The 68316-nt window shown below is 39.6% G+C and overlaps 1 protein-coding gene across 1 annotated transcript; it reads left to right on the top strand.

Annotated features, from left to right (window-relative positions):
- The first annotated feature begins 26930 nt into the window (after positions 1-26930).
- On the top strand, positions 26931-63109 carry LOC118222698 (LIM domain only protein 7-like). Its single transcript, XM_035408468.1, has 26 exons — positions 26931-27234; positions 31124-31147; positions 33428-33600; positions 34325-34535; positions 35050-35325; positions 37812-38111; positions 38592-38645; positions 43661-43751; positions 44418-44560; positions 45025-45718; positions 46304-46561; positions 47531-47645; positions 49131-49292; positions 50505-50608; positions 51026-51083; positions 51344-51403; positions 52994-53019; positions 54647-54754; positions 55986-56078; positions 56529-56848; positions 57221-57268; positions 57637-57692; positions 57955-58189; positions 58753-59052; positions 61198-61312; positions 62393-63109. Exons 4-26 carry the CDS (start codon positions 34435-34437, stop codon positions 62468-62470), a joined length of 3795 nt encoding a protein of 1264 aa, XP_035264359.1. The 5' UTR covers positions 26931-27234; positions 31124-31147; positions 33428-33600; positions 34325-34434; the 3' UTR covers positions 62471-63109.
- The last annotated feature ends 5207 nt before the right edge of the window (positions 63110-68316 follow it).

Below are 68316 nucleotides of genomic sequence, written 5' to 3'. Positions count from 1 at the left end.
GAACCAGAAAGGAAACATGGTCACATGGTTCCATTCAACCCTATTCAATCAGGTACTTTCACAAGTGGCACCTCTGCAAGGTGGCTGCCACGGTCCAGAAACAATATTACCGATGAGGTCTGCCATGTATGTCCATTATTTTTTCATGTATGAGTGTTGTCCAAATTAATCAAACTTGCTCTAGTGCAAATTAAGCCCCCAAAGCTCACAATGTGGGAATCAATAGAAGTAGGCATTAGCATTTTATTTTTTTCTTGGATCAAAAAAATATTCTAGGCAGAGCAAAAAACATTACCAAAAATCACTAAACCAATTGCATTGACTAGGCACACTGATCTCTGCTTAAGGGTAAAACCGATGAGATTTGGAACAGGGTCACATGGCGGCCATAGTAGCATCAATGCTTTATTATGTGACGAGACCTAGCCCCATCATGTGATGAGGCCTTCTCCCATCATAGCTTCAGTTATGTCTCAAGCAGCCTTTTCCCCCAGTGGCTAAAAAATGAACTGCAACGCCTGGTTGCAAAAGAAACTTGAAGCCCCGCCCACTCCATTGTAACACTTGAAAGGCCAGAGGCCATGCCATCAGATGTTTAGACTTTAAAATTGAAATTATTACAACATCGTAAGTGCATTACACTCCTTCTTACACAACCTTTCTTAAATATAGTGGCTTAAAATCAGTGTTTTTTAAATTCTAAAGAATCAATTATAAAAAATCACTAAAGAAAGACAGACATTTTCTTCACAAAAATCCCCGCCACACAATAGGCAGAAGGTATTGGTCCAAATTTGTTGCTCTCTCCTCCGGCACATTATTCAGCAACTGACTGACAGACGCTTTAATATGAGTTGCTTGATTAAGCGCTGTCAAAACTAATTTCACACATATAATCGTTAAAAATTCAATCATTACAATGAATGAATGGTGAATTAAAGAAGTTGAAGAAGACTTTAGTGTGGGGATGAATAATTGAGGGCATTTTAGTTACATAAATGATTATAACTCCGCCTCAGACATACGCTCAGTTTTTCACTGAAACGGAGAATTTGAATAAATTCTGAAAACATGATATCAGATTGATAAATACTTAGCAAAATAGTTTAAAATTATTTGATTTATGTAATATTTCCGAGGACAGACTTAACATCTCAAGTTCAGTATTGTTAGACTATGTAGCATGACAATGAAAAGAATCGTATCAATTTCATAGCCTATTTACTTTAGGGGTCCAGCATCTAGCTTGTTGGCTAAATAGGTTTAAGGCTACTTTATTCACACAGCCTATAAACCTAATGGAGAGCAAATGTAGACACATTTTAAATGACTAAACAGCTTGTTACTGGGGCTAGTTCACCAAATATCTCACTAAACATCTTTAGTAAGTATTTGCAGCTCATTTCTCCGGTTTGAAATAAAAGCTGCATTGAAAAATAACTGCCAGAATGTACGAGTCTGAGACACTCTCTCTGTGGTTAAAAATCATCCCTCGGGCAATTTATATAGGCTATTACCAAGTTCACAAAGTTGTATGTCTGTCAAAATTGCATTAAGGTAGACAGTGACTGAGGCAAATTTGAAGAGGCTATAGCCATGGATAGCCTATAATGAAGAATCAATACACTATCATTACAAGATCATAGTTCACTCTGTCAATAAATTAAGAGTGACATCCCGGGGTGGCTACACATGCAAAATAGATTGCCTTTCCTGCTGAAAATTCCATCTAAGACCACCTGGAATTGTATGCTGGTTTACAATGGTTTAAGATGTGTTTCTGACACTTCCTGCTGGCTAGCTTCCTCTCTGGAAGCTAAAAGTCTGGTCTCTAGCTGGGAAAAGCTTGTCAAAGCTGGTTAAGCAGGGAGTGTAGGCTGGTGGTCAAACTGGTGGACTCGCTTACTATATACTGTAGGCTGGTCAGCTGGTGAACAGCTGTTGATCAACTAAAAGTGTTGAAAACACATCTTAAGACTGCCTGACCAGTTATGGCTGGTTTAAGCTGGAGCTCAAGGAGTTGAGAAACCACGTTTTAAACAAGAACGTTCATTATTATGTAAAGGAAGTTATTTTGAAATAAATATTTTGAATTTTTTACTCTATTAAGCAGAAATACAATCTTACTCAAGAGGCAGAAGTGATGGACTGAGAGGCCTTAAGGCTGGATTCACACCAGATCAGGCAATGCGGCACCTTGCCGCAGGGTTGTGCAGAGGTGTGGGCGTGTCACCACATGGCCCATTTGTGTGACGTCATGTTGTGAACTTTAACCCCCCCCCCCATTTCTTGTCCGCTAACTCAAACAAATGGACACAAACACAAACCGAAGGAAGCTTCTTGCTATCGTTATTTTGCAGCGTAGACTGCCAGCCAGACGCAGACTTCAAAGCTGGGTACACAAAATAAACCATGCGAGGACACAACTGGGAGAGTATCATCGTTTGGTCCGTGAACTCCATAGTGCTAGGTACAATAAACTAGCATGCAAGAACTGCTAAATAGCGAATCTGTTTTATACAGCTTAATTCCGACGTTCGGAATTGATATTTAGCTAGTAACTATTGTAACTATTTGGTACTCGTCCCATTACCCAGCACTGTCAAATCACAATGACGATCATAAAATCAAATCTTAGGAAATGAATCGTGTCAGTAATTCATCTGACACTTGCTCGGTAAACAGCGGAATGCTACATGGTAATTTAAACAACTTACGTGATTGGCCACAGCAGCATGACTCAGGTTGCGTTACGGCAAAAGTTGATTCTGGTTCTACTTTCTTCCGGCAGGCCGCTGCGTTTATTTTTATTTTTTGCACCACATGCGGTTCCCACTCCCGCAGCCTAAACGCACTACCCCCATTCAAATGAATGGGAAGACCGTTTTTGCCGCATTGCCTGATCTGATGTGAATCCAGCCTAAGTCTTAAATCTATAGCAACAACAAAAAGTCAGCCCTTTAGCGTTATGTATGTTTTGGTATTATCACAACAGCTTAACAGCAGATGTGGCTGTGATAACACCAGGAAGGCCTTGTTTGGTTGAAAACACTATGTGATGAGGAATGGCTATCTTTTTAAAGCACAAACACACAGTATCTATTTCTCACCATTGCATCCTCTCTATGCACACCAAATATGTGAAGTCAGCATTATGGTGATTTTTTACTCTCATTGGGATGGCAGGTGACTTGAAAGAATTGAGGAAATATTGGGTAGCATTGCTTTGGAATACATCTTATTTAATTTCGGTGAGGCAAGATAGCCTGTAGTGTTTGTAGTACCGTAACTTGGGGTCATTTGGATATCAATACTTTTAATGGCAGGCCTGGATTTTGGCAGTCTGAATGAATGAGTTATAGACGGTGTATGTCTTGTATGTGTGAGTAACTTGGCATTTTTGTACGTTGAAAACGTGTTTTTTATGAGATAGAATATACATGGTCCCTATTGCACTCATAAACTGTGCAACGTGATTTCAAACTTTACGTTGTATTCAGTTTGCTAAATGTTTTACCATGTTTGAATGAAATTTCTGGATTTCAACAACAATCACAGTGTATACTGTTTGATTTAATATTCCCTGTCTCAAATAAAATAATGATCACATGGTAAATCATATTAGAGATGAGGAGCACTTGAAGTCTAAATAGTCTAATATATGAAATGCAATTATTAGCAGATTTTCAAATACAAAAGCTTAGGCTATAATCCATCCATTCTGAACAAAAGGATATGATGCATTGTGTGTATTTACACACCCACAACCTCAATCTCCAACAGACATATTTGTTTGTTGGCTTTTTAACAGGATGATTCCTCTCTTCGTACTATAAATTGTTATTGGATTCTCTTATTAATGCAATAACTCAGCCTAATTGCTAATGCTGTCATTAACAGATTGCAAGCAATATATAATGAATTGGAGGAAAGACTACAGCAGTTGAAATAAAACTGAGAGACAGAGGAAATTAGATAAAATAGCACCAGGGTTTTTGGCAGTGTCACACTTTTCCTGCCAAATAAGAGAACAAGAGGTGATAGCGTGTCATATACAGTACATAAAACTGTCTCTGTCTCCGCTAATGATGGCCTGAAAGCTTCAGAACCCAGGATTGCACCCCACAAAAAGTTGGGATGAGGTCCCAGGGTCAAAATTAAAAGACAGTTTTGATCAAACACTCCTTTCCTCGAGGGATTAACTAAAAAGCTGACAGTAATCTCCTGCAGGCCAGTCTTCATTATTATACATTGTGCTCAGTCTGGTGATTGACTCTAATGATGAACTCCCTGCTCCAATCACTGTCACTCACACAGCTCTGCTGCATTTCATTTGCTGTGGTGAAGTCTTGCTCTTGCCATTCTTGGCTTTTCACCTAACTTTGGTGCTTGTATCTCTGCTGAACTTTTATCCCTAAACCACAATTTCGCATGTGAAGTCAACATTTCCACAAAATAATTCAAATATTCACATGTGAGAAGAGGATGTTACAAGGGAACTGGACCTATGGTTGGCTTTTTTCACAAGTGAATGAAAACAATGGGAAAACAAAATATGTTCCACATTTTCACATTTGACTGACTTTTTCAAATGTGAATTACAATTTTCACATGTGAAGACAAAACATGTGACTTGAAGTAGAATAGGCTACCTTTTTCTGCTCTCATCTTATACTGTAAGTGGGATTATTTTTATAGTTCACATGTATACTCTTCACATTTTGGCTGTTCACATGTGATTTTTGGACACGGTCTTTGAACATGTGACTTTTTCGTAAGAGATCACTGTTTTTCTTGCAAATTTTGCGAGCTAATTCTACAACAAAATACTGGCAACTAAATGGTATCTGTGCACATATTAGTTGATATTTGTTCAGTTTTGTAGTGTAATAATTTCAATTACTGTGTTGTTTTGGTTCTGTAAAATGCAATTTAAAATACAAACAATGAATATGAGAATAAAGTGCAGAGTGGCAGCTTTGATTTGATGGTTTTTACATCCATATCAGGTGGTCCATGAACAGCTCCCCCCCCCCCCCCCCCCCCCCCAATTTTAGGGGAGAAAATGTAATTGGACAACTGGCTGCTCAGCTGATTCCTGGCCAGTGTTTTTGAATCATTAGTTCATGCACATGCTAACGAAAGGTCAAGAGTGGAATTTGCATTTGGGGTCTGATTTTGTCTCTGAATATGAGGACCAAATACATGTCAATGCCAGTAAGCAGGCCATCACGAGGCTAGAATTAGAATAAATTGATCAGAAACATAACCAAAACATTGGGTGTTTCAAAATCAGTGAAACATTGTTAGGAAGGAAGAATGCACTGGTGAGCACAGCAATAGCAAACAACCTCGGGTGCATTTCCTAAAAGCATCGTCTAACTATGGTCGCAAGTTTTGTTGGAAGAACCATCATTAGACGATTTAGTGTTCCTGAAACAAACTCCATCGCAAAGTTGTGTGGTTGGAACTACAGCTATTGAGCCATAGAACCAGAGGTTCCGCCTGATCATGTGATTAATTCCTGCAGTTCGATTACATAGACATTGAAGCAAGGGTTGTCATTGTTGTGAATAAAGGTGCTTTAAAAATATATTTTCAGCAAATCTGTTAGTTACGACAACATATGATTGCTGAAGCAGTTTTGTGTGCGCTGACCATAGAACTGTAGTGGATGACTGAAGAATACTTTCACATAAATGCACGCAAACACACATTCTAGCTGAAAGAAACACATAGGCAGTATTTTTTTCCTTGACCATGAATGACAAATAAATGAAAGTGTAAGTCATATTTTTACATTTTTACATGTACATTTTTTTAATGGGCTATTGTACACAACAAACCTACTCATTGTCTATATGTCGGTAGAGGATATGCAGGACTAGCTAACATGCACTTAGAAATGTGGCGTTGCAGGGTATAGCTACGGTAGCCTAGTTACAAAGTAGTTACCAGTACAGGCACAATGTGACCGTTTTGACTTAAAGAAAATTGATATACTTGCCTTGAAGGTGTCATTATCTCGCACCATTTTTTATATGACCGGTAACGTTACCTCCTGGACCAAAGTGCAATACTGATTTTAGTATTTCCCGTCTGTAATAACGTTATATACACTCAGTCTGTCGTCTCTTTAGCAGGGTAGGTAACATTAAACTTGGTCAAAATGGCAAAAGTGGGGTATATTTGTTTGGGTAAGAGAGTATAAAGGTGTATGTGAGTGCGGGAGTATAGTGTTGTGTGTAAGAGAGTGCGATGGTGTACTGTATGTGAAAGAGTATAATAGTGTATGTGAGAGAGTACAGTAGTGCGTGTGAGAGAGTATGATGGTGTGTCTGAAAGGAATTATGATTTATGGCCTAAACGGCCTCATACTTTTTTCTCTCACTCACATGCACACACTCTCTCCCTCTCTCATGCGCACACACACATGCATATGCACGCAAATGCACACACACACACACACACAAGCACACGCACAATTTGTACAGCCTTTTACTGAAGCAGACATTTGTTTCATAAAAATGGAGTTCCTCCTAGTGTACAGTTCCTGTCGAGCCTTTTGCCCACAGGCAGTGTACAAGCAGCAGTTCCACTCGCATCCCCCTGCTGCTGAGCAGGCTGAAAATCTCCAGAGACCAGCTGCATATCCCCTCGAAAATCGCTGGGCTTACCTGATCCAGTGCTGAATTAATCACAGCCTTGGGGTGGAGTGGGGTGGGGGCGGGAGGGGAAGGGTGGGGGGTCCACACTTCCCACAGGATTTTCTACAACCCCTACTCTCCCCTGCCACTGCCAGCTCTTATTTCATTTCAGGTGCTGGACTGTGACCTTCCCCAATCACTCTACTCAAAATGGCTCTCCTCCAGTTTTTTTTTGTTTGTTTTTTTGCTTTATTTATTATTATGGTTTAAATCGGTGTGATATACACCAGTGATTTCATCAATTAATTGCATTTGAAACAGGCAGTGTTAAAATCCTGTTATTAAATCAATGGCCTGTGAATATAATTAAGACTTTGTTAATTCTGATTAACAATAATAATATAAAAAACATGAAAAAAATCATTTAAGCTGTTTCCTCTCTTAAATCACAGACATTGATGTTAGATATCCTTTGGTCATTTATATTGATGATTATGTAATAATGTGTCGTGGCACATAATCAATGTATTATCCTCCGCATCATTATTCACTCTTTGATCAATGGCAATGTCATTAAACAAAGAAGTCCTAAATCCTTACTTTCTTGCTATCTTAGTACAGTAAACCAGACAATGACAATGGCATGTTATTGACTAATTTTTCTTTGATTCCACCTGACCTCTTTCAGTGACCTTTCTGATTTTATGGGAGGTTAATCAGGGACTAGATTGTTAGAAGCTCATCACTAGTAGAAGCTAATAGAAGCAATGCTCATTTTATTTTATTGTTTGTTTTTACCTTAAATTACTTACTTGGCCCATGGAATTCACCTCGAAATGTTGATGACTAATTACTAATTAGTATTTTCTAAATATAGAATCAGGGCTCATTGTGGCAGTCACTCAGAGCAGTTGATGTGCCTCTTTGCAAAAGGATCCATACCAAGAGATAATGGTTGAACATTTGAAGAAAAGGTATTTATGCTCTGATGCATTCAAGTGATTAAATACTAGTCTACAGTATATACCTTTGTTCTTTCAATTACCTTTTTCAGTTAAGGATAAAAATACACATAACAAAATTTTTCGGGATTTCTAAGTATACAGCTATTTGAGTATTATACAAGTGACTCAGATTAAAAAGGAAAGGACTGTCAAGCAGTGAGGATAGTAAATAAAGGGCAGCCTGTAATATTGTCATCTGCACATTGGTGCATTTCCGAAAGTTGTGCATTCACTGTTGGGGAGTGGCTGGAGACTGATTGAATAAAATAAAATGCTGACATCAGAAATGATCTGTGTACATGTGTGTGTGTGTGTGTGTGTGTGTGTGTCTCTGTGTGTGTGTCTGTGTGCATGTGTATGTGTGTGTTTGTGCGTGTGCTGGCGCATGCCTTTGTGTGTGTGTGTGTGCGTGTGTGTGCGTATGTGTGCATGGGTGTTTGTGCGTGCGCTGGTGCATGCCTTTGTGTATGTGTGTGTGTGTGCGTGAGTGAGTGCGAGTGTGTGGACTTGATGCCAGAGGGGAAAATGTTCACCAAGGCCAGCTGAAGCTGTTCTCCCGTGTCATTTAAAGAAACGAAGCCTGCTTGCGCTTTAATGTATTTCAAAGCCTGTGGATACTCTCAGTGATAAATTGAACCGCTCTGAACAGCAAGCCAGACATGCCGTACATTGCTTGCACAAATGTAAGCCTCTTCCTGTTCAAAATGTAGCTGAACGGAAAGCTGAACTGTAGTCGGGTTTGTTCAGGGTTCTGCGCAGCCTCCGTTCAGACCAGCTGTTTGGCAGAAGGGGTTCTGCCTGCATTTTGCCCGGCGTTCCCTCTCTGGGCGAGCCAGCTGCTCCGACAGTGAGAAGCACAGTGCCTCACAGTGCTGATCTGACATTACTGAGAAACGGGAGGGGGGGGAGCCAGCTGCGCTGGCTTAGCCCTGGGCACACCCTTCATTAATGGCAGGGGGGCCTGCCGCCAAGCCGCACAGCACCACGCCCAGAGTTAACGGGAAGTAACTCCCTGTGAAATAATAATTATTCTTTTTATTGCAGATTTTCACACATTGAATGGCAACGCCTCTCCAACCCGTAATAGCACCACGTGTCATGCTTCTCCCCTATGTGTGGCATGTTTTCCTTTGTTTATGTGTTGTGTGAGAGTTGGTTTGTTTCGGCGTTTCTATTGCAACCGGTCAGTTATGAGCACTGCAAAACACAGAGCCACAAACAAAGGAATGTGTTCTTGAACAAGATGATGATGATTTTTGTTTGTTATATTATTATTATTATTATTATTATTATTATTATTACAACAACAGGAGACACCTTTATCCAGATCAATCCCAGTTTGCAACTGAATACTTACTGAAGGAATTTAGTTAAGTTACTTTCCCCAAGGGTCAACAGCAGTGCCCCATCCATGACATCCTCATTTTTTTTTTTTGGAGTCCCAGGGTCTTCAAAGGGTTAATGAAACATGGCATTTCCTCAAATTCCATCCATGGGCTACCCAATTTCTAACTGCACTGTGCACACAACTGTTTCTGTCTGCTGCACCAAATGCACATAGGGTGGCAGGCTAAGCATTTGGTTAGCAATGAAGACATGATCACATTTTTTAGTCTTTCAATGAAGTAAGAGCTTTAATATGACTTAAATTAAGCAATGTTCATAATTCTTAACTTCTGTGGGGTTTCAATAACCCTTTATTGTTGTGAAGGATAAGAAGAATATGTTAAACCATTTGATAGTATGATAAAATAACTAGTGAATTAATAACCTTATAACAGCTACAGTTACAAAATGATTGATGATTTCTAATACTTAAATTATCTGGATTGTCAGTGTTGACATATTGTCACATTGCCTATTTCAAATATAAATAATGTAACACTTAATGTTACCGTGTCCTTTTGAATATGTACAGTACCAGCCAAAAGTTTGGACACACCTGCTTAAACCAGTTTTTTCATGATTAAAAAAGCTTTAAACTGTATAAACTTGTCTATAAACACTTAATATTTCATTATATGATATATGTACTTATATAAGCAGATAATCTTAATTGAATTGCATTCAAAAGTTTGATTTTTAAATGAAAATAGAAATCTTGTAAGCTCATTGGGAAGAGGGGGGGGGGTGCATAGTTTTGTTATTTAAATATCTTAGTACATATTGGTGTTCATAATCACATCTATCTTACCAGGTGATCCAGGACCTGTAGAATGTTTCATATTTAAAAAAAAAAAAGACCACCCGCCATATTTCAAAATGCATGGGGTATATTGCTACATCATTTTCACCACATGCAGTATCATATGTTTCCAATGGAGGGTAGAAGGGTGAAACCAATGTAGCAATAAATCCCATGCATTTTGAAATATGGCGGGTGGTTTTTATTATTATTTTTTAAATAATGACCCCCCCCCCCCCCCCCCGCCCCCCCCATGAGCTTCCAAGACTTCCATTTTCATTTAAAAATTTTACTTCTGAATGCAATTCACTTATGATTATCTGCTTATATAAGTACAGATATCATATAATGAAATATTAAGTGTTCATAGACAAGTTTATGCAGTTTAAAGTATTTTTAATCATGAAAAACTGGTTTAAGCAGGTGTGTCCAAACTTTTGACTGGTACTGTATTTACCATGTAATGTAATGTAATGTACCATCCAACTATAAAATGGCAGGTATGTAATGTTGAAAGGCTAGAACTGAGTACCACAGGTCAATTACATGGATTTATTTTGTTAGTACCAAATATGGGCAAAGGGATAGCTTTACATTGCTTTAGTTTGCTTGACACTTTCAGGTACAGCCATTCCTTTGTTAAAGTCATTAATGGCAGCTCCTCATTTGCAATATCCATAATTAATATCAGCCGCCACTTTTATCGATTTTTCCGGCAAAGTGGAAGTGATACTGTGACATGCAAGGTCACTCTATGAACAGAATAACAGACAGCGAATGAAGAAAAGCACATAGACTGCATAAAAAATGTATTTTTGGATGAACGTAACTTTGTCGTGTCCAGTGGAAATTGTGCTTCGTACAGACAGCTCATGTGAATTGCCTGTGCATATTGATGTGGCCTAATGTTAATTCCTGCAAGCCAGAAGAAGAAGAAGAAGAAGAATGGTGAACCTAATCTGGAGTGCTGCATTAGCTTTATTTATTTATTTATTTATGTAATTATTTATTTATTTATTTATTGTTTTAATGAACACACTCGAGCCCTCTGGAACGGGAGTGACTGAGAGAGTGTCAGCTCGTTGGGCTGAGGATGTGGAAATTGAATAGAGCCTTTCAGTTCTGCTGCTCATCTCCCCCGGGGGCCGAGAGACTGGTTGCCATGGTTATCTTGGAATCCTGCGGCTAATGGGTGGGAGTTGTGTAGCTCTGGCAACCTGGCCAGTCTAGGGCGGAATATGAACAGAGCGGCGGGGGTGTGGCGGCGGTGTCCTGGGACACGGGAGGTCACACACATCGCTCGGCCACACGTTCCTTTTTGTTATGTTTTTCCCCCTTTGAGCACTCCCTGTCCTTTCTTATAGACCAGTGGCTGCAAATATGATGAACTGTAATCAAGTTACATGGTGAGGATTCAGCTATAATTTTAAGCTAAATTGGTACAATATACATCCCTTGGCCTCTCTTGGTCACCAATTCATCAAATATAATGTGGGCGCAAGGACACAAACCACCCCCCCCCCCCCCCCTTTGTTCTTAAATACGATTGTTATCCATAATTTCAGGATGTATTTGTGTACATTGTTCCTATCCAGTATAGATTTAAATATGGTGTAACTATAATTTTTGTTTGACAGCAAACTTTCCATTTGCTTTGTATGCATACGGGATGTACAGAGATGATTATTGGTGCTTTTATATTTTGACATTGAACCTAGAGTTTGTTTGCTTCAGCAAAAAGCAGTGCCTGCACATCTACTATGCAATAAAAAATGCTTTAGCAATTTTATGACCAAAGATTTGTTTTGACAACAGGAAGACTACACAGAAGAGTTTTACTTATGTAAAAGAGTTCTGAGGGAAAAAAAGGAATATTATTGGTCCAGTGATATGACCAATAGAGAGAAGGCGGGACCCATGTTTTTACACTCTGTTTGGAAAAAAAGGAAAGAAAGATCATAGCAGTGCTTCTCAGTTTCAACTGAGAAATACACTTCTTGCACAGGAGAGGGTTTATTATTATTATTATTATTATTATTATTATTATTATTTATTTTTCTTTTTTATTATTTTTTATTTTTTTTAAGCATTTTAACTGGCTAAGTAAGTTCATCTAAATTCAGTTTACTATTATGTGCAGTAGTTCACATTGCCGATAGACTGAGCTTAATTTAGCTGGCTAGCTAGCTTTTCCAATAGGGAGCAGTAATGTTAGCTAGCTCTGCTAAGGTTAGCCATCTAATTTTTGAAGGATTCCACTTTTTTAACTTAACAATTTGAATTGTATCTGCATGCTAACATAATTTACTGAGTCATCTGACATGAATAAGTGGGGAATCAACAATTGAAGCTTGTTAAATATGGTAAGTTAAGAAAAATGCTTGTCCAACGTATCTTACGATATCAAGCTAAAATTCAAGCTTGCCAAATGATATCTTAGTTTTAGCCATTTTCTAGTTTGGGAACTATGAGTTCCCAGATGCCAATATTCCAAGACAGCCATAAATAGGTTATGTACAAGGTTTTTGTGTTGCTTTTAATATAAACTATTCCATCCATCCTCTTCTTCACATACTCAAATCTTGACTAGTCTTTCAGCGAGTTTGCTACTGCGAAAGGTTCCATTGGACCATAGAAAATGAAAACAAGGGTCCATACTCTGCAAAAAGACAGCCTTTCCTGTGGTGTTTTCACAGCAGAGGTAAAGAGTTCCCTTTTGTTTTTATGCAAGAGGCACAAATATTGGAAAGCATTGTAACTTATAGAATATCTTTATTGTTTTGGCATGAGGGAATTATGTATTATGTTCTGACCAATGATTTGGATAGATCTTAGATGATCTTTTTTTTCTACTGCATCGTTTAGTTAACTCTGTGGCATTATTAGTGATTTGCTCTTTCATTGCATAGAGCTGGAAATGCTCACTGCACTTCCAGAAGGGAGTAAACTCCATATAGCTACTGCTACAGGTTGAAATGATCACCTTTTTGACACCCCTGCTTGCTGAGGTTTTTCTGGGAGGGGGAAAGGGCTATCTTACATGCCCCCTACTAAAGGAGAGAGGGAAATGACTGTTCTTTTTCAATTCTCTTTGTAAATACACATGGATATTTTTACAGGTAATGACTGGTTTATGTAACACAAAGTATAACAGAGCAAAAATGTTTCCTATATTCTTCAGATAGGTTGGGTATCTGCGGGTATCTGCCTCAAGAAGGTGCATGCAAAGGACAAGGTAGGTGTTTATAAACTGTCATTTAAATCCAACATTTTTTTTGTGATTTGGGGTTCCATGAAATAAGTCTCAGGATAGCACATATGGAACCATTTTTTTTACTTTTTCTGGTTGTTCTCTTTATACACAGTTAAATATTGAGTGTTATGTGAACCATTATAGAGTACGGATATAGGGTATGTGATTCATATTGAACTCACATTAACTCTATTAGAGTCAAATTAACCCCTTTGCGCAGATGCCAAATCTGGCTAATCCTCACCTATTTATGTAGTGTTCCATTTAAGGGATTATAACCCCAGATGTGAGCATCACAGAGACTTGTAAATTGGCTTAAATTAAGCAAGACACTTCTACCATTTACAATACTAACTTAGTGTAGTTTTTTTTTATTTTCCAAGAAATACCAAGAGTCACAAATGTAACCTATAATTAAATATAACCTATAATTGTCCTGGATCGTAACCTCCTTGACCACAAGGGTGCAAACTCTGAGGGTGATAAGCAGAACTACTAAAGATCTACTAACTACTAAAGAAAAATGTAAGCAGTGTACCCTGGTGCCCGTTAGGGTCTCCAAATCTATCCAAAATTACTGTAAATCACAAAATAATCACATATTTCACTCCAAATCAACTATTCTAACTCACGAAACTCACTTTTGCATGATTTTCAAGTACTAACTACTAAAGAAAAATGTAAGCAGTGTACCCTGGTGCCCGTTAGGGTCTCCAAATCTATCCAAAATTACTGTAAATCACAAAATAATCACATATTTCACTCCAAATCAACTATTCTAACTCACGAAACTCACTTTTGCATGATTTTCAAGTTTGACTTTCTATCTTTTCCTCATTATATGGTGATGGATATCTACGGGTCCAAAAACCTATCCAAAACCTCTCCAAAAAGGTATACTTTTTTTTTTTTGTGCATAAGGCATTTCATTTTGTTAATTTTTCACTGGAGAACCATTAGACATGTTAGAATAAGAGCAAATGACATAATGCAAAAGCATTATAACACACTTTGGTACATACACCTAAATATGTAATCATACACCCCTGCATGGACATTTCTCTGTTGTGCATTTCACAAATGTTACTATTTATAATGTGTCAAAGAGAAATTTTACATTCATCTACCACATATCAGCACACAGTAAATGTGAATATGTACTTTCCATGCCCTAAGTGACAAGTATAACCCATGGAGACACTAATACTGTATACCATAGTCTACTTCATTTACAATAAAAAGATAATATTCCACCATCAGGAAAATGCTGCCAATGTTCTAGGTTCAAGAAAAATTGGTGCATCAAACATTACACGACTGAGCTACTCCATCTACAATCACGTACGCTATAGTATCTGAAATGTCCTCATTAGTGAATAACCTCCTAACCTCCTGAAATACATTCAATTTCTTTGTGAGTGGTATGGATTCTGGCAAAGCTGGTCCCAACAAGCCACTATGCTAACGATGCCTCTATGATAACAGCCATTACCTAGCCCCCAATAGAAATATGTCTGGCATTAAGGCTAACAGTTTTTGATTATGACCAATGCCAAAATAACAATATCAAAAATATGGTAAAGGCAAAGGTAGAGTGGAAAAACAATAACGTATATAATTGAAATATTGAGAACAGTAATATAGCAAGGCCATCTTCGCCATATTCGTATGTATCCTCCCAGGAGAACTGAAAGCTGTTAGGCTCAGAGGAGCCTCCCTTTCTCTCCTCTTCTGACTCCAAATCCATATCAGCTAGGTGATGATATGCCTCAACCATGCTGAGAAGAATGAAGGAAAACAACAGTTATGCCTCACCAGGTGTGTGTCTTTTTCTGCTAATGCTATGGCTGATTGCATGAAGCTGCAATGGCATGACCAAACTTGCTGTTGCGCTCGACCCTAAACCGTTATTCCAAATGTCCAATGTGATAGATCATACATAGGTGGAAAGCTTATACTGTCCTCAACTGGGTTGAATAATTGTCAATCAAACTAGAATGAACTGGAAAGGGCAACAATGGCACAGAGAGCACATGCGGATTTATGCATAGCTGCCTGAGAAAGTATACAGGTATTGCAAACGAGCGTGTATTTCAAAAATGGGTTGTCCAAGATGATAAATGACCTCTGAATCTTGTAAGGGACATCTCTACATGAAAAATGAATGGTAGTATTGTATATATTTTTCTAAAAGTAGATTTTTGTAGTATAATTATACAAGAATTTCACTTGTTTATTTAGCTATTTAGTGAGCAGCGTTTTTCACCAATGTTTTGCCATACTTTTGGTTTATTGTTGGCTTTGTCTTGTTTCTGTGATGGAATATACATTTTTGGTGGTGAAATAATATTTTTATGAACTCCCAGGTAGACACCATTGTCCAGTTTGTCACGCCCGGTTGGTATAGTAACAGTTGAGTCTGGGCGGGGATGCTTGTTAAATGGACAAACTATGCGGCAGTGGTGGCATAATCGTAGTTGTTGATAGTTGGTCGGATAGTTGTAGTTGTAGATAGGTTCAGTGTATAGTATACTAATAAAACTAGAACACAGAGTTTGTATCCACACACTGGATGGTTGCAGGAGCAATGAATGTCTGCATTGAGCAATATCAGGACACTGGCATCTTGGCCACTGGCTTGTGTGAAGGGGTAAAGGATAATTCACGATGAGGTTGTGCGCTCAAAAACTGAATACCTCTGCGAAGGTCATTATTTTTCAATAGCAGACCACCTTGGAATGGATTATCCTGATTATTGTACAACGAATTTCCTTGCAAAAGAAATCGATCAATAGTTTAATTAGTCAAAATAAGTTTAAATTAATATTAAACAAATTTTCCGTTGTGTTCTCATAGATAATATTGGCCTATGTGGGAGTATTGACTAACAGGACCAGTCATTATTTGGAAATAGACTGGAGAATGTCTGAAACTACCAATCAGAATCAAGCATTCAATAAAGCCGTGTAATGAAACTAAACATTTCACTGTGCACTATTCCTATGATTATCCTACTAATTTTAATATGGAAATATGGAAGCAATCAGGCGCATATTTGTTTCACCCAATTTAGCTCAGATTGTTTATTGATGAGGACAAATAATCCCCCCTCTGGTCCAGCAGTAATTTTGCAATGGGCTGAACACATGAGCAAGGTCTTTGATCATTCTGAGATTTAAGAGACCTACTCTCTCCCTGGTACTATATATTCCTCCATACCTCCAGAATTGTTTTGCTTTTCAAGCTTTTGAAATTCCTTGAAAAAGGTCCCTTAGATCTCTCTTCTTTTTACAACACGTGTTCTCGTTTCTACCCATTATAACAAATGTGTCAAGTGTCTTTATCTGCACACCTTCTGTTTGGGACAAGGAGCTTCATGATTTTATTCCAACTAACTATTAAATGTTCAAATGTAGCTCTGTATCTAGTGTGTGTTTATGTATGTACGTATGTGTGTGTGAGTGTATATATACATGGCCAGAAGTATGTGGACAACGGCCATCCAACATCTCATCCAAAATGGGAAATAATATGTCCACCCTTTTGCTGCTATTATAACCTCCACTCTTCTGGAGAGGCTTTATATGAGATGTTGGAGCATTACTGCAGGGATTTTTTTTTCTAGTCAGCCAGAAGAGCATTAGTGAGGCTGGGCACTGATTGATTGATTAGGCCTGGCTCATAGTTGGCTTCACAATTGATCCCAAAGATGTTGGATGGGGTGGGGATCAGGGCTCTGTGCAGGCCAGTAAAGTTCTTCCACACCGTTCTCAACAAAACCATTTATATGTGGACCTTGCTGTGTGCCCAAGGGAATTTGCATGTTGAAACAGGAAAGGGCCTTCCCCAAACTGTTGGGGAAGCACGGAATTGTCTAGAATGTGATTGTACTGTATTCTGTAGCATTAATATTTTGCTTTCACCAGAACAAAGGGACCTAGCCCAAACCATAAAAAACAGCCTCAGACCAAGGGGTGTCCAGATACTTTTGGTCATATAGTGTACATATATATTATATTCATATTGGTTCTATTTGACTATTTTATTGTCAAAAAAAAATTAATATCTCCGGCGATTAAACTTATGGTTGGTGTTCCCATCTGGTTTTTGTTGAATGTTTAGAGATGAAATTGGATTTTTAAAATCTAATTTATTATTATTATTATTATTATTATTATTATTATTATCCATCCATTATCTGTACCTGCCTATCCTGACAGGGTCACGGGGGTGCTGGAGCCTGTCCCACCATGCATTGGGCGAGAGGCAAGAATGCACTGTGAACAGGGAGGAAATTAATTGCAGGGCACACACCATTCACTCACCATACACTCACACATTCATACCTATGGACAATTTAGTGTCTCCAATTAGCCTACATGCATGTCTTTGATTATCATTATTATTATTATTATTATTATTATTATGAACAGATGTGGTTTCCTTGATTCTTCAGGTACTCACTGGCCAGCAAATGACTGTATTAATTATATTCACTAATTTTTAAGCTAGAGCAGCCAATGTGTCATTCAGTTTGTAAGGTTATCCTAAGTACCAGTGATGTTTGTATGGCTTATCCTTGGATGGAAATGGTTATATCCATTTTTACAATGGGTCTATTGTAGCTCTGTTTCTTTTTTTCTTTGTGCTTCTGAATGAGCTTCCTCCCTGCTTTTCATCTTTTGTTGACTTTCCTAAGTTTCTCTCTTGCCTTGCCCTTGTTACTAAGCAACAGTCCAGCTGAGTCATTGACAGTATGACATAACTTTGCAATAGTGCAGCTGTGACTGTAATCTTAACCAGCATTTACAAAATAGTGTTGACAAATCAGAATAATAAAGGAGATAAAAGTAGTTTAAAAACCATTTAGCTTCAAGCTCAGCTCATTAAAAGCAAACTTGCCAGCTAATTAGGCATAATGTGTCACCTGATCAAGGGATCATGCTTGCTTGACCTTGCACTGAGGTTGCATGTTGACACACTGACCAAAGTTTGTAACTTTGATCAATAGCTTGTGGATAATCTTTTTTGTGTTGAGAACAGGTACTTAAAGTGTTTTTACGGTTGATATACATTTAAAGGTAAAGCCACACATCCTCAGACAAGTCACCGGGCATCACTCTCTCCTCCCACAATCAGCCACTTGTGGGCATGTTTCCTTTTTTTAATGTTTTTTAAATGGATATTGATTGTGTATGAAGGAAATCCCTACACAACAATAATTAAGGAGTCTTTCTTAACAGAACTAAGTGGAATGGGAAAATAAAATTTGAAATTGGAGACAGTTTACACGTTGGATCTTTAATCTGATTGGTTTTCACACCGGATTGCCGATCCTTCTGGTCACTTCACCCAGTGTTGCCAACTATTTTCTATGGAAAGAAGCTAAGTCCTCCTCTAAAAGTCGCTAGAAGTCGCTAGATGATGTCATACGTTAATTTGCATATGCCTGACGTCCTCACATAATCATTTGTATATTTTTAAAAATGTATGTTTAACCATGCACGGCGATAGGCATAGTGTAGGTTTTGTGTCCGCCTGCCCTCCAATGACGTTGGCCAAGCTGCATAGTATCTGTTAGATCTTTAGAACCTACTTCCGTGTGATTACAGCGGCTGATTCTACATAGGTCAATCACTTTTATAAATGTGGGCAACACTAGAGCACTAGAAAAGGCAGACATGACGTCATTCACAAATCAGTGAAAGGTGATTTTTGCTGTTGCTTGACAATGGAGAATGGAGGTTGCCAAAATTGCGAGGAGTCACCAAATTTGACGCTAGTCGCTAGATAAGATGTTTAGTCGCTAGGGATTGTCAAAAGTCGCTAAATCTAGCGACGAAGTCGCTAAATTGGCAACACTGACTCCACCAGCTTAACTCGGATCTCCAGCTATCCCAGCATGCCTTGTAGATGCAAAACATCGGCTCCCATTGAAATTACTGGAAGCAATTATGAAGTCACTTCTTGTTGGAAGATTTGTGGCTTCACTCTTGGGGAGAAAAAGTTATTTAAAAATCTTATTGCTCTCATTAACCATACGGTAAAGTAATGTCTTGTAATATGTAATACTGATCTAAGCAAACAGTATAATGATGAGTTGTTTTAAGGAAACCCCCCAACTTAATTGAGTGTTTGATAGATTTTAAACTAGTAACTGTTCAACTGCTAATATTTTTGCCTTTTTAAAACCCGTTTCTGCAAGGAGTAGAGTGGTTTATTTTAATGTTGATTCTGTGTCCAAAACGCAGATGCCTTTGCTCGTGCTTCTTTTGGAAAACTGAGTTTCAGCATTGCTGGCCCCCCATGGACTTAGAGAAACTTGAACTTGGAAATGAAAAAGAAAATACAATCCCTTCTCACTTGTAACCCCAAAACTTTGATGTTATTGTGGCCTTTTCTGGAACTGCTGACAGCTGCTAAAAGTGTGTTTCACTAAAAGGCGTGGTAATATCTTTGACCGATCTGAACGTCCACTGTTAGAAAACAACAATGGAAACCAATAACGGCAAAATGAGGAGCACATGCTTTCCAGTAACCGCTAATGAACAAAACAATAAACTGGTCTTACACTAACAACTCCATAGAGTGGTAAGAACGTATGAATGAGCTCATACATTAACCAGCCATGAAAAACATACTGCTCAAAATGGAATCATTGACTATCTCAGAATCTGGGCTGTGCTGAAGTAATATACTGACAATTCAGAGAAGGACTGAGCTGATTCTATTAAGATTCAAACCCTCATTCTAACAGTGATATACAAAGGAAAGTATGCTTGACCAAAATTGGATGTTTTGGTCGAAGGTCTGGATTCAAATTCAACCTCAACTCTGGTTCACAATGGTTCCACTTGTTCTCACAGACACAGTTTTGCAAGTTCAGAAACTGACTGTTTAAATGTGTTTGTACTGCAAACTAATAATAACAATGGGTGGAGTAAATTGCATTTCAGTTCAGTCTTCAGAAAATTAATGTTATTGAATGGCATTAATATGGAGTTTATCTAAACCCTGATTTGTATTTATTTGTAGGTCAAAGTTAAAATCAACTGTTGATTGAATACGGACCATAATGTGGTAGATGGTTTGTCTGTCCGGCAATATCACAAAGTTTTATGATGCACCATTAAAATTTAATCTAACAGGTAAGTAAAACATCATCAGAGAATGAATGCACTCCAAAAAAAGAACAGCCATCTTGATTTTGAACACGTACATAAGTAATTGATTTACATTTAGTTTAATTGAGGAATTTGATGAGGTTCCCATAGATGGTTTAAATATGTAATCACACTATAAACCAATGAACCATGGTATTATCCCCTTTATTTTATATTACCCACCCAGGTTCAGAACATACAACCACTGTTTTTTCTTCACAGTACAAACAACTGGCTTATTGACATTCATATTCCCTTTGTCTATTTACACACAGTGACACCAGGGACCTTCATAACATTGACAGATTCTATGGCAGGAAATGTAAAAGTAGTGGTAAAAATTATGTTTAAAATTAATTTAAATGGAAATTTAATGGGTCCCATATTGTGCTCTGTGGTTGTGGAAAGTACTCTTGCAAAGTTGCAGAGATCTTGTGGGCAGCCCGTTAAATTTAAACCAGGTGGCAGTGTATTTTCTCTGATTTGTTATTTAGCCATTCACCACCTTTTTCAATGGCCCTGCATTACTGCAAGCTGCCCAGGCTCATTTGATTGTTTGCCACCCCACTGATCTCACTGGCCAAGAATTTGATTAACTGCAATGGAGCAGTTTTAACTTCATGATCATATGCAGCTCCACTTTGTGGGTCTGAAAGCGTCTGGGTGTAAAGCAACACAGCAGGGATGAACATTTTAAAGACATGACCTGTTCTACAGTAAAACCACCCCTGGGACAGGCCCCTTTCTTGGACTGAATGCCTTGGATTGATTTGTTTAATCATAACATTTTATGAGCAGCTGTTTCTTTTGATCTGTATACTGCGAGATATATATATATATATATATATATATATACACACACGCATACACACTGACAGGTGACAAATTAAAGAAATAGCCAACGTGAAATGTCTTACTAAGGTGTTGGGCCACTACGAGCTGCCAGACCAGCTTCAATGAGCTTTGGCATAGAAGTCTCTGGAACTCTACTGGAGGGATGGAACACCATTCTTCCAAAAGGTATTCCCTCATTTGGTGAATCAATGATGGTGATGCAGAGTGTCGTCTAACACACTGGTCCAAAATCTCTCATGGGTGTTCAGTTGGGTTGAGGTCTGGTGGCAGCGAAGGCCATAGCATATGGTTCATATCATTTTCATAATCATCAAACCATTCAGTGACCCCATGGATGGGGGCATGGTCATCCTGGAAAAAAACACTCCCATCAGGATATAAATGTTTCATAGGATAAAGGTGATCACTCAGATTAACTTAGCATTGATTTGCAGTGACTCAAGGGGACATTGACTAAGGGGACAAGTGGACCCAAAGCATGCTAGGAAAATGCCTCCCACAGCATAACAGAGCCACCGGACCCCCTCACTGTAGGGGTCAAGCATTCAGGCCTGTACCATTCTCTTGGTGTATACTGCACGTGCTGTTCTTGCTGACACAGTTTGATCATGTTCTGCATTGACATTCTCAGTCACCTGAGGATGAGCTGCTCTTCTGTTTTTTTCTATATTGCACTAATGCACAAGCATCACAGTCACGGAATGTGTGCTTTCGACCACAATTTCCCCTATTTACTGATGTCTTTCCCATAGATCTAAATGCAGATGACTGTTCCTATCGAAACACTGGCCAGTAGAGCAGCTCCTGCCATCCGTGCCCCAATAATGAACCCTCTTTCAAAGTTATTTAGATCTTTTCTTCTAGCCATTTTGATCCAAAATCGAGGTCAACTGGGCCAGAAACAGCATTTTTATACATGCTACAGAGCATGATAGGATGTTAACTGCTTAATGAGAACCGTAGTGAGAACTGTAGCGGATGACTCAAGAATACTTTCAGTTGTGAAGAAAAACCCCTTTTCATCTGTTGAACAGATCAAGAACACTCTTCAGGATGCAGGCATACAGTAGATGTGTCAAAGAATACCATAAAGTGAAGACTACACCAGCATACAGCAACCTCAAAACGTTCACTGCGAGATGTAAACCATTGGTAAGCCTCAAGAACAGAACAGCCAGACTTTAGAATTTGCTAAAGAGTACATTAAAATGGGGGGACTATGCATCGAAAGGACTGTAATTCCTACTTGGGTGACCCGATGTAGGTGTAAATACACTCTAATTAAAGCGGATAGTCCGCATTTAACCTCATATTCATTGTCCCAATGCTTTTGAATTTAACTATATTTATATTATTACAATTTATAAAAAGAATTGCATGTAGCACTGGGATTATCTGTTTGTTTTTAATATAACAAGGTGAATTGTGTCAGAATATAATATAGGATTATTGCTATTTAGAAAATGGTTTTCCATAATGAAATGGAATTGATTAAATTGAAAGGGATAATTTGATGATAATAATGAAAATGATGATGCTGATTATTATTATTATTATAAAAGAAAAATTAAAAGGAGAAAAAGAGGGAGGAGGATGACCAAACTCAGTATGGTACCAGAAACAGGCTCCACTATAGCTCAGTGAATGCACAGACATTCCTGGAAGAAAGGCTTTCTCAGTTAAGATCAGTCATAAATCACATGCCACACCCCCACAGTGGAGCTCAGGCCCCTCCCCCTCCTCCTCTGGGGTCCCAGGAGCCACACACATTCATATCGACAGAACAGAGGCTCCACGCCTCCCATGGCCCATAACGCTCAGGGCGATTCCTCCCACGCCTCACAACTGTGTGTGTTTTCACCTCCTTTGGGTGTAACAGAGCTAGGTTCCATCTTGGGTCAGCTACAGGGCCACTGCTGCCACAAATATTATGGACTTGCCAGATATTTAATTCCAAGGCTCATTCTGTCCTCTCTGCTTCAAAACATACTGGTTGTTCCAGTACAGATTATCTAAACTCACTAGATACTCAACTCCTACATTCCTTCTGTCCTCTGTTTCTTAGCTGCGGGTGGTTCCAGTTGGAAACAATGCTATATTACAGAACAGAACATCAACTGGCATATTATTGTATTTGGTCACATGCTGCTTCATGAATTTTCAGACAAAAATATTTGATTGGAATGATTCAGGCTTCAATATTAAGGACACAGAATTGCCAGGGTATGTATCAAATGGGTTATAGTGTCTGTGCATTCACTAGATGGAGACCAGCTGCTCCCAGCGGGAATGAGCACGTAAACATGCTTCTCTGCTTTTGTCCAGATTCAAATTCGCATTAACCAAACACGCTACAAACGTGAACAGTCTATCACAGACCACCTGAATCATGCTTTATTACTGCACGTGTATGCATCTGTGTTATGAAAATGCAGTTCTTGAAAGGTGTGTTGTAAGGGTGTTTTCAGGTACCACAATGATATGAACTGTAATTTCACCACTGTACCAGAGAACCCTCTTCTGAGCAGGAATGATACGCTATTGCATCACGATTGCATCAGGAGAGCTATTGTGGGCAGTCCTTTTTCCCATACCCACTGTAACCGTTTACCTCCGGGGACTGAGATGGCAGACAGCATCAATCCCTCAATACTTCACTTTCGATTCTTACCATTTGGTCGCCTGTACAGTATGTATGAGGCTAGGAAGGACCCGAGCTATAATGAGGTAATAACCCAGACCATATTGTTATTTTTTTACAATTTGCTTATTTATTTACTTATGTTTTAACATTATATGGGGCTTAATCGCATTGTTTATATTCATTGCTTTGTAGAAAAAGAGCCAAGTATTTTGGTTCTTTGTGTGTTTGGTCCCACATTTGGAACTGTGCTCTGGTGCCACCTATTGGGGAGGCCTCAGCCACAGAAAACTTGAATTTATTGAGAAGTGACAGACATATCATCACATTGCTTTGTGGCTTAATGTTAATCACTATGCTACTCAGGCTCACCTTGTACACATGCTTATCTTTGATATTGGGAGCCACTTCGTTGCAGAAGACAGTGATAAATTAAAAATTTGAAACACATGCTGAAACACATGACTTTTGGACACAGATGTGAGTTTAATCATGAAAAAAAAAAATACAATCAAATGGAAGCTTTTGTAAAAGCGAGAGGCATTCCAAGCATTCACTGTGAAATGTCACTATCCTCACCTTAAAGCTGAAGAATATTTGAAAAAAAAAGACTTCATAACAAAACAGTGGAAAATAAAACTCACTCTTGAATAAGTGAGTCAGTATTTTGGATAGTTTTCCATAGGCCCATTTGAAACAGTGGCCTATTAATCAAGAATTAGCTCCTCCCTGAGTTAAAAATATGCTGTTTATTTCCTGATTTTCAGGACTTCTTTTAGTTCTGTTTGACCAAAACAATGAGAGTCCATTCTTCTGGCTCTGCCCATAGAAGGCAAGTAACGACAAACAGATCATTTAAAGCCACCGCAGGAACATGTTTGTCTCCCTGCACTTAACTACATTTACAATGCACAAATGGGGAATATAGGCACCAAATTACAGTCAGATTAGCTTTAATTATGTGTAAAAATAACATTCAAGTCCAATAATTTGACAGGTCATGATAATGGCCTAAGAAACTTACATTACTACCTGCACTAGGAGCAGATACCAGTTCAAATGTAAAGAGAACAAAGATAACAGAGGCAAAAAAGAGAGCATTATGCGTTGTCTCCCCAGCTAACACAAAACGTTCCCACAATTTTGTTGCCATGTATTGACATTGTTATAACATTGACAGACCATTCCAGTCACATTGTGAGGACATTTTTTTGTGGCTGGGTGCAGGCCTTTTGGGTAATGCAAGTGGGGTTGCTAACAACTTGCAGCATGAAAGGACAGACCTGTGAACTACCGTTAAAAATAAGTTGACCAGCCACTAGACATTGCTGAACTGAAAGGGTGATGGACCCGTACATTGCATTAAAAATACGCGCATCTCCAATCGGGGTTCCTAATTTTGGGTGCATAGAGTATTTTAGTGGTAAAGCATTATTCATCGATTGAAAGAAAACTTGTAGTCCTTAATTACACAGGTACAAGGTCAAATTTATAGAACAACAATTTTACTTAATTCCTGCTAATAATTGATGGAAATAATATTGGAATTGAACAATAAAATAACAATGTAAATTCTAACTCAAATATAGAAATATATTGACTACCACTCATTTAGTATTCTGCCTGAAATAAAATAACTCTTTAAAAGAACCCACTTGTACTTTGGCAACATTGTCTTATGGAGTTTACCAGTTGCCCCCCTTTTTTAGAGGTTAAAATGCAGAGGATTGGGGGAAAATGAGCTGAAATTAGCCTGAATTAATATATCTCAGTCTAACATGAGACACACTCTCAGACTCCTCATACCCCATGAGAATATCTTGCTTCCCCTTAACTAACGCACGGTATAAGCACTAAAGTGAATTCACTTAAACTGCTGAGGTGTGCAAGGTTTGGACTTAAGGTCATTTTGCACACACATACCTTGAGTTTGAATAGGCCCCTAACCTAGTTGTCCAGTGCTGCCCTGCCTCCCTTCACAGGAAAAACATTAGCACATATGTTCTCTGTGATACCCCTGCCAAGATCTTCTACAGCTGCCACAATATCCCAGCATGCAAAGTTTGAAGGCCTGGTGATGTCACAATAAAAACATTCCAATTTGGTTTTCCTGAAATAAGAAAAAGATTTGTTTAGTCGCAGCAAAATGTTTTGGCAATTGGTCTACAGGGAATATATCATTAATGACCAGTTTACTGTGATGTAATGTAAACATTAAAGTTAAAAAAAAAATAGTTCCAGTAAATGTTGATGAACTGTTGCCAGACCACATGAAAATAATACTTGTTTAAAAAATAAATAATAAATATTTACCATATTTAACTCCTTTGGCCTCATTCAAAAGAAAGTAGTCTCGTTATTGTGCTTTTATTGGCATATATTCAGTGATGGCATTTTCTTGTGGCAGTTTATGTTATGGAAGAATGTGGTTACAAGATTTATTGTAGGAATAGATTGTGTGCGTGTACTTTGCATCTGGATGGGTTATGTTCAGTGTCTCACATACAATAAATCTATCTACAATTTCGACATGTGTTGGTAAAATTACTATTTTCATGCATGCTTATTTCTACTCCTTGCACTGTGGGAGATAATAATGTAAGATTGCATAATTTCAAACAATGGATAGATTAGTAACTCCAAAAAAAGCAAATAAAAAGAATCAAAATAATTTATCCAAAACACAAGAGGGTGTTACATAATTTCCAGTCTGCTTCCTTCATTTACTGAAGAAGAACCTCCAGGTTATTCTCTGTCTGTCTTTGGCGCAATGATCACCAGTTATGCAACACTACAGAGAAGCACATACTGTGCATCAGCATGAAAAGGCTGACAGAATCAACAAGGTCATTTACCCTTGCACTAAACATGCAAAAAAAGATCTCTGCAAAACAAGTGCAATTGCATTTGCACTAGTTGAAAAATCATCCCATACTCTTGAAGGGTTTTAAATTGGTATGCAAATTTAAAGGCCGGAACAGGAAGAGAGAAGGGATCTGATTTGTTAAACCATGCCGCTATTTTTCCAAAGCAATGCAATATTGAATATTTGGTGTGTGAAATTACTCGGTAGCCCTCTAGAGGGCTCTAGTCTCCAATTTTGTGTGGCCACATTGCATGTCAGCTGTACATTGCTCAATCACTGCCCACTGACCAAGTCCTCCCACTCTGCCCAGCGATGTTGGAAGAGCCTGCCATTGCAGTCACACTTATTGCCTAGATGTGACATTGTGTCACTGTTTATATTACATATGCCACAGTCTCTGCTTCAATCTGTTTTCTGAAGATCTAGAATTAGGATTCAGTTTTTGGGCTGTATCTGCTGACGATCCCCCATGTGATTCTATAAGTGGGAATGTGGGAGCCCCACCTGCCTTCTGGGTCTGCCCGAAGCTAATGCGTTCCTGGAGGCTTGCGGGCAGAGGGCTGGCTGCAGCTGTCTTGTCCAGATGATCTGCCGGACCTTTCCGCGGTGCGAACTGTAAGGTAAATCTGGATTGTTTTGAACGATAGAGCCTAAAGTGCTGAGGGCACGACGCAACCTGTCAAAGTTTGAAAACTGTGACTGTGAAGTTCTACACCCCAGTGTCAACACGCTCGGCATTCGTATGGTGCTCAGATGTAAGTCTTATCTGAGCTTGTTCCGAAAGAGTTGGGGTTTGAATCTAACTACATTAAATGAGCTTGATTCTAATGAGTCAGAGTTTGGCTTTTAATGAGTTAGTTAAGCTTCATTATATAATGAATTTGGATTTGAATGTAACTTTGTTGGATGAGACTAATTCTAATGATTGGATTTGAGTTTAACCGAGTGAGTTCTTTGGGATCTGCTGAAGGCCAGATGTGAGAAACAGTTGTGACGCTGAAGAAAAGTATTTTGAGTGATGTCTGTGTGTTCGAGAAGGATATGGAAATGATCTTTTTTTTCATCCAGGAATATATGAATGGTGACATTAGGTCTGGTGACTGCCTCTATCAGCGTGGCAAACTTCAGCTCAAGAGAGTCACAAGGTCTGCTGAATCTTGTTGCTAACTAGAACTTAACTGATATATGAAAGTAGTACGCAGTCCTATCACCCCGTGTGGGTTTTGTGAGTTGGTGCAGATACTGTGGGTCTCCTGGACCAGCACTGTTCACCCTTGCTCCACATTGTAAACACAAAGAAATCAAATCATTGTAAATATATTTTAGAATGGGACCCCTACTCGGATTGACTATTTGATATTTAGATCACCACAGTAATGCATAACAAGTCAGTGGCATTAAAAAAAGTTTTAATAAGTGGAAATGCATTTCATTTGCCCACATGTTTATGAGAGGACAAAGTCTGGTGCTTTTGTTTACTAAGCACAAAATGTATTTTATACATATTATTGCAGCTGTGCAATACGTTGCATGGTCAGTCTGTTTTCTTCAGGTTACTGTTAAACATTTCCTATTTACTTCATGTTGGTTCCTGCACCATTCTCCAATCACCTGCTCCACCGGCACAGAGATCTATTAATCAAACAACTCTTTTAATGGACAATAAGTAAGCTGTCACTTGAAAACACTCTTGACACCGTACCTTGGTACAAGTAGGAGGGGTGAAGGGCAGGGAGATTTGCTGAATCTAATTTTAGAGGCTACAATCTGACACGAGTCACTGGAATGGTGAAATAATTCCAGAATCTTTTTATAGAACGTTTCCCGCTGTATTTATCACCATCCTTACTTTCTCATGAAGGCATGCTGCTGTCAACTCAGACAGGTTGCATCCGTTACACTGTAATAAAAGCTATTGAGTTATAGCCGTATTTTAAATAGCATTTTTATATCAGCTCTTTTGTTTAAAAATAGAGATGCAAATACTTAAGGAATTCAGTAACTACAATCAGGAAAGATCCACACTCAATTGTTCTAGTTACGGTTATGCGTTAAGCATTGCATCATGTTCATGGCAGACTTATGTACCCAACTCTTATAAAGCTAGCATCACTCGTGGTGATGCCATTGGTACAGTAGGTTCTCTTGAATTAGCTTATACACATGTGATGATAAAATAAAACCAGAAGTGTTTAATATGCAGCTTGAACCACTGACCACCTGAAAAGGCTTGTTGTCTTTTTTCTGTTGAATGTACTGCTGTATTGCAGTATGGAGGGGTTGGACATATAATGTACAGTAAACGCAAAACAATATATGAATATTAAATAACTAATCAGGAGTGGGGCCACCCTCTACCTTCAGAACAGCTGTAGGACTGCTTGGAATGCAGAATTACAGATCCACCACCACCATGTTTGGAAACCGACAGCAGTTGGCAACTGACATCATAAGTTGGAGGCAACCTTTGGCATTCTCCAAACCTAAAGAATTCCAGATGTAGGGAAAATGGTAAACACAACTCACTAGACCATGTTATAATAGCTGAGGGGTCCAGATTGTGTGCTCCTTATGCCAGGTCATGTGTTTTTGTACACTGACCTTAAATACACCTGGTTTCCAATTTTTTCTCACCACAGATACCAGCATTTAGGAAGCTCACAATGTAGAGTTTTTGTTGAGACTGGATCAGAGAAGTGATTAGTTTCTATGGTAATGTTTGTGGTGGCAGTTTTGGGTGTTCAACAACTAAGAGTCCATCTGTCCTTGTTTCAGCTTGTGATCACTGTTCCTCTTTGCTGATACATTTTATTCATGTTTGGCATGTGATATTATAATTTTTGGCAGATACACCTACAATTCGGGCTCTGACTATTTGAACTTTTTTAAACTCTGTTAGGTGCCTCATGTTGCTGTGTGAACTCACATATGAAAGTAATGATTGTCAGTCCTTTTTCAAAGCTAACACATACTGCTTGGCATTCACCTTAACATGGCTCCCTTGTATAGCTGCATTCGTAATTGTGATTTAGTTACTTCAAGGTTAAAATCCTTTTTCTAGTGTTTTCATTATTTTGTCCGGCCCCTGTAGCTTGACTTTGCATTGGGCATAACTGAAAAGGACTGGACTTGGCAGCCTAGTGCCTTAAAACTTTGCCACTCAACTTTTAAGTAAAACGCGATGTCTGGACACCTAAGTGTATTTTGAATAGATGTTCTCTGCAACATGTATTACATAGACCAGCAAAGAGCATCCCCATTCATGGAAATAATGAAAAAAATATCTAATAAAATATTTAATAAACTTTTTTTTTTTTTTAATTGTTTATGAAGCAATATAAAATAGGATAAACGAATGCATCTTGTACAGATTTTATGTACCAATGTGGTTTGCAATTTCACCACAGACAAACTGAGTAACTGACTTGCCAGTACACTAGCGGCTATAGCAAAAAATTCTATAGACCCATCAGACAGTAGTGCCAAGTTCTTAACGTTGAGTATTCATCCTCCCTGCCATTTATCTCAAACATTCCAATCTGATGATTTTGTGAATTGGTGTAACAAGTTACAATACCGTGGCAATGAATGTTCCTCCGTACTGTCATATAACACCAGAAACTCCTGTTCCCACTCGTAACCTTCCCACTGCTTGAACTCAAGGAAACAGAGCCTGACATTTAATTGCAACTTCATTTTTGTTTATTGAAGCACTGCATGAACTTGAAATATGGACCACAGAGAGTGCTAGATTGAGTATGTGATTCCTGTTTTTTTTTTTTAAATATATATATACCATGTGTCATACAATATTACTGGTAACCAATAAGCTCATTTATAGTATGAATTCCCATTTGGACAAAATATACATGTGTGTTTTACTAAAACTTCACAAGTACTAATACAAATCCAATAATGGTATATGTTTTTTGTGTAGCATGTACGTTGTTTTATATAGAAGGCCAAATGCAGAAATACAAACAGGACAATGTCCTTTAAAGGGCAAAGAGAAGGACAGAGGGAAAAACACCAAATAATTGCACAGCAAAACCAAAATTGAGTAAAACACAGACTAAAATAGCAAACACTGAATAAAAGGCAAGGTTGTGAAGTTGAGGTTTTACAAAGACTTGAAAAAAGACACAGATTGTGGTAGTTGGTAAGTATAGCAAATTAAGGAATGGGTATCTGGTTAGTCTGTAGAGTCTGTGGTTGCAGTGAGGGGACTCATCTGTACTGAATGAAAGAGGGGACAGAGCACCACTGTGGTGTGCGTGTAGCATTGTGGTCCTGAAAGCACAACCTTTTGACCTTTTGTGCTAAGGGGAGGAGCCTAGTAAACAGTAGTGACTGTGCTGTCCCTTTCCAGTGCTTTCAGCTTTGAAACTATATCGCATGGATCTGTACATGCCTGCTATCCTTTTATTGTCATTTTCCCAGGCTGTGATTGATTAACTACACAAACAGACTCTCTGTCACACACATAACCACACATCTCCTTCCTTTTAGGCATGAAGAGACCACAAGGCAGATGTGAGTAGAAGGTGAAATTTCACTAGTGTGTGTGTGTATGTGTATGCCTGTGTGAACAACAGTCCACCGTCAAGACCCATAGGACGTGCTGCAATAACCTGCTTGGCACCTTGGTTCTGCACAAAATGTTTTCGAAAGACCCTGGAGACAAAGTCATATGCTTTGTCTTTTGGTTAAGCATATGCCAAGTGTAATAAGAGATATCCTGTTTTGGATATCAGCTGAACACTCTCACTGGCTTCAGCTTACAGTGTTTTAGTGTCGACAGTTGAATCACACAGAAATGGTAATGGTAAATGGACTGCATTTATATAGCGCTTTTATCCAAAGCGCTTTACAATTGATGCCTCTCGAAACATACAGAGCGAGGCTTCTGTTTGCCACCATAACCTACTGAGTTGCATCAGCGTCCAGTGCCAGTCAATAGCCTACCTGGTCAGCACACTGTGCACTGTCAGGGGCAGAGCATTCTGGATGAGCGCAGGCAACAAAAGCCTCTCTGTGTTACCGCTGAACTGAAAGACACCACGGCCGCTTTGGTGCCCTCCTGCCTACGACGCGCTCGGAGTTTCCAGAGCCGCGCGGAATGAAAGCGGCTAAACAGAAACGGCATTGTACGTAAACTTTTTCAAAAAGTACCTATCCTTTTTAAAAACAGACAGATACATCCCAGTTGGTCTTCAGACCGCTTAAAGTTTCAATGCGTAATGGCAGTGGCAAATGGGTTAGATCCTAGTGATTGAAAAGGGGAAACTTTCTGGTCAATAGAATTTTGTTCCACTGTTGTTCCTCTGCTTTAATGGACATAGATAGCACCAGACAACAGCAAGGCACTCATTAACTGTAGAAAAATATCCCCACAGTATGGAAATTTTACGTGAGTAGTTTTATTGTTTTGACATAATACAAGTGTCTTGGATGGCAAAAAAAAATACAATTTTTAAAATGATTTTTTATTATTTTTATTGAATGTTCCTTGTTGAACGGGGATTGACTGGCAACCTGTCCAGGTGTATTCCTGCCTTTTGCCCAATGCATGCTGGGATAGCCACGACCCTGACCAGGAATAAGCAAGAATAAATAATGGATGGATGGATGAATGTTCCTTGTAGTGTTGGTTTCAGCATAGTTGAATGGTACACTTCTTGTATTTAAATGGTAAAAAAGAATGTGGTTTGGACAATGACTACAACAGCAGCGTATTATTATTTTTATTATTATTATTATTATTATTATTATTATTAATGATTAAAATAATGCTAATAATAGTACTGTGCACATTGTATATAAATTGCACCATTGGTATTACATTTCTGATCATGGAATGCTTTTAATGTTTGACTCTTGAAGGTTGATTTTTTTACTGTTACAAAACCAAGAGCAAATTGTCTTTTCAATTTAAATCCTAGATTCTACAGAAACTGTGGGCTTTCTTTTTGTGAATACTGGTAATATAACTTTCAGGTGCATGCCCATCATTAAAAGGGTTAACAGAAATTTCTGCTAACCCTTTTAATGATGGGCATGCACCTGAAGGTTATATTACCAGTATTCACAAAAAGAAAGTCCACAGTTTCTGTAGAATCTAGGATTTAAATTGAAAAGCGTCAAGCACATTTAAAATTCACAGTAACATCGTGTAATTGTTTTTATTATTCATCTGCATGCATGTATAAGACCATCATTTTCATCATTTGCATAATACTATTTAGCTGAACTTCATTTAACCTTCACGAACAGTTTGATAATTAACTTCCAAATGTACGTGAGAACATCTGAGCATCGACTGGCCTCGTTTTTTGCTTCTCTGGAATTATGATTCGGAGGACGGAGTGTGGCACAGTGGGTAAGGAACTGCGCTTGTAACCGAAAGGTCGTAGGTTCGAATCCCGGGTAAGGACACTGCCGTTGTACCCTTGAGCAAGGTACTTAACCTGCATTGCTTCAGTATATATCCAGCTGTATAAATGGATACAATGTAAAGTGCTAAGTAAAAGTTGTGTAAGTCGCTCTGGATAAGAGCGTCTGCTAAATGCCTATAATGTAATGTAATGTAATGTAATGATTCAAATGGAAAAAAAGGGAAAAGTCAGCGTGCAGTTGAGCTATGCTCACAGCTGTTGGTATGATTGGGTTTCATCATTACAGAAATGACCAGCTCCAGTGTGAAACGGCAGTCACACAGGGCTGTTATGAACCGCAGATAGCTCAACACAGGGGTGTCAGGTTCCTTTATGTGTGAAACACCGTGCCTGACGCTGGCTTCGCCCCCTTCTCCAGGCGCCGGAAAGGCTCTCCCGGTCCAGAGAGCAGGGACAGCGGTTTCAGTGAGGGGATAAAGCAGATCCTCTTCCGGCAGTCTGGGCACAGGAGAGCGGATTCTCTGGGAAAACCTGGACCTGAGGGATTCTGCAAACCCTGAGAGTTTCTACAGATTAAAGGGAGCAGCAACGGTAGGGGCTTCTGCTGACAGAAAACTTTTTCATCTCATCCTCGCTGAGGGTTACCACCACACTGACCAGATTATAGTGACACACTTCTGCTTTTTGTATTTAAATGTTAAAAAACAAATGTTTGATGTTTCTTATTATTATTATTATTATTATTATTATTGTTGTTGTTGTTGTTGTTGTTGTTGTTAATGATGATGATGATGATAATAATAATAATATAATACTGTTGTTGTATTTATTGTCCAAACAGCAAATGTATAATATCAATAATAAATACAAATAAAAAACGTGATAGTATTCCATATCCCAATATATTACTTCTATTCTATTCCTTCCTTCTATTATTTAATATGGAATAGCATTTATTAGAAGTATTTGCAATGTATTTATACTGCCCTCTGGTGGTTATTTACTTACTTTATTTCACTTATACATAAAAAGAACAGTTTGGATTTGAACTTGTAATAAGCTTTCAGCGGTTGAACATAGTTCATTCCATATTTCAGTCCACAGTTTGAACTCTTAGACACAGGAGCAAATGGATCTGTGATTGTGTAAATGCCCTGAAATTGCCTGTACACACATGGTGTGAGATTCCTGAGCATTCCTCACTGGTCCGCCAATGAGCAGGCCTTCATTTGGGCATTTGTCTAGTCAGACCTTTGCTGGGCTTTAGACGGGTTTTCCCCTTACATTAAATCATTAAAAATAGACTGTCTCCCAGGCTGTAGCAGCGACGGTGAATTGGCTGAGCCAGAGGACCTGCTCCACTACCGCCCCCCACAAGCAGTAGAGCCCAGAGTCGCTACGCAGTTCAGCCAGAACCACCCCAGCATGGACAGTCCAACCGACCACTGCCCAGAGCACCCGCACAAACAACAGACTGGCCAGAACAGGGGCCGTCGGATCACACAAGACGACATGGGCTACAGCAGGTAAAAGCAGTGGACCTGCTGGCTATTTTTATTTTTTTATTTTGCATTATTATATTACTGAATTACTGAAAAGAATGAATTATTATTATTCATTCTGTCTCACAGGGCAGTTTTTTTCCTGAAAAGTAGCTTTTCCTCTACTTTTCCTCTTCTACTCAAACAAAAAAACTGCTGTTTAGAACATTTACGGACAAATGCATCCTATTATAGTTGTGAATAAGTTATCAGTGCTTCCTGTTTGTTCAGTAAAATATCTGGTAAGGAATTGCTGAACTCTTAAACCGAGATTATGCAGCACATCCGTATGAGTTGACATAATAATGCTGAACTCTGCATACGAAAAAAGCTACAATTAATTGGAGTGAGACAATAATATTTGTTCTATATAGCAAACAAATATTTATTTTCTTCTGCTACGCTGTTTGGAGGTGCTGTGAGTCAAGCCACTTCACCGCTGATGTTTACTGGTTTTCTGTGGTGCTGTCATGGCTGGTGTTGGTTTGCTGGGCCCTAGTGGAGGCTGGGCCACCACAGACCCCGCCCACTGGGGTGGGTTCAGCCCCTGGATGCACGAGTACGAGAGCCAGAGCGACTCGGACGTGGACCGCCCGGAGCCCGACGTGGTGCTGGATGACCTGGCCAGCCGCAGGTTCCGCAGCCCCTCCCCTGCAACCCCAGCCAATTACGCCATTCCCATGAGTCCCGTGGGCACCAGGGCAGGGGGCGGGTTGTCCCTACAACAGGCGGCCGCCCGTCAGGCCCCCTCGCGGCAAAACCTGGCCTACCTCAGGTCAGACGCTTGCAGGAGGAGCGTTTGCTTGTGTTCGCTTTAACGTAACAGAGAGAGCTCACCCAGTCTCTCTCAGGCCTAACTCCTGAAACTGCTCCTATGGCAAGGATCTCAAACTTTGGTTCGAGAAGGTTGCAGTGCCTACAGGTCTTAGTGCTTTCCTTTGAACGAGCCACTAATTTATGTCTTGGGAACTTAAGATACAATGGATGACATGTATGGACTCTTCAGCCAATTGATGACATAAATATAATACTTTATTGTTGAAACAGCGATAACCAGCAGACACTGCACCTTTCTAGAACTGGCAATGAAATGGATTTTGATTTTTCAAATTTCAGCTGATGCTCTTGCTTGTTCAGTCAGTGGTTGTTCTATGTTTCACTAACCCTGAGTGCCTCCTAACCCACGTCCACAGGCCCTGTGAAGATCGGGCCGTCTTGCAGTGTTTATCAGGCATGTGTGCATGTGTGAACATGTGTGTGTGTGTGTGTGTGTGTGTGTTTGTATGTGTCTTTGCGCGAGAGAGAAAGACTGTCAGAAGTTTGGATGGGCAGTCAAACAGAGGAGAAAGTAAGAGAGTATGTGTGTGTGTGTAGGCCTGGATAGTCTAACATGACAGAATGTTCTTAAGGCTTAGTTGGTCATGTTTCTTTCTCCAGATTTTTATCATCTTATCACTACAGAACTCCTGAAGGTGACAGGGGGGATTTTTTTCTTTCCCTCACAGAAGAGCAAAAGCACTGCATTCCCTTGCAAAAATGCAAAAAAAAAAAAAAAAATGTTTTTTAAGCATTGCCTGCTGCTTGCTTAGAATGCATTTCTGGGTTGGACACTTTCAAGTGTGTATTTCTGAGACATTTTCTTCCCAAATTCACTAGAGCTTGAGTGCACACTTCTACTTTTTTCCACAATAGGACATATTTTATAGCCAGATGCATGGCATTATCTTCCATGTATCTGGCTCTATATGGTTCCTGTGTCACTATCGTCAAAGCTGAGAAATTTGCTCTTGCTTTGTTAGAACATGGCAGCAATGTGGTGGCGCCATAGAGCATGTTCAACTTTGAAAATTCATCCATCCATTATCTATACCCGCTTATCCTGAGCAGGGTCGCGGGGGGTGCTGGAGCCTATCCCAGTGTGCATTGGGTGAGAGGAATACACCCTGGACGGGCCACCAATCTATTTCAGGGCACACACACCATTCACTCACACACTCATACCTATGGGCAATTTAGAGTCTCCTAGTACCCGGAGGAAACCCACGCGGAGATTCGAACCCACAACCTTCTTGCTGTGAGGCACAGTGCTACCCACTGCACCATTGTATTGTCTGCAAAACATTATTAATAAATGAGATATGGGATTAGGTTGATCAAAGAATTAAATACGCACTTTTAGGAACGCCAATATAAGACAATACAAAAATATTTTTAAAATAACAGATTGTTGCTCAATGAAAAAATTCAAATTCAAACATTAGTGACACATCACTATTAGGTGCAGTTTCTGCTATGGAAAAACACATAGCCGAATAGTGGCTAGTGGCAAACAAGTATCTTTTAATACAAAACATGTATTGGCATAATTTTTTACTCAGTATATTTCACAAAACATTTTACAAACTGACTAGCTTTAAATGCGGATTTTGTTAAAAAGCTAGCTGGCATATCCTACCATAGTAATGTTAGGTGTGCAACATTGTGGGAGCCTATATGTTTGATAGTTGAAAAAAAGAAAAGCTGGTTTGCTTGCTAAGTATTCTATAATATAGTAGCTATTGTGGTAGGTAACTCTCATACTGGTATTCTTTGCATGAAATCGCAAATTAAGCTTCTACCTGGTACTGACCAAATTTCCAGCTTCCATCTGATTGACAAGCTTCTGTTGTTTACATGCTCACAGTCAAAACTGAAGTGTAAAACCTAATTAACTTGCCCCTGCCAGTCAACATTGCAACAATGCTGTTTTTTTTCTTCAGTTGTTCACCCAAACATCAGATATGTTTTTTCATCATCATATTAGTAGTGTAAATGAAAAATTTACATATGTATAAAACAACTCCATGACACATACTGACAAAACTGTAAGTCCATTCTGCTTGGAACCTTTGATGGCAGTGCATTGGTTTTCATGGTAACCATGTTCATCATGTGACCTGTGCTTCTGAGGAACTCAGTAAAAATAGCTTCTGGTTACAGCCCTATAACTTAGGGGCTTTGTATATCAGAGTTATTAAAGCTGACGGTAAAGTAAAACAAATGTGAGGAAAATCTCATAAATAGGACCGAACTTACACAATACTGGGAACTATTTAAAGAACATATACCAAAAGATATTGCTTACAATCACAGGTTTGTAACTACAGGTTATTCCTCCCCTGTACTTTTCCACAAGGAAGTAAATGTAAGTATAAAATATAGCGTATATGTTTTTGTGAGTTTGTGTGATTGATCTGGACCGTGGTTGGTTGTATCCCACAGTAGCTCCTCACCGTCGCCCACACCTGGCAGACTGAGGCCCTCTTTGGAGGATGTCCCACTGACAGAGGAGTTGTACGAGGATTCGGAGGATGAGGAGGGTGAAGGGGAGGAGGGGTATGCTGACCCCATTCAGGATGACCTCTATACCCGTAGGGTGGGCCTTAGCCACCAGCCCTCCAACAACGTGGCCTATGACAAGTTCCTGCCCAAGTATTGGACGCCAGAGGAGGATGCTCATGTTCGCAAGATCAAACTGGGGTCCCAGCGTCGTCCATGGTACAGGAAGATGCAAGGGCTCAGGTTTGTTTGTACAGAGCACAGTTACCATGTAACATAAAATTCTAATATTCTTATTAGCATGGCTGTCTTACTAGCAGGAAAACAATGGTGCCTAAACTAAACATAGAGACTGCTGCATAAAGAACAATACAGAGCAAAAAACTATGACTACCAAATAAGAGGTATAGCAACAATAAGGATAACCATAAGTTGTAATGACATAATGTGAATTACAGAAAATCAATTTGCTATTGCTTCAATCAACATCTAAAAATGTTATTGCTGTGCCTGGTTGTAATTTGTGGGGTTTTATTTAATCTTGCTATTTCTGTGAATACAGCATGCAATTTTGTTTTCTTGTCATGCTATGAACATTCATTTGCTGCAATGGGGAACCTACTTGCTGATCTGTTCTGTCTATCCATCTGAAATTTCTTTCTCTCTCTCTCTGATTTTACTGTCATATTCTCTCTCTCTCTCTCTCTCTCCTGGTGGCTGCAGCCCAAAGAAATCCGGTTCATCGTCAGATGACTCTGACTGTGACGTCAGTCCTTGGCTTGGAAGGCCTTCACCTGCACGTCCTTAAACTGGCAGGCCTCCTAATTACCTTAAAGCACTTAGAGGCTCTGCCCACCCTTTCCTCCTCACAGCTGTTTGGTTGATTCTGCAGTTTGATTCCATATGGACAGAAGCAACTTTCCAAAGGATAATCATGCTATATCCAATCTTGGCATACTTATGTGGTCTAATAATTAATCATGGATTTTAACTAATATTCTCCATGTGTTTTCAATTCTGTGTCTATAATTACAATATTCTGATCTGGTTCCTTACCATCATAATTTATACACAGCTATTTCATAAAGGGATACTGCTCCTGACCTATTTTTACATGCCTACATATTGTATGTACATTTGTTCGGAAGATAGGTCATTTATTTTCTTTAAGAAAATTTGCTTTGCACATTCAGTTAGAGTAGCAATACAATTGCATACTGTAAAACATGTTTTGTATGACTACAGTATCAATAGCAATACAGTTCCAAATATTTACTAATGTACAATTTCAAGTGAGTATTTGAGAGGTAATATAACATCTAACAAACATGAAAGTTTCATTTTTTAAAAATGTTTTGAAGGTACATTTTAATCCTAGAGTCTAGAGGTGGCATCATCATGTGTGAAAGTGAGAATCTCAGCTTTTGGCTCTGTTGTGGATCTAGTATTATTTCTTTTGCATTTACAGTCTTGCAAATGCGTCTCTGCTCTTCTGTCTTTTTTCCAACCTCCTGCTCACACACACCCACACACCATTTCACAGCCTTCACGGAGACCTCTGTGGCTTACATCACACCTGTGAGGGCATGACTGAGTGTTGCACCTCACCTGCAGTGAAACTGCCATTACACTGTTACACTGTTAAAGTGTAATGAAGCCTCCTTTCCAGGACCAGGTACCGCCACATCTTTGACAACCGTTCCGGAACTTTCCTTTCTGACAGTGATGACATTCACCAGATGGGCCTGTTGCTTCAACAGTACTGTGATTCAGTTTTGCAGCCCAGATAGGCAGAGGTATGAAGATATGAGATATCAAGTGGACATATTTTGTACAAAGCAATATGAACTTTATATTGTGTATATATACATATATTCATTTATGTTTATTTGTTTGTTTTGTTTTTTTCTTGCTTGAACTGAAATTGGACAAATTCAATTCTGGTGCACATCAGATATGCCGTTGTATGAAATAAACAAGAGGTAACTGGAAAGTCTTTGGTGACAATAATGGTGATGGGTGCATTTTGGGAGACTGGCTTCGAGACTAACACCTACGTTCGAGTTTGACGGTTTGATTATCACTCCTCCGCAAGCAGTGGGGAGTTCACACGGACGTATAAATGCAGGAATGCAATGAACAAAGTGGTGAGCGAAGGTTTATTCCAGGTTGTCATTATTTATATACCGCTTTATATTGTTCCTCATTTTTTCTCTGTGGAAGGATTGGGAGTTGTATCAGGTCTGACAGAATCAAATAAATATATTTGAGCAGAATGTGCCAGTGTACTTCATGTTATGTTGTGCTTTGGGAGTAGTCTGGATGAAATATATAATTTGTTTGTAGTTCTTTATTGCAACATATAAGGCCACACAAGCCAATCCAGACTCTGTTACACTACAAGAAACAGGGGCCATTCAGCAGTAAAACTAGCTTTGGATGCATTGTCCTGATCTTATAAAAAATCTTGAACAGGATGTAAGTAGTTCTGTGACTTTTTATTTTGATGATAAATCCAATTTTTTTGCAGATAACCACATGTAGACAAAAACATAATCCAATAGCTCAATATCCTTCATGTATAGAAATCTGTTCCAGATTTACTTTTTTTCTCCCCACTGTCATTTTGGCAGAAGAAATGATTTATAGCAGAGCCATAATATGTGCTTATACCATTCCCTGACTACACAGCAGGTCTTTGGAATGTAATTTATGCCAAAATGCCTCTCTTTTATTAATAAAAGTGAAATCTACCAATAATCACTTTTAGCCAGTGGAGTGATGCTCAGCTCTATGTTAAATGCTCACAGTCATGAGACTCAATTAATCATGGCACACAATCCAGGACCAGAGAGGATATGCATATGTATTTTTTTTTTTTTAATTCACAGATGGCCTTATGAAGACAAAGGCAGAGTAACATGGGTAAATCCGTTTTATTAGTGAGGTAACAGACCCTGAATCTCCATACCATCTCCAATCATCCATAGGCAGAGGACGTGTCAAGAGGACAATTAATTTATTTGGAATGTGTGCACTCTTGTACAGCTGTCAGCAGCAGAGAATTTTCAGCATCAATGTCCAAATACTTGTGGTAGTGGCCCTAGAGATGTTTAAAAAATATGGAATTAATCTGGAAGAATATCATGCATGATGCCTGCCTGTCCTAAACTGACTGGTTATCATCATTGATCCCATTTTGCAGTAAGTGCTTTAAATCCCTGAGTGTTGGCACCGTCTAAGTGCTGTCTATGTTCAGATGTCTTACATTGAACTTATTAAAACAGCCAAAGTCAAGTGACAAACCACAAGTAATAAACCACAGTCGCAGTCACACACTAACTAATTCACTCTCATTTTTCCCACAATCATGATCTACAGACCTTCTATGATCAACGTTCAAATGTTGAAATCAACTTTTTATAACTACGTATTGTGTAACAATGTGTATGTACAAGGTAGATTACGGTGTCATTTGTAATTACAGTGTAATTTTAAAAATATTTGGGAAATATTAATTTGGGCCTCACTCACAATATGTACTTAGTAAACAAATTTGTACATGCTTAAAAGATTCCCTCATTTTAACAGATAGCCCTGTGAGTGATAAAGCCATCCTGACCTTTGGTCCTCTAGATCGGTGGTTCTCTGGGGCCCGTTAAAAATTATAGGCTACATTGTTCTGATAGATTTTTTTTTTTTTAATGATTAAATATAAATCATATACATTAATTAAAATCATATAAAATATTAATGACAAAATCATAGCCTATACAGGAGCGTGAGAAAAAGGCCTAATATGAAATAATTTGTTCGATACGTATGCGAGAGGGTCCTGGAAAACTTTTCTCCGACAAAAGGGGTCCTCGGTGAAAAAAAGGCTTGAGAACCCGTCCTCCGCATCGCCCACAATGTGCCCCAGTGGTGACTGGGTGAGTTTGTTTTCCAGCACAGGAATGTTCGTTGTTAGCGTTAGCGCGGTCGCGCCTCGCTGCCTGTCCCATTGTGTTCCTGCGCTCGCCGGTTCGCTACTGAAAGCTGACGCATTCGCTGGCCTGGATTCTTTCGCGGGGAGCCAGACCTAAACTGAGGGAGGGGGTAGGAGGGCGTATTGTTGTTGTAATAGCAAAGCAAAACTTTGGTTAGCTAACAGGTGGACAGAATGCATAAGTATTTTGTAATGGTTGAAATTAGTCATATTGCAGCTTTGGTAAGCCAGGAAAGAATGTCGTGTTAGAACCAAGGCCAAAATCACACTGGAACCATTTAGGTACCAGTCTGAGGTTTGGGAAGGTGTCGATCAGTAATGATGGCCCACAAACAGAGGTAAACGGAAATTTTTTATTTCATCATATGGGTGTAAAACTTTTTATTGCTCTTGTTGTTCACTCAAAAATGTTGGTGGCACCGTTGTGTTTTTGGCTAATATGCTTATGAATCACTGCATTGGCAAGCAATAGCTGATTCTAATCCATGTTTTTCTAGGTGTTTTGTAGCTATTGTGTGCAGTGAAATGCTTGTGCATACATAATTTCTAATAATTTGAAGTGGAGTGAAGATGTGCTTCCATTTACATATTTACACATTAAAATGATCAGTGTTAAATCAACTATTACAAAGTATATATAATCCCCTTTGGATTCATACATATTCTATTAGAGTTTAAGTAACATTGGACATTTTACTGTGTATAGACTCTTCATTTCAAAAGAAAGGTGTGGGTTGCCATATTTTTTACACCATTTCTAGCCTGGATGTTCAGTGCCATTTCTCACTGATTTGAAATGGGGCAGTGTTTTCAAGAAAAGATTTGGAAGCTAATACTCTCCACATAACCTTGCAGGTGATGAAAAAAGCCTTTTTTACTTTAAGCCATTTTCACTTACGGGACAATGTAACTCATGGGAAATTTGTCTTCAGTCCACTAGGTAAATATCAAACCAAGTTCAGTTTCATTTTTTTTTTTTTTTAGTTTACCATGTTGTCAAACAGAGTTTGAACAGTAGATGTCTCCATCTTGCTGAACAAACTGGTTGAGAAGTTAGGAGTGCTGTGCACTGATGTTTGTTTTTTATTCCTGGTAAAAGAGAATGCACTGAATTGGAATGGATTAAATACATGTGTATATAATGTAAAGGCTGCATGTAATTTGTAAAAGGATATGTTGTATGCAACTTATCTTTGTATGTATGCCTTTTCTAAAATATCATGAAAAGATAAATAATGAAGGTATTTAAAAAACCAAACAACATGTAGAGGAAACTGAGAGCTTTCTTCTTGCCTACTTCCATGCACTCTTTCTAGGAGGGTCTGTGTCTGTGCCTGTTTTGTCTAAAAAACAGGAGTTCTCAAACTTGGTCCTGTGGATCCCCTGTTTATGGCGGTTTCTGTTGCAGCTAATCTCAACTGTGATTTATTAAAATGCATTATTTCTTAAACTTATATATATATATATATATATATATATATATATATTTACAGTTGGCAATATTTAGCATGTGCTTGGTCTTTCCATAAATGGTTGATGTTTATGAAAGTGCCCACACATTTTAAAGTTTCAGTTTATCGATATGATTAAAAGTCATTGGGTTATATAAAAAGGGGACATGTATTACTTGTGGCATGAGCAAAGCTATTTCTGACTTAATGTGGCTTGTGTCATCCCTCATTGACGTGTGTTAACGGCTCAATGTAATTCAGGGGTTGTGGTTGTGGTTCAGAGGAAAACTAACGTGCACGGGGGCCTGAGACCCCTGGCCTAACACCTGCGCACCGTTATTACAATCTACCAGGAGCAAGTCGACCAGCAGCATCCCAACAGAACAGGATGTACAGCAGGAAATCCGTAACCAGGCAAAGGAGATTGAAGAGCAATGGAGAGATGTAAGTAGAGCCTGCTAAATGTCTGCTCCCAAGACTGGCTGCAGGAGAGGTTGTGTACAGAAAACATGTAACAGTAATTATGTGTGAGAGTAACTGCCAAAGAATCACACAATTAGTATTTTATTATTATTATTATTATTATTATTAGTAGTAGTAGTAGTAGTAGTAGTAGTAGTAGTAGTAGTAGTCCTATTAATGTTAATATGAACACATATGATTTATATATTAGCAATGAAATGCTAATGTATAAATGATTAACTGACCTCAATCACGACCAGTGAGTAGCATCCATCTTAACAATAAACAGCAGCCATTTTGTGCCGAAATGGGGCCACACACTTGTAGGCAAAAGGACATAAACCATCCTATGCGATCATCACGCTACCAAGTCAGACCGTTAACTTTGAGTCTCCCTGCGTAGGTGCGGCTGTGTTGTGCAGCAGTCAGGGGCTTCATCTTCACAGAACATTTAGGTCACTTTCATGCCCCCGAATTCCCAGGGGAAAGGAGCATGGGAGGAGTCGGGCGGCTAGAAGTGGGGCATCTACAGACGCAGTCCTCCCTTCCCCTGCCACCGTGTCGCGCCGACTCCCCTCTCTCAGTCGTAGGGAAGATTCAGCTGGGCTCTGGGCATGGAGAGTCATCTCTCTTCCCGTTCGCCCTCAGGACCTGGCCAGGTGGAAGAGCCATCGGCGGAGCGTCCACTGTAACATGGTGAGGGAGAGAGAGGAGCACGAGCGCGCAGAGCTAGCCGGCGGGGGTAGCGCCAGGAAACCGGACACCCGCGTAGAGATGCAGGGGGGAGAAAGGTAAAGACACGCCCGTGCGGTGCGACGCACCTGGAGTCCTTTCGTTTGTCCTTGGCTCTCTGTCGCTTTTAAGCATCAGAGCGGCCGTTGCATCTACTGCCGCTGTAGTCTTCTTGAACCATGTTTCGTTGCTGCGAATGTGAATTTGGACCATGAATTTATTTTGAAATGTTTCGTGATGAGCCATGATGACTGGTAATGGTGACTGGAGGATGTGAGAGAGCAGAGGTGCGTCTCCCCTCTGCTGACAGAGTATGCTTGCATCTGTGGGTATATGTGTGTGTGTGTGTGTGTGTGTGTGTGTGTGTGTGAGCTGTATCTGTGTTTAAACTAGTAACACAAAGAAAATGAGAAAGTTGTATCTCTGCATGATAATTCCATTGTGAGTCCAAGGGTCTGCTGTAAAGGTGTAATCTAATAGTGCATCATACTCTCTTCACTGGTCTTCTCCGTTTCACCTATAGAGAAGCAGGCACTCCAGCTAGCCATAGGGCTGCCTCCTTTCACACGCCGCAGGCTATTGGCTTCAAGCTCCAGCCTCGTTCCATATCCCTGCCGCCCCGGAGCTACATCGCGAACAGCCCCTACGCACCAGCAGAGAGAGCGGTCACACCTCCCGCGATACCTCACTCCACCCAGGCGAGAACCAGCCAGGAGGCCTCCCTTAGCACCAGCAGCAGCAGCAGGTCCAGCATCGCTCACACCGACCGCACCAGAACCGACCTCAAAGGACGGACCGGCACCGGTCCTGACTTCCCGATCGGCGCCACCGCCGCCGGCCGAACCAGCAGTACCACCGTCGCCAACGTCACCGGCACCGCGCTCTCGGGCCGAACCGGCGCCTCTCTCCCCGACCTGCCGGGCCGGTTTCCAGCAGACCCGAGCAGCGGCGGCGCGGCTGAGGGAAGCGGCGCCGGCTCGGCTTACAAAGCCCCCGATCCGGGGCGCCCCATTGGCAGGCCGGCGCGAGAAAAGAGCCCCGGCCCTTCACAGAGTCTCCATTCAATGGATACAAAACCCACGGCTGCTCAGGTTACCGCCGCCTCTCTCCCCGGGAGCAGCCGGAGATCGGGTAGCTCGCGTCTCGCCTCCGTGGTCTCGCCCAGGCCTTTCGGGACCCAGTCCACCAAGATCTCCCCGGTTTCCCCAGCCTTCACCGTAAGTACCCCTCGATTCGGTCGGCAGGTTTTTTGGGTTTGCCGCTTCTCCTAGAACTTTCTAGAACTGCTTTTTCAAAATATCCAAAAGCCCAGGACTGAAATATAACTGTGTGCCATGTTCAGTTTGTCAGCCTCAGGTTACCTGTTTCTGCCCGATCCATTTACAGCTCATGTATAATGAAATGAACTGACTCTACATTCTGCCTACCATCCACTTAGTAAAACTGCAACTTCCATACAACTTGCCCATTTTTGCTCATGTTTAATCTTGGTTTGCTTATGTTTAATACACTACAAAAAATGTGTCGTATTTTGTTCTGTGTATGTTCTCTATGCTAAAATTACAGGAGAGTTTTCTAAACATCACTCCAGGACAGTAATAAAATAGCTATTTGTGCGAGCATTGGGATCACTTGATCGGTTTGGTATTTAAATGACACTGAATTTTAATGCACCTAGGGATGGAAGGGTTAGAATTCATGGCAAATGTCTCCCCCAGCACCTTGTGAACCCAAATTTTGAATGCAGTGAACAATGTGATTGACGACAGGATTTAGAAAAACACAGGGTTTGTTTTCTGCAGATGGACGATTCGTGCAGACGCTTCAACGGTGAGACAAACCTCTCGCAGAATTCCGAAATCGCCGACCACCAGCATCCGTTCCTGACCCCAGAGGATGAGGCGCGATCCCAGCCCGGCTCCATGCTGATAAACAATGAGGCAGAGCCAGGATCCGCCCCTTTTCAAAGTCCGTCTGTTTCATCCCGGCCCAGCTGTGACTCCTCTCATTCCAAAATGGCGTCCGCAGTCCCCTCTGCCTCAGGGGCCAGTTTTCCACAGGTGTGTGCCTGGAGGATCTTCCAGCTGTCACCTGTATTGCTCTCAATCCTACTGAGTCATGGCCCCTGAAGGGCTACAGTGTAGTAAAACAGTAATAAAACCTGCTGTTCACAGGTTGTAGGTTCAAATCTCAGGTGGGAAGTGCAAGGTACTTGACCTTTATTCCTCTGTATGAATTGAAAGCACATAAAAATGCAAGTTGTGCAATAACAGCATCTGATAAGAAAACAAATACGCAATTAACTGGCAACTCAACTGAGCAGTTGCACTTCTTTCTACATCAAAATTTTGTTTATTTATATATTTATTCAACTAGAAATATGTACAAAATACAACAAATCAAATAAGGAAGAAATATATACGCACAAATAAATAATCTACATTCACATGTGAAAAGAAGCTCAAACACTTGGTTGAGCTTCCAGTCAAAGGTCAATTAACCAACAAATTTTTGTTGAAGAAAAATGCAATTAAAATAATGAGAACCAGTGCACAGGACACCATCTTTCACTGGAATCAGTCTGCCCTGTGAGCAATGATGTGGAATGTGGAATGTGTTTCATCCTAATAGAATTTTTGTTTGAACACTACCATTATAAGGAGTCAGAAGTTCTCATAGCCTAATAGTTAATTTAGTCACAGAATTATTGCCCTTAACTTTTCCTAGCTCTTCAGCTGCCATAATGTAGCATGGAAGGCGCAACTGCTAAAGGTCTTCAATTTACTTAGAAGACAACAGCAGCCCTCTCCAGGACATGTGTGTCATTTTGAGCTGAGCATTTGTGTAGTACCATTCACACGTGTAATCTGTCAGTAATGTTACCTGTCCCTAATGCTTGGGGCATTGTGGGGAGATGTTCTCTGTGCGCACTCTAGCATGGTCTGTTGGTATGATGGCGGCATCGGATTCCCACAGGAAACAGTGACACCGTATCCTTAGGTGTCACCTTCTGTTTTTTTTTTTTTCAGACTCGTTACGAGGACATCAGAATCAGACTCAGCCAGAGAACAGACAGCACCCAGGACTTCGGCTTTCAGACCAGCTGGCAATCAACTGGGATTTTAATCAAATCCATTCAGCAAGGTAACGTTCTTTATTTCATTCTTTAAAGCTTGGAATTGGTTTAAACACGGTAGACAAATTAAATAGTGTTCTGTTCATATGTTTTATATAAAAACATTTGGCGAGTATTCTTTTTTTTAGAACGACAAAAGGGGTGCTTAATTCTGAGAAAGTGATGAAGTCAAACAGACAAAGGTATATAGTTTCCAGAACATTTGGAATAGAACAGTTGAACAATTTGCCATTGAAATATTAAAATAGCATTAAAATATGATCAAACGCCCCCGTGCTCTCGCTTCGACCCCCCCCCCCCCCCCCGCCCTGTTACCCTTTCTTGATAATCAATGGGAATTATTGACAGGACGGAGTAATTATTCTGAGTTCGGAACGAGGAATCCGCAGGGCGAAGGACAGTCCTTTGTGCGGGCGAGAGGCAGGCATCAGGTGTTTGCCGCTTCGCGAGAGGCCATGAATGATTAATTACCGCGGGGATAGGAACGTTCTCTTGCCCTGCTGGAAGTTGATAAGCTGAAACCCCCCCTGAGCTCGCCCGGGCCTCCAACCTGCGCGGCTTCGGTTCGGGGCCGACGTGTCATTACGTGTCGGAGGCCTCGTGTTTTTTACCGATCCTGCTTTTCGTCTCCACTTATAAACAGATACTGCGGCAGAATTAAGTGGCTGGAACCACTAGAAGCTACTCGCTGAGCGTTGCTGCTCTCTCCTTTGCTAACCGGGGGCTATTTCACAGCGGACGCCAAGCCTCTATCTAGGCCACATCCTTTTCTAGGTCATATTCTGATGATGAGCTTGTTACTCTTGCGCTGTGTTGAGCAGGAGAATTGGCCACTGGTATGTACAGTAATTTTGTATAGTGCACTTACTATATGAGCTGTAATGGAGTGTTTTACCATAACCATATTTGGAGAAGTAACATGAAAGGTCGTGCAAAAGGAAGACCAATCATACGAATAGAGTAGGTGGCATCTCTGGTGGCAGTGTTACAGAGGCGGAATTCATTTTGTCAGTAAATGTCCCTTGATGAGTTGTTTTCCAGTAATAACAAACATAGTAACAAGATAAAAATTATTTTCATTCGGCTGACTAATTAATTTAAAGAATATAATTCCCTTGTTGGGTGTTACTGTATCTTTATCTCTTTAGTTGTCATCATCAAAAAAAGCTAATCAGTGTGTTCTTGGTTTTTGTTATCTCTTTACCAATTTTTTGAACCCATGCCCATTCCACATGTATCCCACAAAGAACATCAACAAGTTCTCAAAATCCACCAATACATCTTAACCCATAGTTTGGGAAACATCTCAGTACTACAGTATACAGTATGGCACAATACACTATGCCATGTCTGCAGACTGAGAGAGTCTTGATGGAGCACTGTAGGGTTAAAAGTCCATTCTTCTCACCGTTAAAAATTTCCCATCAGTCCCCTAACCAGCAAGGAAAGACACTGTGATGTCACATGCCCTGGTTTGTTTTGTGGGCGCATAGGTAGCCCAGCGGAGCTCTGCCATCTGCAGGTGGGTGATGCGATCGTGGCGGTGGACGGCTGCAGGGTGTCTGAGATGAGCTGCGAGCAGTGGAAGGCCAGCCTGGACTCCGCCCTGCAGCAGGGAAGCCTGGTGTTGGATGTGCGGCGCAACGGAGAGAGCGGTGAGTCTCTGGACCTGGGCCTGGGGCTCTACAGTGACAGTCTCCCATTCAAAAGAAACGACCAGGTGACCTCTGACGAAGGGTCGAGACTGAGATGTCAATCTCAACGGGATGAATAAAGGAGAATTTTATATCTTTTTTTTATCCAGCGGATGCTCTGATGAAACAGTCAAGGGAGGAGTCAGGAGCTGTGTGACAAAATGTCATGCACCCAAATACATTCATTGATTTCCTACATGAAATCAATTTGCTCAGTGTTTATCAGCACACATTAAGTATTAACCATACCAGCTGTAGTTTCCTTCAGAACAGCTGGTACTGCCGAGTGGCCCAACCTGCTGGGACCCTGGGTTCCAGTGTGGTGATATGTGCCCCGTGGTCTGGTATTGAATCCTAACGGTGTTGGCATATTGATATAGACTATACTGTAGCATTGCCCAGGGCGAGAGGGTTTGAATCAATGGGATTGTTCTCGTCTCATTGACTATCACTGGGATTGTCCTGAAGTGGTGAACTCCCATCCAGTGACGGTGTAGCTCAGAGTGAAAGGAAGTGGGTGGAAGAACTGAGAGTGCGTACATCTCTGCGTTTTAGGACTTTGCAGCAGCAGTGAGATGGATGTATGGAGGCCACTGGGCAATTTAAATAGACTTTTTGAATATAAGTCCAAAACCAGCCAGAGTCAATTGTACCACTGTTTTGACTCTATTGATCATATCCTTGTATTGGAGAGTTACAGAACACTTTATTTGAGTTTAAAAATGGTTTCCTAATTTAGATTTTAGGTCCTTGTAATAGTGCACTTGCAACACTTGTTTAGTAAACTTGTGAAACTGACTTTAAGTTCTCCAACTTTTTCACTTGTGCATGGCTATCCAGCTGAGCTGATCACAAGCATGTCTAATCTGGGTGGAATATCACATATAAAGCCAGTTTCCAGGCACATTGCCCATTACAGTTTACATTGCATTAATGCTAGCATGTGATGGTGTCCGTATCTAGTATGCATACTGTAAATTTGCCTTTGTAACGGCTACTCTTCAGTACTGCAGCATCACCGTAAATTTGAAGCCAGCTCTGCAAGTCTGAGCTATTCCAATCTGTAAGTGATCAGAAGTGATCAAGTGGGAGGTGTATTTGCGAATTATTTCAATCCTTGCACGACATCTGATTCTTCTGCCCATGCCGATAGTATTGATCCAACACTTACAGGTTCCCCAGAACAGTACACAAATGCGAGCAATGAGGTCATCTCCTGTCCACCCTTGGAAGATGCTGTGAAATCATCTCACACATTCAATAGCCAGGCTATCACTGTGAGTATCACTGTCATTGCGTGTCAGACTCTCCAGAGAGTTTGTGTTAGCATGGTTTCAGGTTATGTGGTCATGGTACACTACATTGACTGAATGGAAAAATGCATTTTCGTTCCTTTACTAAGTTTATTTACATTGCTTGTTCAATACACAATATATAAAGCCCTTTACAAATATAATAACAATAAGAATGAAATTGAATTATATAAAAAATATGCATTGTGATATGGAAATACATAGATAATAAAAATAAATAAACAAATACAAATTGAACACACTTTAATGTGTTATATAGGTCAGTGAATCAGTGGAATATATTAGAATAGCTTGCTTTTTAAGTATTTGCACACACATAAAATGTAGCATATAGTCTATAGTCTTTCAGAAGAGAATAGCATGCAGTGTTGCTTTTTACAGGATGTGGATTCTAAAGACATGAATGGAAGATTCCATCCTGAATCTATGGAAAGCAAAGGTAATGAGCCATGTGTCTGGGTGTAATGAACGTCATTCTTGTCTGTAGAACCCAAATATTGTCTTTTTGGGTCTGTCCTTAATTTATTGTCTGGCAGTTTAATTATATAAACTTGTCCAGCATTAATTATTATCTTTATGGAAATATATCTGCTTTCTAATCTATCTAACATTTTCATACTCCTGTCTTTGGATTCAGCCTGTGTATTTCACTCTTTTTCTCATATTCTCTTTTCTTCCCTGTTTTAATTTCCTGTGTAGAATCACAGCCCCTTTCTTTGAAAAACTTAAAAAGGAGATCTGAGTTTTTTGAACAGCCAGGTAAAACTAGACCATCATACCACTGTTTCCAATGACATGTACTGGTCTTCGGTCACGTCTGAGACTCTAAAGTCAGGTCTTTCCTACCTTCACCTGATACAAAGAGCATGCACAGATGAAAGCAATATATCACAGAAACCTAATCCAATAAATCAGTAGTCCGTTAAATGGTGAAAGATACAAAGGAGGATACTACTTCAGAGTTTTCAGATGTTACCTTAGCCAGGAATTGTAGATGAAGTACTTGGTTCAAGGATTTGAGCTTCACTGTCTATACAAGTGGCATGTCACCATAATGCATCTGTTTTTCCATCAGGCTCACCTGGGTTTGCTGTCAGTTCATTGGTCTACCTTTGTGGTAAATGAAGCCATGTGTGCAGTGTGTTTTCCTGCGATTTGACATCATTTTTTTCTTGAAGATGATATTTAGACCATTGATAGTTTGACAAAGAGAAACAAAAGTATGATTCTGTTTCTGTGCACCCTGTTTTCTCATCTTCACTTCAGGCTTGGAGTAAAAAAAATAATTTGTATGAAGTGCGATGCTAGGTCTGTAGGTTATGTACAGTGCATCTGTTCCTGTCTGCATGGTGCGCAAGTGATGATAATGGTGTTATTGTGTATACTAATGGTCTGCACTTCTGAATGACCCATTACCATTCAGTTACTTTCACCCCTTCTGGTATATATCAATGATAGCACCTATTCAGTCTTCAATTTTTGCTGTGATGTAGCATGCTAAGAATTACATAAATTGCATAAACGGTGTTTGTTAGTATTTCTGCTGAATGGAAAGATGCTTTAGGTGACAGAATAAAAAAAGTAACTAGATGAATTTTTTTTTTCTGAACAAAGCTGGTCGTACCATAAAGACTTAACACATTAGTCTTGGTCTAAAATAGAGCCTTCTCCCATTGTACTTCCCCAAATTTTGATATTTTAATAACAAAAGGAATGACACCCTTTAATAGGACTGCAATTATCAGTTTCATCTAGGAACAATCAGTAAAATAAATTTGCCTGCAAGACATTACTTTCAAAGTAATCTGTCAGCTGCCAGGTCAAGGAACAGATAACTACAGTTTTCATTTTATTATTTTTTGAATGATATAGACCCATCACCCCCACCAATCAACACCCCCCCCCCACCCCCCCAAACTTTAGTTGCACCGTTCAGCCCATTAGTGAATGATACTCCTTCACAGAGCAAGGTTAATGATGTTAAATAATTAAATCCTGTCACTTCCATTACTTGTTTAAGTGCTGAACTTCATCAGTCATTGCATGATATGTCCACTGGAGAAGTCAACTGCCCAACCAGCTTACAGTTCTAGATTCATTAGCAGAGCAAGCTACAAATGATTTGGATTTAAACTGGCAGAACCCTATCTGCTGTTGTTTCTAATTGTTTGATCTCAAGCTCTACTTGACTGATTAATTACTTAATTTGTATTTTTATGTGCTTCTGTTGCTGGTGTAACCTGCATGGACTCATGTCTGCTGTGTTCCGACTCATCCAAAACTTAAGCAAACAGTGGGTGGATGAGTGCTACCATGTAAAAACTGGACTGATAACTCTTTCTTTTGTAGGCGGCTCCGAGTCTGCAATATCAGATGTAAGTACGTTCTTCTGTCATGTAACAGATAGACCAAGTCTAGTTCAAATCAAAACAGTGAGAACGGGCATGATAAGACAGCTGAGTTTAAGAAAGTAAAGATCACATGGTTCACATAAAAATGATGGATATCCAGTGGTGTACTGCACAATACTGTGCCATATCTGGAAACCATGAGATACTCTTAATGTTTCCATTACCAACAAAACCAGTTCTGGAATACAGTTCTGAAAAGTGAGAAATGTGCATAAAATACACAGAGCAAGTTTGGACAGGAAACTCTTGCTGCAGCTAATGGTTCTCATCAGCACATCACCACAATCAACCAATCACATACACACAACACAATTTTTCATACCCATCCAATCACATGCACACATTACCAATGGAGTGCCTTTTTTTAAAAAAAACAAACAGACAGATATCTCCAGTGCTGCAGATTTCCTGCACAGTTTTTGCATGCTTCGCTAGCTACTGCACATAAATTAACTAATCCTCCTCCATCCCAGCTACCACCTGTTGTTTGAATCTGATTTAAGGGGGATTCTGGTATTGCCCTTGTTTAGTTTGTAAGATGTACTGTATCAGGCTTCTTGTTAGATAGGGTAGTGACACTGGTGCATCCACTGTAGTACCTGAAGCAGATCCATTCAGTGCCAAACCAAAAATGTACTTACATATTCATTACAATTTTAAATCTAAATGCGTGAGTTCTCCTGACTGAACTATATATAGTCCCTGCTCTCAGTTATGATGTGACTCAACGGGGAGCCAAGTGGTCGGGCCACACATAATGTCGATCATTAACTAGCCAAATACAATCATAGAATATCAAGCAACTTAGGTGGAAAATATATTAGTGACTCATTTCAGGAGCCACCAGAGTTCCTGATTTGGAGTTCCTATACTTTGTGCAATAGCTAAAATTAAATTTCTGTTTCCATAACAATGAGTTGGAAGCATCTAGTCTTTAACTCTGGATTCAAAATGTGGTATGCTGTATCTTAGCGACAACAATAGTTATTGGCAGACATTCTAAAACTCAATAGCTCACTCTGAACAAAATATCTAATGAAAGTGTTTCAAAATAATTTTGAGTTGATAACGTTTTGATCTTAGCTGACCATTATACTGTATACACGTTGCTCTATCAATGATATGCATTTTTATACATAAAGCGCATGTAGTACTGATGCTAATTAGTACAATACAAGTCAACACTGCAAAGAAAGACCAGAGCAACATTAAACGTTTGGAAAGCCAGTGTGGAAAAAAAAAAAGTTGTAAATACAACCCGCTTACTGCTTTTATAGTTGTGGGTTAGTGATAAACTAACCAATTTTTGTAGCTACAAAATGAGACCTGACTTTATAAAAAAAGAAGTAATGTAAGTAACAGTTCCAGTGGATAAATGAGCAATTAAAATCCTTAAACTTTGTGCATTTTCACATTACATTAAAAACATTACCAAATGACCCACTGTACATTCCTGATACATTTTCATCTAGGAGGTTCTTTAATATTTAATGCTATTTGTCAAACTATAAAACTGGTGTGGTGCACCATTGGCATACCTGCATTATCTGAAGACCCGTATGAAATAAGACATTTTTCCCCCCTCCTTCAGATACGTATCCCCTCTATCAGCACCTCCTCTACCCGCCACTCCTGGGACCCACAGGAGGAGCGCAAGCGTCAGGAGAAATGGCAGCAGGAGCAGGAGCGTCTGCTGCAGGTATCTTGGAGACATCACCAGAGGCGGTCATGCTAGACTGGTCACTATCTTGTTTGTTTGAACTGGTTGATTGGTCTGCTTCAGCAGTCATCTGTAAACTCTGGTGGTCTATTTATAATGCTGGAGTTCTCAAGCAGAGTTTCCTCAGGCCAAGTATGCATACTCATTAGCTCTCTAGTGAATTCCCCATTGGCTTAAATGGCCTAATTATCTAACTTGCTGGGCACATTTAACACTTAGTTTTCCTAGCATTAGCAAATCTAGAGAGGCATTGTAAAAATAATGAAAAAATGCTAGCATGAATGTCAAGGATAAAACCCGAAGGTTTAATGTTTGATTCCTAGGAGGGATGCAGCTGTTAAATCCATTAGCAAGCTTCTTAAACTAAAAATTCACACAAAAACATGAAAAATGTACTTTTCATTTCAAATACTCCAGCTGCAAGAGGTTGTAAGAGCTCCTGTTTAATGCAAACGATACCCGTACATCAGCATTCATATACTTGGCTACTTGGCATAACATTTATGATTTCAAAATGAGTCATTTAAACACATGCAATTAGTGGTTGTCTGTCAGTTGAGCAGTTTGGTATGTAAATACAATGTTCCTACCTTTCAAACCATTTTCATGCTTCGCTCGATTGAAGCTCCCCTCATTCATTGCAGACTCTTTGCCTATTACATATCTGCGAGATGTTAATGAAATTCCTGATAATAAATGTATTAACCAAATTGGATAATGAATAATATTCACAGAGTACTACAACAACGATAAGTAACAACTTATGCATTTAGCAATGTGTGATGCATTTTTCCAGTAACCTAAATGGCTACTATAAATATTCCACTAAGTAAATAGACTCTGAATATGACTCTGAATATGAAATATGAATTTGTCTTATGGAGAAGTCTTTCTTACATCTTCAGTACAAACAAATTCCTGCATAACAGCCACTAAAGGTCTATCTTATTCATCTTTTACAGAGAAAGAGAGAATAAGGTTTTTTTTCTACGTCTACTGTTAATCACACTCTGTAGTCTTGGATGGGAAAGGCCATTTCAGAAAAGTGAGTTGCTGGTAACTATCGGCAGCATGTAACCAAGTTCCCACTTCAGTACAGTGTCTGACTGCAGTCCTTGCTGTTCTCTAGTTAAACTTGGCTGTTCTCAGCTCAGTACTAACTGACCCACATTCTCTCGAGTGAGACCATAACAGTTTCTTCTGCACACAGGAAAAATACAAACGTGACCAGCAGAAGCTGGAGGAGGAGTGGCGTCGAGCACAACAGGATGCTGTGAGAGAAAATTCTGGAAACCATGCGGAGGTAATGCTGCCATCACCCCAGAGCCCCTACCACCTGCTCAAGAAAGGCCAGTGTTTTGAGAGCTTAGAATAATAGGTAGTCATTTTGAAGTACCCAACAGAACTTTAAAAAAGTTTATGTTGTAACATAAATGGATTAACATTTATGTCACAAACATGTCATGTTTAGCTTTTTCATGTTTAGCTTTCTACAATTGAGAGGCTGGTTCATCATTTGTTCATTTGGAAATGTTCTATGACATATACAAGGGGAGGTCAGACATTTGCGAACAACTGTACACTTGTTAGTGGCAGTGTAGTATAATGTAAGGAACTGGTCTTGTAACCTAAATGTCACAGGATTGATTCCCAGGAAAATACAAGACTAGATGAGATCAAATAATGTACATTATCTGTTTTTATCTTAACTTTTTTTTAAGTGGATAGTGATTCAATATTAATTCAATCCCAGAAACACTTGGAGGTAGACACCAGAAGCCTCAGCCCCCTCTCCCCAGCATCTCCTCTGAGCCAAGCCACACCCCCTCCTTCTGAGGAACCCAGTCGACTGGAGGATGGCGATGACCTGGAAGAGACCCCACCCCAAGGGGCGGAGCCATGCAAGGAAGAGTTGGAGAGAATGGGACAGGGAGAGGAGTTGGGATTGCAGAGAAATTGTGAAGAGGTAGGGCAGCAGCCCAGACCAGAGGAAGAGGAGGAGAGAAAGATGTGCCAGCAAGTTACAGACACATGTCCCAGAGAGCAAGAAGGCAACCAGGAACAGGACCACTGGTGAGGAAGACTGACTGTCCATGCTAAAGGTGGCAAGTCCTTAACTCATTCAGTAAGCGCCGTGCATAGTTAGTGGGCCTGTCTTAAGATAGTGGGATAGTTAATCCCACTATCCACTAGAGGGCAACTTCTTGAGTTTGAATGAGGTTAAATGTATATGAACAGCTAACATACATCCCTGGTATTTATTTTAAATCTTTGAAATTCATAGTGTACAATTCTTCACAAAGTCACAAGGTCATGTTATAAGACACCAACTGCAGTTCCTTGCTGCAGTTACATCACTATGATTAAAACATCTAAGCAGCTTCCCTCCCTTCATGTTAACTCATTCTCTGCTATTATTTGCCATTCCCTGCTGCTTTGATTCAGGGGGGGAGGGTTTGCCAAAATCCACCCTGAGATTTCTCTCTCAGACAGGTGAGTATGGTAATACCATTCTGAATATGCTAATAATAGTAGTATTAATTTCCAAACATCACTAAACAGAGATCTAGCAGAGGGAACTTATGCACAGCCCTTCTTTCCAGCCACTGATATTTTGGAAGTAACGTTTTAAAATGCTCCATTCTCTGGTCTTTCAGTTTAATCATTTAGACCAAATAAATCCATTGTTTTTAACTGGTGATTGTGTTCATTTTAACTTATACCAACCCAACTGAGAGAAACACTCATTTTAAAACCTTGTTTCATAGTTAAAGCACTATTTTAGTCAGTTTCACCACTGTCCACATATCTGTTTGTTTATGTGTAATTTACGTTCATTCAGTTCTGTTTTTGATTTTCAGGGCAAAATCTAAATCTACTCCTGAGCTTGATGAAGTAGACAATCCAGAGGTTAAAGGTTAGTTTGTTGATTTATTTTATCAATTCTAACTGGCTTCCACAGGTACATATTTTTAATTCCATTGGTATCTAAAGCTCCAGTCCTGGAGTATCACAATGTCTGCTGGCATTTGTCGTGTTTCAGCATGTGTGTAAATGTTTTCATTGTTTGGCTGATGAGTCTACATACCACACACCTTATTTCCAAGGTCTTAAGAAACCTACTGACACAGCAGTGCTACAGATCTCCTCATCTAGGTGTCTTGACTCTCTCATCCCAGTGGTGGCAGTAGTGGGCAGCAGCAGTGCGAGTAAGCCAACCACCCCTCCGAACCAGGAGGCCCAGAAGAAGAAGAAGAAGAAGAACAGGCCTGTCTCCCAGGTGGAGATGGATCGGCTGCAGATCCTGGAGGAGATGAAGAAGAAGACTCAGCTCCTGACTGACTCCAGCTGGATACGCCAGCGTACCACCAACATCTACAAAGAGCCCATCCACCTGGGTGGGGGTATGAGGAGGTCAGCACCTGGAGTAGGAGTTGGACTAAGAGTAGCTGTAGTTGTAATGCTAGTAGAAGTGCTAGTATTATTATTAGTAGTAATAGTAGTAGTAGCAGTAGTAGTAGCAATAATAATGGTCATAGTTATAGTAGTAATAAACTAAGATCAAATACTTATTTTAATACTTCATATGCTGGTTAAATTTAGAATTTAGATTCCTGAAGAACCCTGGGACAATGAAACATGTAAATTACCAAAATGTATCATTTAATGAAAAAAATGTGTTTTGAGTATTGGCTCAAAAAAAGTATACAGTATGCTATTTTAAAACCTTCAGCAATCTACTGGAAATTAACTCGGGTCTGATTTGTGGGGAAGTGGGAAAGGTTGTTATGTAATGAAAATGAAGGATTTGGTCTATAGATCAACTGAGTTGGGCTTGTGAGTATTTTGGTTTCTGTTTTGTAAGTATGAGTCAGGTTTTAATGTGCGGGTCTCAATATTCATGTCCTGTGAAACTGGAGTGTGAAAACACCGGCTTCCTTGAATGCTTTTTCACAACGATGCAATCTCTCACACAGGTACGAGTCACTGGATAACCTGAACACTGCTCGCTCCTGGAGACAGTCTCCATGGCCGCCGAGCCCCGCCCCCTCCACCTCCAGCAGTGACCGTCCTCAATCCGCAGCCTCCAATTCTGCCTCCCCCCACAGCTACACCCGCTCTATCTCCTCCACTCTGCCCAGCTCCTTTTCCATGGGTTCTCTGAGGCAGAGCCCATGGTCCCAGCCCTCCCCCACGTCCCCGACCCCGCCTACCGCCCTTAACGAGGAATCTTCCCCTGAGCCTGAGCCCCGCCCCTCCTCTCAGCGCCCCAGCAGGTAATGCCCAATCAGATCCTGGTTTGGATGTGCCCTGTACACTTTCAAAAATTCTATTTAGAAATCCCACACAGTGTGTCTTATTATGTTTTCAATGTGACAATGAAGTAAACTACAGCATGCAGCAGACACTCTTATCCACAGCAACACACACAAATTACTTACAATCAGTTTATCCAGCTCAGTATTTTTATTGAAACAGATTACAGATTAAGCATTGTTCCTAAGGGTTCCTAACTGCAGTGCCCCAGCAGAGAATCAAACACAACTTTGGAGTTACAAGCCCAGGTCTTTAGTCGTTATACTATACTCCCAGCTCTATAAATAAGTGAAGCTTGCTTAGACACACAGTGTGTGGGAGTTTCTTTCATTTTCATTTACATATAATCCTCCAAGAACCTGTGGGTGGACTTACTCGGTGACAAAACACCCTCAGAATGAAAATACATGTGCTGCAATTTCACTTATTAATCATTGTGATTATGTAGTTAATCTTGATTAAAGAATACATAGTACAGTATCTGTTATCTGTGTACTTTGGGGTTCAGAATAGTGTTTGTGTGGGATGGGGCAGAAGGACAATTATAGAACATTATGGTTTTTTTTTCTTCAGTTAACAAATAGAAATTCTGTAGAATTGACTGAACTTGAAATTGATTTTTTTTCCCATCCTGGAACTTTGTTGTTTATTATTCCATAGTTTTTTTTTTTCTCTCTCTCTGATAAATATATTGTAAAAGTTAATTGCGCATTTCTACTTTTATACCCATTGGTCCATTCCTGAGCGAGCCATCTTTCCTCTGAGCTGCTCGATGGCTTGACCTCTTCTCTCCCATGTAGTTTGTAATGGGTGAGCGGAGCCGTTGAATGACCCCGCCTCCCCCAGTCACTAGCGTTCCGTTCTATAATCCAGGTCAGTCAGCGGCAGGAGGACGTGCAACCTCTGCGGAGCCCCTCTGGGGAGGGGCACGGCCATGCTCATCGAGTCCCTGGGGCTTTGTTTTCATTTGAGTTGTTTTAAGGTGAGGGGCGGGGCCAGGAGATGGAGCCCCGGCTCATCTAGGGAAGGCCAGACCGCCTGTGCTTCCTTACTAACCCCCTCCCGGGAATGCCTCGGGCAGAACCGATGCAACACATGAGGACTCTCACACTGCTCTCACTCATTTCAGTTCAGTTCATTTTGAAGCACATAGAAACTGGGACACAGGTTCTTAATCAGTACAAGTGCTAATGCTAAGCTGGTTCTCATCATGTTAGAATTAAAAGGAAGAGTTGTTGTTTTTTTTCCGCATTTTAACACCTTGGAAGGCAGTGCGAAAAATGTCTGTTCCAACATATCTGAGTCTTGTCACCAGATAATATTACAGACAGGCTTCACAACTCTTTGGACAATGAGGGTCACATTTCCCAACCAGAATGTGTCGTGTGGGCCTCAATGAGAAAAAGCATTTACACATAGAAATGCATGTGTCGATTGCAATATGGAAATATACAAATGTACTTTCCACATAATGTCATTTGAGTTGCACACTTATGTGGATTTGGCTGCAGGTTGAGAATCACTGGCTTAAAGACAGAAACGGGGGAAGGAGTGAAAACTGCAGATGGTGCTTTAGACGAAATGAAAAGGCACTCATCGGAGGAAGGAAGTGGAAAAATGTCATTTAAAAAATTGCTATATTCAATAGAAAATATCGGGTTAGAGCAGTTCAGACAGTCTTCTTGGTCTTCATGTGTTGCGTTCAATCTGTACCGCTCAGTCCCAGCCTTCTTCAGTGCCAAGGTGTCGTCCTTCATCAAAGACTCCTCCCTCTACAAACGTTCCATCTTCATCACTGGCTCAAGTGTAATCAAGTCCTCGGTTAGTGGGTTCTACTAGCTGGTGTCAGCTCAAGTTGAATCTAACTCTTTAACTCTGCAAATTTGTCCTCTCTCAGGCAAATGGGTCCTTGCTTGTTTTGGTGTCGATCGTGGGCTTTGAATGGCCCCAGTGGCTGATGGGTAATCTCTCTGTCTCACTGCGTTATCACTGTGGCTGGTGTGGTGGCTTGGGGCTCGCTGGGTCTTTTCCTGCTTCTAACAGAGGTGGTCGAGGGCTTGTAGGGGAAGCCTGCTCAGTTGTTTCCCTCTGCCTCACCGTTCCAGTGCTTCGACTGCAAGTCTGACCTCCGGGGAACAGAGCCTGGAGCTGGAACCGGAGCCGAAGTCAGACTGCGAAACCGGCAGCTCTACTGCCACTCCTGTTACGCCCGATTCTCTGGTGAGCAAATCTACATAACTGATAACAATGATAATAATAATAATAATAATAATAATAATAATAGTAGTAGTAGTTGTAGTAGCGGTGGTGGTATTAGTACATGTAGTAGTTGTAGCATTAAAACAGGAAGGCATTCCAAGATTTTTGCCAATAAATTGTGGTCGTTTAAAGTAACCACACATAAAATAAATTAAAAATGACCAAGTAAAGTGGGCAATGGAAATGATAAGAGTAAAACAGGTAAGACAGTAAAAATATCCGGAAACATAATTTTAATGAAAAAAATAAGGGTTTTAAAAAGGATTTGGTACTGTCTGTGATGCCCTAAATTTCCGGTAGAGAATTCCATAATTTGGGGGCCTGCACAGAGAATGCTTAGTCACCGTTGGTTTTTAAGTGGGTTTTAGGGACTGAAATAAAACCTTTTTCTGAAGATCTGAAGATCATTACATTTATTTAGTAGACACTGTCTATCCAAAGTGACTTATAACCAGAAGTAGGCCTATAGGCCAGTGAGTAACAGTGAAACAGACCAGGCCAGCAACACTAAAGACAGTGTGTGTTCGCACATTGCTAAAGCACTAAACTATAGAACCCAAAATCACATCTCATTATCATAAATACATAAGCTACTGTAACATAAGTGATACTACCCACACCATGACAACCACCAAATTAATTAGATAGCAAGTGTCAAGACAGGGATGGGAGAGGAGCCAATATGTAATCTTAAGACATGTTCAGTCAGTGGAAAGACAGGAACAGTCCATTTAAATTATGTAAAGCCCTTATCCACTGTGTATGCTAAAAGAAAACATAGCTATGACATATAATCATTCTTTGTTAAGAGCATGTTTTCTCAAGACCAGTCACAACCTTTCATTAGTGATCATATTTTGTGATTAGGGGACATGGTAAATCAGTATGTGTATTTGTCATGCAGCTTCAATGTATGTCTTAGCTGTATACATAAGAGGTTCAATCTGCTAAGAGTAATAGGCTGAGCGATTCATATTTTATGCTCAAGCACTTGACATATAGTAAAGGGTTTAAGTTTTTTTTTTTTTCTCCTTCTTTCAGATGGATTGCCCATCTCCATGTGATCTGACTACATTACTACAAGCTGAGGAAGAAGCTACAGATAGCACAAATGACTAATATGCTAAAGATACTGGCCACTGATTGTGTAAATCTGGTTAATGTGCAGGTCATAACACCGCAGGTGCAGATTGTATGGTACATTTTTTTATGGATGTGATGAATAAGGAGGTTTGTATCGGTATGTAGCGAATATATTGCCTGTACAGAATAAAGTGGTCCCTCGTGTATATGTAATGGAATTATATTAGACACAGTTACACAGTATATGCTTCATGCTTGTCTTACTGAAGAATAATTCTGGTAACTTCTATAGGTTGTATGATAGATTTTTGATTTGTGATGTTAAATTATTCCTATCAATTTATTTGAAAAAGAATATTTTGTTTCCCATTATTTACTCTCCACCCTTGTCTATTTTCTTGTAGAACTTATTGTCTTGAAATATTTCTTTGTAATTGTATAGATGATAAAATTGTGCCTTTTTGTGATGTGACATATAATTACTACAACCGAATAGAAATTTAAAATATACATATGAAGAACTCATGCATGATTAGGCAGCACTATTGTGGGCTGTTTTTTCATTGAGTTATTGCCTTTGATGTATTTTCAGAACAAGTATTTTAGCAGAGAATTGAGCAACATCATATATAGGACTGTTCAGTTAAGTAAGTGAATAAAATTACAAGATCTCCATGTTTTTGAAGGGTCTAATTTGAGACTTTGCTGATGCATCCAGCTCCCATAAATGCTTCCGTAATGAATTGTTCTGCATTATCTAAAGGTGAGACCAGCATGCATTGCTGTAGGTCATATCGGATGACTATAGCAAATGAAAATGGTTATAGGAATGGCTATTCCAAAGGCATGTGGTGCTGTGGCATTAATGGAAGGAATTTCAGTGAGGTATAAATAGAACAGCTTCACAGGACTTGATTGCTGTGCTTCACATGCATATCTCATTAACACAATATTTTTTTACTGATACCTTTTTACTGATATCTTCACATCATGTGTTCTTCATGTCAGATATTAATGTGTGTCCGGTTACATACTGTACATGAGAATAGGTTAACATCGAACCCACCTACAGCTGCAATTGCAGACGTTTTTAGTTCAAAAACAGCGTGTGCAATATCTTTAAAGAAATGTCTGCTTTCCAAATGTTCATTTCCAGATCCCTTTCCACAGAATACATGTAGCCATTTTAAACAATGGCATATTTTGACTAAAGCAGTTCAGAATAAGCGGTGGTGTTCAACAACACAACAGAAATGATCCCATGCTGAACTCGAAGTAACCTGTAATTTGCACAGCTCTGTTCCACATTGTGTAGCTTTAATACACACTGATCCCACTTGTATACAGCATGTATTTTCAGAGTGTACACAAATAGCTGGTGGTTTTCTGTACCACTAAAGAGAGCTGAAACCCATCCAAGTTTTTGCGGTTCGTATGGTCTGAATGTCGCCTTCCTGAACCCAGTCGCCAAAACTGTAAGACCACAAAATAATTATTGCATCTCCATTTCAAAATTGCTAAGGCATGGTTTTGCATAATGTCTGAGTTACTGCGTTGTGAAATCTTAGCTCTATCAAAACCTTATGTTTAGCAGATCACTGAACTTCTGGGAAACCAAATGATGGAACACAGACCTTTGTCTCACATATATATTTTTCCTTGTAAACACTCCTACTCCCTGGAGATTACTATTCGGTTTGTAGATTTTAAAATGGCAGACACAATTGTTTCTTTGCCAGATCTACACATAAATATTTACTTTTAGGATTTACTGTACTGACTCCCAGTCCATCATTTTGTTTTGTAGCAAAATGAAGAATGTTACAAAAGCACAGCCAGCGTGCCATAGACTACATTAACATGGACATATATTTTATATATAACTACCTATAAACAACTTTATCAGTTAGTTTTTTAATTTTTTAATTTTTTGGCTGTGGATGGACAGTATCAAAACATGACAGCAGGGGGCACTGTAACAATTTGTTGTGTGAGTGCAAGAGTGCTTAAACGTGTTAAACTAATCTTGCATGTAAAATGATCAATGGCCAAAACACCTCTCACCGTTCAGATCGTACTCAGCCACCCATATTTTTTTTTTACAAAGATGGCAAACTAAAAATATAGAATTTGTTGCAGTCATTATAAAAAACATAAGTTCTGGGTGACATATTTTTCACATTAGGATATGTTTATATTAGTGTGCCAGATTTCTCAGGCAAATTCTATTCCAATCACATATATAATTGTGATGGTTTGAATCTGACTGCGATCTCTTGTTAATTATCTGTCCCAGACTACGTTTCCATGGTAACCCTGTGGTATATGTTGAACGCAATGTCGCCGATAAAAGCTTTATTCAGGTTTATTACAAGATGAGGCAACACAGGGTGTCCAGGCAGAGCTTTGCCATGTGTCACATGACAAATGTCAAAGTCATTTGAATGAATCCCTGAGACCTGGGGCCTGTATCACAAAGCAAGGCCCTGTTTCACACACGTCACCTGAACAATCTAGGGTAGTTTGATGCATATCTGATAAAATTATCTCATTAAATTAAGTTAATTAAATGAAATAATGCTCTTCACATCATGCATGTGAATCACGATTTGATTAGTCAATCTAGGATGGAATCATCTCCAGTAACGGTAATAAAGGGAAGTTGAATCGCTCGCCGAAACCAGGATCACACCCCTAATACGGACATAAAGGAAGCTGGCGCTGCCCTTTGTGGGATCGCGTAACACGTCAAAATTGATGACTGTAATATTTTTCCAACTCCCATAATGTAACCTATGTTGTTGTTTTTAAAAGATTTTGTTCTGAGGTAGTAGATCAAAAATGTATGGCAACTCTGGAAAGGCCATATTTTTTCTCACCTCTAAAGACCAAGAACGCATCGAGGAAAAGCAATCCCAATTAGAAAATCAAACATACCTGAGGCGGTCAAAGTGGGAGAGGAGACCTGGGAGATAATTGCAGATAAATTAAATAGGTCTTGCCTATGTAAGAGAGCTTTCATTTAATTGCTTTCTGATAATGTCCCCTCGCTGAAACATTAAATTATATCATTTTTCAGCACATGTCTGAAGCAGCTACAAAACGAGCTGGCAGCGGTTCAAAGTTAAATCTAAAAATATACATTTTCAATTAATTTAATAGACATTTTTAACTAGGTAATGTACAAGTTAGTGGTTAACCTCAGGACATTTGTAAATGCTATGAAAACATTTATTTATTAGTGATTATTTAAATATTAGCATTGTGAAACCCTATTGCAATAGAAAGTGTCCTTGCATGGCCAGGAAATCTGATGAACACAATGATATGAGTGCGATGTAAACATTCCTGATTACTCAGTATAACCATGGCTTTAGGCCACTTATAGTTTCATTTCATTGGCTTTTCTCATTTTATTTCTTTTTTTTTTTTTCTCTGCCTTGTTTTAATTTCCTCATTCACTACTGTATTTATTGTGTAAACTTGTATCCTGCTTATTGGTTCTATTTTGCTTTTATTCTTGTCCTCAAACATAAAGCACTGTGTTGTATTTTATGCATGCAGCAAATGAACAAATAAAGTTTATTATTAGGCCTATATTTTCAAGGTCTCAAACGGCATATAAAAATGCACCAGTGCAAAGAAGCGAAGCTCAATGCATATATAGTATATCACTTTTAGGGCTCGCTTTGCTCTGAGTTGGCAATGTGCACCCCTATTAATTGCTGAAAGCAAATAATTGCCTTAAAAGAGTCCGTGCCTGAAAACATGTTGCCTTATAAATGCTCTTCTTACAATGGTGGCTAGTCCATCTACAAGAACCTAGCGTTCATTTCTGCTGTTGGTGTGTGTGTGTGTGTGTGTGTGTGCACATGTGTGTGTGTGTGTGTGTGTGATTTTGCCAGCTAGCTTAAGCATAAGGGCTTGGGCTTAAGACTCTGTTGCCCTGGTAACCAGTCTGGCAAAATTGTGAACTTGCTTTGTGAAACTGAATTTATCCCAAAATGTGAATCGGGTTAACGAAGTTAAATGACAATCCTGAAAGTAAAAAGAGAAGATGGGAGACTGTTTCTGGGAATGGATGGGATCCTGTGGCAGTTGGTGGGTGTGGAAACAAGGGAGGACAGAAATATTATTGTCCAATAATTGCATGGGGGTGATAAAAATGAAGCTCAGAATGTTTGTCTTGGTGATGTCTTAGATAAAAAAAAAAACAATGAAAGATATAGCTGATTGTAATTAAAATCAAACAGAATTGAACTCCAAAGCTGTCAAATTGTCCCATTATTAAACATTTGATCTTTATTTGCATACCAGCAAAGTTTCAAGATGACTAATGTACATAATTACAAAACTGACTATGTGTATACTAATGAATTAAACTCTGTAGATTCAAGAAATGAAAATATTTTAATAGCAGCGCATTTTTCAGAAGACATTGTAAAGCGGATATTAAGATCTTAATCTAAAAATATTTGAAAATAAAAGCCAATATATACAGCATGGTAAACCTCTGTAAACTATTATTGAATTCTTCACTAATGGCCTATAAAACTCTCATTTTAATTTTCCTGTTTCTTCAGGTCATGATCAAATGGTCTCCATCTCTCAATGGGTGCCTTCCATCACCTCCCTTCACTCCCCCACTACCACTTCTCCTACCTCAAAGTATGTGGAGGAAAGGAGTGGAGAAGACGAGTGGAGGAAATAAGAGAACGAGGAGGCGTGAAGAAAATTTGGACAGCTTATCTGCTTTTCTGTCATTAAAGCCGACAGCGACTATTGATGAAATATCCCTCTCATAAGCGTCTTCTTTTTTTTTTTTAAAGCCCACAAACAGTCCCATAGCCAGTCACAGATCTTACAGCCCTCTTAAAGCTGCAAAATAGTTTCAGGTACAAGTAGTTACATGTACAGTAGTCTGTACAAATGTGAACCTGGCATTGTGGTTTGTGTCGAGACACTAGTTAACATGCAATCAGCAACAATACATTAAAGTAAACGTCTTGCGATATATGCAAACAACAATTTACTGTAATTCCAAAAATCCCGATTGGCCTGACATCTGAACATAAAGAGCACTAATTCACCTCACATACTATAGTTATACTGTGACAGCCTACATTCTATTTCCAGTTCATTGCATTTCACATAGGCCAATACAGAAACATTTCCACAGATTAGTGAAACGAATGTTCACTTAAGCAACATGTCATATTCATTTAACACCATGCATTCAAGCAAATATAAAAACCTGCTTCCCTGTCTTAAATAGCTGAATTTGTTGGATTAGAGCCACAAAATTAACTGACATTTTGTTATCTGTTGTAGACAATATAGCCTTTGGGCAGGATGCTATGTGTGATAATAACCAACTGATAATACTACCCTCAATTTAAAAAACTGAAATTTAAAAAATCTATAAATTTGCAGAGCTATATTTTATCACAAGCTTTTCTCTCTCTATGTATCGTTCATGGAAACATCCTATGGGTGAGCATAATGGCTTGAACGCATCATGACACATGATTAACCCCTCCCATATACTTTAATTGAATGCATCGTTTGTCATTTTTTTATTTTGATAGCTATTTAGTCTAATGGCAGTAGGGAAGATATCCTCCGTAAGTGGATTTTTTTTAAATGCAAGAGGCGGAGAAGAGAAGCCATTGTGAAGAGGTTATATTTGAATGGTTATAACAGACAATTCCTGGTGGGGCCACTTTGTAATTCCCAATTCATACCACTGTTACTTTACCCCCTGTTGTTCCACTGCACATTCCCTAATGGCCATTTAAATTTTCTTCCCCACGATGCCAGCAGAGCTTTTGCCCTAAATTTCGAGAGTGCTGTCGTCTGGACTCCCCCATCACTGTGATCCA

This window comes from Anguilla anguilla, chromosome 3 (genome assembly GCF_013347855.1).
Source record: "Anguilla anguilla isolate fAngAng1 chromosome 3, fAngAng1.pri, whole genome shotgun sequence".
Lineage (NCBI taxonomy): Eukaryota > Metazoa > Chordata > Actinopteri > Anguilliformes > Anguillidae > Anguilla > Anguilla anguilla.
Note: the sequence above shows the minus strand (reverse complement) of the source record. Positions and strands in the feature narration are given on the sequence as shown.

What these genes read in the sequence shown, in the direction of transcription:
- LOC118222698 (XM_035408468.1), top strand. Translation starts at nt 34,435, where the DNA reads ATGGACAGTCCAACCGACCACTGCCCAGAGCACCCGCACAAACAACAG. An exon ending in AATCAAATCCATTCAGCAAG is followed by an intron (nt 47,646 to 49,130) that starts GTAACGTTCTTT and finishes GTGGGCGCATAG; the next exon opens with GTAGCCCAGCGGAGCTCTGC. An exon ending in CTGTTACGCCCGATTCTCTG is followed by an intron (nt 61,313 to 62,392) that starts GTGAGCAAATCT and finishes TCCTTCTTTCAG; the next exon opens with ATGGATTGCCCATCTCCATG.